At 42.5% G+C, this 69,816-nt stretch overlaps 6 protein-coding genes and 2 long non-coding RNA genes across 11 annotated transcripts; 4 read left to right on the forward strand and 4 right to left on the reverse strand.

The window, feature by feature from the left end:
• Positions 1-7,511: 7,511 nt before the first annotated feature.
• LOC139072235 (uncharacterized) lies at positions 7,512-10,378 on the forward strand. The gene is made up of 2 exons (XM_070555771.1): positions 7,512-8,940; positions 9,317-10,378. The coding sequence occupies exons 1-2, from the start codon at positions 8,098-8,100 to the stop codon at positions 9,641-9,643; spliced, it is 1,170 nt and encodes a 389-aa protein (XP_070411872.1). The 5' UTR covers positions 7,512-8,097; the 3' UTR covers positions 9,644-10,378.
• Positions 10,378-15,792, reverse strand: LOC129160060 (uncharacterized). Its single transcript, XM_070555768.1, has 5 exons — positions 15,538-15,792; positions 13,907-14,602; positions 12,692-12,943; positions 12,181-12,300; positions 10,378-11,926 (listed from the first exon to the last, which is right to left on the reverse strand). The coding sequence occupies exons 1-5, from the start codon at positions 15,790-15,792 to the stop codon at positions 10,850-10,852; spliced, it is 2,400 nt and encodes a 799-aa protein (XP_070411869.1). The 3' UTR covers positions 10,378-10,849.
• A 1,691-nt stretch (positions 15,793-17,483) lies between these two features.
• LOC129160061 (uncharacterized) lies at positions 17,484-24,014 on the forward strand. Of its 2 annotated transcripts, XM_070555769.1 has the most exons (6): positions 17,484-17,616; positions 18,862-19,079; positions 19,287-19,553; positions 20,140-20,354; positions 20,439-20,607; positions 23,044-24,014. In XM_070555769.1, exons 3-6 carry the CDS (start codon positions 19,540-19,542, stop codon positions 23,174-23,176), a joined length of 531 nt encoding a protein of 176 aa, XP_070411870.1. In that variant the 5' UTR covers positions 17,484-17,616; positions 18,862-19,079; positions 19,287-19,539; the 3' UTR covers positions 23,177-24,014. The 2 variants fall into 2 exon arrangements, with proteins under 2 accessions (XP_070411870.1, XP_054593170.2); XM_054737195.2 differs by having other exon boundaries at positions 19,287-20,354; positions 23,044-24,013.
• A 4,685-nt stretch (positions 24,015-28,699) lies between these two features.
• Positions 28,700-33,470, forward strand: LOC139061544 (dynein axonemal heavy chain 10-like). Its single transcript, XM_070555233.1, has 6 exons — positions 28,700-28,741; positions 28,846-29,020; positions 29,094-29,239; positions 29,315-29,460; positions 29,765-29,912; positions 32,605-33,470. The coding sequence occupies exons 1-6, from the start codon at positions 28,700-28,702 to the stop codon at positions 32,617-32,619; spliced, it is 672 nt and encodes a 223-aa protein (XP_070411334.1). The 3' UTR covers positions 32,620-33,470.
• LOC139072238 (uncharacterized) lies at positions 33,470-37,208 on the reverse strand. Of its 3 annotated transcripts, none has more exons than XM_070555777.1 (3): positions 36,534-37,208; positions 35,961-36,088; positions 33,470-35,535 (listed from the first exon to the last, which is right to left on the reverse strand). In XM_070555777.1, the coding sequence occupies exons 2-3, from the start codon at positions 36,027-36,029 to the stop codon at positions 34,951-34,953; spliced, it is 654 nt and encodes a 217-aa protein (XP_070411878.1). In that variant the 5' UTR covers positions 36,030-36,088; positions 36,534-37,208; the 3' UTR covers positions 33,470-34,950. The 3 variants fall into 3 exon arrangements, 2 of the variants coding, with proteins under 2 accessions (XP_070411878.1, XP_070411879.1); XR_011521820.1 differs by lacking the exon at positions 33,470-35,535 and adding an exon at positions 35,543-35,677; XM_070555778.1 differs by lacking the exon at positions 36,534-37,208 and having other exon boundaries at positions 35,961-36,504.
• A 3,299-nt stretch (positions 37,209-40,507) lies between these two features.
• Positions 40,508-58,662, forward strand: LOC129160058 (dynein axonemal heavy chain 10-like). The gene is made up of 25 exons (XM_070555767.1): positions 40,508-40,839; positions 49,490-49,581; positions 49,695-49,812; positions 49,901-50,016; positions 50,095-50,251; positions 51,368-51,525; positions 51,711-51,941; positions 52,071-52,261; positions 52,405-52,603; positions 52,716-52,898; positions 53,000-53,170; positions 53,272-53,451; positions 53,524-53,664; positions 55,313-55,479; positions 55,568-55,719; positions 55,815-55,979; positions 56,054-56,261; positions 56,344-56,497; positions 56,584-57,063; positions 57,146-57,304; positions 57,385-57,501; positions 57,595-57,697; positions 57,774-57,952; positions 58,026-58,237; positions 58,386-58,662. Exons 1-25 carry the CDS (start codon positions 40,614-40,616, stop codon positions 58,546-58,548), a joined length of 4,422 nt encoding a protein of 1,473 aa, XP_070411868.1. The 5' UTR covers positions 40,508-40,613; the 3' UTR covers positions 58,549-58,662.
• Positions 42,175-42,782, reverse strand: LOC129160068 (uncharacterized). The gene is made up of 3 exons (XR_011521823.1): positions 42,617-42,782; positions 42,338-42,516; positions 42,175-42,261 (listed from the first exon to the last, which is right to left on the reverse strand). It is a non-coding gene; the product is annotated as an uncharacterized lncRNA (long non-coding RNA).
• LOC139072240 (uncharacterized) lies at positions 50,326-51,374 on the reverse strand. The gene is made up of 2 exons (XR_011521822.1): positions 51,174-51,374; positions 50,326-50,719 (listed from the first exon to the last, which is right to left on the reverse strand). It is a non-coding gene; the product is annotated as an uncharacterized lncRNA (long non-coding RNA).
• Positions 58,663-69,816: the final 11,154 nt, after the last annotated feature.

Consider the following 69,816-nt stretch of genomic DNA (forward strand, 5'->3'; position numbering starts at 1 on the left):
GATATCTTGAATTGCTTCCATTTCCTCTATTTCATCATCGTCGCAAGCCTCCCTTAGAGCTGCTGAACTGTAGTCGTGTTCCATCATTGCTTCCAAATAGGTCTTAAACTGGCGAATATTCGATGACGAAACTCTTTAAAAGTGTAGGTTTCGGGTTCCTTGCAAAATTTAAGGTTGAAACTACTGGTTTAAGCACAAACTACTTTAAGTAATCAGGATAAAAAACGTATCTTTTTACACTGCCTGCATGAAGACGCTGCTCATTCCGCCATCTTGGGTCCTCCCCCTCCGACGGACCCCGAGCCGATCTTGCACCCGAGCAGATCCTGTACCCGATCCGTACCGGAAACCCGATCGGTACCACGCATGCGCGAATGTTACGTCACTTCCTCTCTTTGCCAACTTTGCGACAGTTACCGACTGCGGGACGTTTAAACAATGAATACCTCCGAAACCAACGAAATTCATGATTTTCTCCTCAACGGAGAGCTTCCGACGATTGAACAAAAGCGCCGTAAAATAAGAAGAGTGGCGCCTAATTACAGACTTAAAGGTAAGTACGAAAATTAAAGATGATCTTTTATCATGGTCTACAGCTGCCCTTGCTGCTTGAGGGTACAGACTCTCCGTTATTGTTCTAAAGTTGCATGACGCCTGCGTTGATTCAGGAGGGTGTAACGAGTAATATCAGTGTACAGTGTATACGTGTAGCATCGTCTGTAATATCGAAACTCTATATATAGGTCTACATCTTGGTGTGTGGTCTTATTTTAGATTTTTTTAAAAATCGTAAATACAATATATATATATATATAGCCTATATATTTTTTTAAAGATAATTGCAATTGGAGGTAAATGTACCATATTGGTGCTGATCTCAAACTTTAATATCTGTCAGACATTTCAATTTACTTTAGTCAGCAACTCTCATCTTTTTTTTTTTTTTTTTTCATTTTTATCTTGTTCCAGACAACAGACTCTTCTACACTGGCCCCAGTATGCAGAGCATGCGCCTGCTAGTCATGTCAGAGGAGGAGAAGAAGCCTGTTTTGATGGAGTGCCACAATAACCCTGGTACCGGGAACCACAATGGTGTCAGAGGTACCCGAAACATGGTTGTTGCTGGCTTTTACTGGCCAACATTGAACCAGGACATCAGTGAATGGGTAATGGCCTTATTTGAGTGAAGAAGCTAAATCAGGTCGTCATAATTTTTTCTAAAACATCTGTAGGCTGAATAATTGAATGTGTTTACTTGCACACTTACATTTCAACATTAGTTTCTGTCTTTTTATTTTATTATCAATTTACATCAACTGCTTTAGGGTTTCCTAGACATATTGTTTGGAATACGCCTTTCAGGTCAGATGTTGTCATCGCTGCCAGATGAATGACCCAATCAAGACCGTGGCACCAACATTACATCCCATCAAGGTACATCTTAAAGCTATTTACATTTAATTTTCAAGTTAATAAGCTTGTCTGCTGCAGGTTAGCTTTAAATTTTCACTTGATAAGTTCTGTGACCTGCAGGTAAGAGAACCTTGGGAGTTGCTGGGCATGGATTTAATTGGACCACTCCCAGAAACACGTCTAGGGAACCGATATGTCCTGACTATGACCGATCTGTATACGAAGTGGGTGATTGCAGAACCTCTTAAGTCCAAGACTGCTGCTGAGGTCTCTGCAGTCATGACGTCTAAGTTATACATGTTTGGCATGGTGAGGAAGATCATCACTGACCAAGGAAAGGAGTTTGTGAACCAGGTAAAATTTGTGAAAGTGTTAGTCGTACCTTGACATTTGAGATGATGTATTTAGACCAAGTCTGCTCATGCCACTGCAGCTCAACGACAGCATTTTCAGCATGCTGAATATTAAACATGCTGTCTCCAGTGCTTACCACCCCCAGACCAACAGGCAGGTTAGCATTTGGATATCTAACCTTGAGTAACTCATGGGAAATCAGTCATGCTTCTTTATCTATTCTGCAATACAACTCAAGGATGAGAGGACCAACCAGAACATTAAGCATGCTCTCAGAAAATACGTGAACCAGAACCATGACAACTGGGACGTTCACCTTGCTGCTGTGGTGTACGGCATCAACACTGCAAAGCAGGTATTCCTATTTTGACATTTTGTATGACTTTTACGCTGCTTCACAGTGTAGCATCGTCTTAAGAATGTTTTTAATTTTGTTTATAAAAAAAAGAAGTTATTGACAAGTGCAAGAGAAAATGAATTAATGGAGAGATTTTGTGTGATCAGCACTCCACCCGCCACAGTGCCTATTTCCTGCTCTTCTACCGACATCCACGTCTTCCTGCTGTGATGAACACCTGTCCCATGGACGATGACTTTGAGGTTGCAGACCCAGAAGTGGACATCGACACAAGAGTTGAGGAGATGACGGTTCTGAATGAAACAGTCTGTACATTTGAAGAGGGCTGACTGACAGGGAAAGGAGACTTGTTGAGGAAAAAAGGGGAAATGTGGTTAGTGTATTCAACATTTTTACTGCTTTAGTAGCTAAATTTTCTGTATTTCTATATTTCCAGAATGAGCATTGCCATGGCGACCTGGTGAATAATAAATATGTATATTTCTCTCTCTGCTTTTCATGTAATGTTTTTGTAGGTTCTTCGCAATATTGAGAGGGCACAGGACACCCAGAGGAAGACCTTTGGAACACGGAAAAGGAAGCTAGTAAGGCAGTGTGTTGTTCAAGCAGGCGATGACGTGCTTCTGTCAGGAGAAAACAGGAAGAGACCTTGAGGTATGTTTTCAGTGCAAAAGTTTGAAAGCTCATCAGGTGCATCATAATGCAATTAACAACTAGCAGGTGCATGTCAGCTCTCCTCATTTAATGAAACATGTTTCTTTTTACAGTTCTTTCCCCAGCAGTTCATGGGAAATTGCTGCGGCATCTTTATGCTGATGGTGAGAATTTTCTTGCCATTACTTGAATATAACATTTTAACATGTTAAAGATTGATTTTACTTTACAGTATGCTCTCTGCATCTGCACCTCATCTCCACCATCTTTCACAGAGGTAAGCTTTTTCAGACAGTACCACCAAAGTATCTGTGCCAGTCTCCAGTCTTCATAAACCTTACATTATATTTGTCTTCAGGAGGAAATGCCAGCAATTCGTCTGTGGTGGTGTATTCAGCTGCTGGAGAGATTCGGCATTGAGGGGTATGGCAGGCACTTTAGACAAACTGGCACCATCATATTTGCAGCTTTGGTTCAGGCAAGACATCAGGTCAAACAGATGTTTGTGAAAGTGGCTTACTGTAAACCCTGTGACCGAACATACTGAAGAAAGCAACAGTCCACAACTAGAGTCCATTCAGACTGGCGTTGTTTTCTAAAGGCATGGACAAAGATTTGCCTTCTGGACAGAAGAAGCATCCCTTCTCCTCCAGGGGACTCTCCAGCCTGTCTTCAGGGTACCAAAGGCAACTTCCTCCAAGCCTTCACCAAGTCTAATCAGACCGGTGAGAGAGGACAACAATCAGATAACTATTTGTAGGACAGAACCACACAATGTTGAGACTATTCATCACAATGCAGGTTTACATACATGGTGGTAGTCTTCATTTCAGTCTAATGTGATAATCATGTTTTCTGTTAAAGGCTGAGGCTGACAGGTGTCTTATACTGGAGGTAATCTATTGATTTTCCTGTTTCTTTCATTTGTTGATATAACTGAATTAGTAGTTATAGTCACAGGCAGCTCCTTCAGAGACATTATCCAGTAGTAGAATGAAGTAATAGTTATGAAAACACTACTCAATGTAATGTGTTTTCAGTCCTCATATTTCTGAAACTTTATGGACAAATTTTGTATTTTCACTATTGTCACGTGGCATAAATTTTGCAGTTACCAGAACGTGTCCTAATGGACATATTGGAGAGTTTTGTGGGAGATTTTGATCATTCTTCTTGGAGTACTATAGCAAAAACTTTAATGCTCTTGTGGCAAGGTGGATAAACGAGGGCCCGGGCGGGATTCGATCCCCAGACTCCCGGGTGAGAGTCATACGCTCTAACCAGTCAGCCAAAGGGACTGATCAAGGATGATCAATCGGGACATTGTGACAGGAAACTCACACTGTCACACTCTGTTTGAGAAAGTGAATCTGTTGGGCTTGTACCTGGTACTCAGAGTACCACACTGCCAGAAAGGGCACGCTGAAAATAAAAAGCTTTTTATTTCCATCAATATGTATCTCCTTATTCAAATAATCTGGGTTGTAACCATCCTCTCAATCCTTTTGCTGTTGTTCATGCTCTTGTAATCTGTTGTTTGTGTTCCGCATTATTACAGTAAACCTGTGGAAATTATAAAGTGGTCCTGTGTTATTTTATATGGATATAAACATGAGTGTAGTTAAATCTGTATTTAACATGTTTAACCTATGAATACCTTGAGAAACTATTTTCAAACATTAATTTTGCAACATTGTGAAAATGATCACTATGGTATTACAAAGAATTAAGTTATTTCAAGACAAAGTGGCAAACGAAGAAATCTAACACAAAAGTAGAAAGTAAACAAATTTTAGGTGATGAGCCAAATTGGCTTTTGTGCAAGAATATATTACATTTCATATTGGAAAACATTCATAGGACATGTAGTGCAAATTAAGAATATCTGCTGTATCACAGTGACACATTTTCATCTTTTAAATGAAAATATAACCTATTTTGTGGAGAAAAAACAAACATGTAATAGGTTACCTGAAGACTAATCAGCCAGTGTTTACTGACAATTTACAGTGGACATTATCAACATAACATCAAGATAATTCAAATCAATCGTCTCCACACATACAAGCATAAACACACTAAATCAAATTTAACACGCATATAAAAACATGATTTGTAACAACGCAAATTCAGTTTACAATCGGGCTAATTCGCTCGGTCAGCAAGTGGCAGTATCCTCGTACACTGCGGAGTAAACTGCCATTGAACGGATCACAAGAAGAGTAGAGCATCTGCACATGCGCGGTACGGATCAGGTAGACCCGATCTGTACGGTCCGACGTTTTTTTTTTTTTTTCATTTTTACATTAAATTGAAATGTTTCACTATTGCAAACATTTAAATAGATACTTATTATTTTTTAACATCTTAACAGATACTCTGACCCGTAACTATCGTAAAATGCTTCGAGCGGAAGTAGACGCCTTTCGCGCATGCGTGGTACCGATCGGGTTTCCGGTACGGATCGGGTAGCGACAGCAGTGGCTACCCGATCCGTACCGGAAACCCGATCGGTACCACGCATGCGCGAATTTTACGTCACTTCCTCTCTTTGCCAACTTTGCGACAGTTACCGACTGCGGGACGTTTAAACAATGGATACCTCCATTTACAACGAAATTCATGATTTTCTCCTCAACGGAGAGCTTCCGGCGATTGAACAAAAGCGCCGTAAAATAAGAAGAATGGCGCCTAATTACAGACTTAAAGGTAAGTACGAAAATTAAAGATGATCTTTTATCGTGGTCTACAGCTGCCCTTGCTGCTTGAGGGTAGAGACTCCGTTATTGTTCTAAAGTTGCATGACGCCTGCGTTGATTCAGGATGGTGTAACGAGTAATATCAGTGTACAGTGTAGCATCGTCTGTAATATCGAAACTATATATAGGTCTACATCTTGGTGTGTGGTCTTATTTTAGATTTAAAAAAATCGTAAATACAATATCATATATATATATATATATATATATATATATATATATATATATATATATATACAAGTGCTGGCCAGTAAATTAGAATATCATCAAAAGGTTGAAAATATTTCAGTAATTCCATTCAAAACGTGAAACTTGTACATTATATTCATGCAATGCACACAGACCAATGTATTTCCAATGTTCATTACATTTAAATTTGATATTCATAAGTGACAACTAATGAAAACTCCAAATTTGGTATCTCAAAAAATTAGAATATTCTGAAAAGGCTGAATATAGAAGACACCTGCTGCCACTCTAATCAGCTGATTTACTCAAAACACCTGCAAAGGCCTTTAAAAGGTCCCTCAGTCTTGTTTTGAAGGCACCACAATCATGGGGAAGACTTCTGACTTAACAGCTGTCCAAAAGACAATCATTGACACCTTGCACAAGGAGGGCAAGACACAAAAGGTGATTGCTAAAGAAGCTGGCTGTTCGCAGAGCTCTGTGTCCAAGCACATTAACAGACAGGCGAAGGGACGGAAAAAATGTGGTAGAAAAAAGTGTACAAGCTCTAGGGATAACCGCACCCTGCAGAGAATTGTGACGACAAACCCATTCAAAAATGTGGGGGAGATCCACAAAGAGTGGACTGCAGCTGGAGTCAGCGCTTCAAGAACCACCACGAGGAGACTCATGAAAGACATGGGATTCAGGTGTCGCATTCCGTGTGTCAAGCCACTCTTGAACAAGAAACAGCGCAAGAAGCGTCTCGCCTGGGCCAAGGACAAAAAGGACTGGACTGATGCTGAGTGGTCCAAAGTTATGTTTTCTGATGAAAGCAAGTTCTGCATTTCCTTTGGAAATCAAGGACCCAGAGTCTGGAGGAAGAGCGGAGAAGCACAGAATCCACGTTGCATGAGGTCCAGTGTAAAGTTTCCACCGTCAGTGATGGTGTGGGGTGCCATGTCATCTGCCGGTGTTGGCCCACTGTTTCCTGAGGTCCAGGGTCAATGCAGCCGTCTACCAGGAAGTTTTAGAGCACTTCATGCTTCCTGCTGCTGACCAACTTTATGGGGATGCAGACTTCACCTTTCAACAGGACTTGGCACCTGCACACAGTGCCAAAACCACCAGCACCTGGTTCAAGGGCCATGGTATCCCTGTCCTTGATTGGCCAGCAAACTCGCCTGACCTTAACCCCATAGAAAATCTATGGGGTATTGTGAAGCGGAGGATGCAATACGCTAGACCCAACAATGCAGAGGAGCTGAAGACGACTATCAGAGCAACCTGGGCTCTCATAACACCTGAGCAGTGCCACAGACTGATCGAGTCCATGCCACGCCGCATTACTGCAGTTATTGAGGCAAAAGGAGCCCCGACTAAGTATTGAGTGCTATACATGCACATTCTTTTCATGTTCATTCTTTTCAGTTGGCCAACATTAGAGAAACAAACATTTTTTCATTGGCCTTTAGAATATTCTAATTTTCTGAGATACCAGATTTGATGTTTTCATTGGTTGTCACCTATAAATATCAAAATTAAACGTAATAAACATCGGAAATACATTGGTCTGTGTGCATTGCATGAATATAATGTACAAGTTTCACGTTTTGAATGGAATTACTGAAATATTTTCAACCTTTTGATGATATTCTAATTTACTGGCCAGCAGTATATATATATATATATATATATATATATATATATGATATTGTATTTACGATTTTTTTTAATCTAAAATAAGACCACACACCAAGATGTAGACCTATATATAGTTTCGATATTACAGACGATGCTACACTGTACACTGATATTACTCGTTACACCATCCTGAATCAATGCAGGCGTCATGCAACTTTAGAACAATAACGGAGTCTCTACCCTCAAGCAGCAAGGGCAGCTGTAGACCACGATAAAAGATCATCTTTAATTTTCGTACTTACCTTTAAGTCTGTAATTAGGCGCCATTCTTCTTATTTTACGGCGCTTTTGTTCAATCGCCGGAAGCTCTCCGTTGAGGAGAAAATCATGAATTTCGTTGTAAATGGAGGTATCCATTGTTTAAACGTCCCGCAGTCGGTAACTGTCGCAAAGTTGGCAAAGAGAGGAAGTGACGTAAAATTCGCGCATGCGTGGTACCGATCGGGTTTCCGGTACGGATCGGGTAGCCACTGCGCGAGAGCAAGCAAGCTGGTGTGAGATAGTACGTACGGAGCCCCTAAAGGGACATGGGAGGGGAAAAAAAACTATTGCGAGATCTCGCAAAACCTTTTGCGAGATCTCGCAATAGGTTTTGCAAAAGGTTTTGCGAGATCTCGCATTACTTTTGCGAGATCTCGCAAAGTTTCCCATGACAGTGAACCGGAAGATAAACAGACACACAACAACATGGAGGAGCGTCCATATCATTCGTGGGGGAAGTTTATAGATTTTTATTTTGATATTGGCTTAACATACAAAGACATTAAATTCGTTCTTGGCTGCAGACATGGCGTTGATATAAGTGAGAGACATTTGAAAAGAATTCTCAGTGCGAGGGGACTTTCTCGTCGTGAAAGTTACTGTGATATTGCGGACTTGGTTGAATTCATTAGCAACGAGCTACAGTACTCTGGCCAGCTTCACGGGTACCGCTGGATGTACGCCAAGTGTCGAGAACATGGATTACGAGCAAAGAAGGAAGATGTGAGGCTGGTGTTGAAGGAGCTAGATCCGAGAGGAGTGTCAATGAGGCAAGCAAGACGCCTAAGACGACGGAACTATTTTTCAAAAGGCCCGAACTTCATATGGCACATTGACAGCTATGACAAACTGAAGCCATATGGCTTTTGCATCAACGGATGTATCGATGGGTTTTCCCGAAAAATAATCTGGCTTAATGCCTATATAACGAGTAGTGACCCAAAGTTGATCGGGGGTTATTACGTTGATGCGGTCCAACGTTTAGAGGGATGCCCTAGGATTGTGAGAGGCGATCTCGGGACAGAAAACGGCCATGTCAGAGGCTTTCAGCGGTTCCTTGTCCCCATTAATCTAGACGGCTCTGTCGACAGCTACCTGGAGGGAGCAAGCACCGCCAATCAACGGATTGAGTATTGGTGGGGCTTTCTGCGCAACCAGTGTGTGGAATTCTGGATGTCTCTGTTTGCAGACATGGGAGACAATGGATTTTTTGACGGCGGTTTTCTGGACAAGGCTATTCTTCAGTTTTGTTGCATGGGACTCATCCAGGTGAGAGAGAGAGAGAGTGTGTGTGTGTGTGTGTGTGTGTGTGTGAGAGAGAGAGAGAGAGAGAGAGAGAGAGAGAGAGAGAGAGAGAGAGAGAGAGAGAGAGAGAGAGAGAGAGAGAGAAGGAGCTAGAGAAAGGGATGAATAATAGAATGGAGCAGAGAAACAGAATGTGAGGAAGGAAAGGATGAAGGGAGGAGGGAAGGATGAAGGGAGGAGAGGGAAGGATGGAGGGAGGGAAGGAAGGATGAGGGAGAGGAGGGAGGAAGGATGGAGAGGAGATAAAATACAGAGGGAGGAGAGAGAACATTTTTGCATTTTTAAAGTGTATATGAATGTGCAGTTTTTCCTAATTCTATTTGTTTATTCTTTTTAACAGGATGAGTTAGATGACACTGTCCAGGTTTGGAATGCACACGTCATCAGACCATCAAGGAACATCCATGTCCCAAGTGGTCGGCCCAATGTGATGTATGCATTGCCTCAGCTCAATGGGACCAGAGACTTTCTTTCCCCTGTTGAAGATGAACCTCTTCAGCTGTGCAAAGATGAATGCGTCTTTCGCCGGCCGATACCATGCGATCAAGATGTTTATGAACTATGCAACATCTTCATTGCGGAGTCCCATCTGACCTTGCCATCAGATCCTTATCAGGCTATGACTTTGTATAGGCACCTAAGAGAGGCCATCACTGCATCTTTGTGATTCAGGGATATTTCTTTATGCCCTGTATGGGAACAATAAAGTACCCACTATTTGATAGATAGTTGATTTATCATTTTAATTTTTCTTCTAAAAAATTCAAAAAATATTTTGCATTTCCCACTATAGGTTCATCTATTTCCCAAAACATGTTCATATATTGCAGTAGTTGACAGTGAAGATACAGTATGTGCAGATGAACAAACTCTGTAGCCAAGCTTGTGATGTCAGAGTGTAGCAGAAAATTTATTATTCTGTATGAACTGTAAAAAAACATGTGAAATCTGCTACCTTGAACTTGGCCATATCTGACTGGTTTGTCAATAAAAAACAAGTGATATAAAAATTTACACTGCAGTACTTATAGGTCACGTAATGACAAAATGCACTCACATTCAATAAAAATGTATGTGGTGGCATTAAGTTCCACTAGTAAATTAATGTAATGGAAATATTACAATCTTTCTGAAGGCCATCTCACACAGGCAACCGCAGCTTATACAGAACATTTTGTAAACAGGAACACTCATCTCTACAGTGAGTATCAAACTTTTTCTGAATAAGGAACATTCTGGTGTGAATTTCAATTGATATTCCACCTTTATGTAGAATTTTATCTTTAGTTATATTTCAGAAAAAAAAAACCTTGCCCTGTCATTCCCCTCATCTGGCTGCAGCCAGTTTGCTTTAGTTACACATGAAAACAAAGTAAATGGGAACAACGAGCATTTTGCTGGTTATATTCCCTTACATTGTTTTATGCTAAATTAGCGCAAACTGGCTGCTGCCAGATGGGAAGAATGACAGGTCAGGTTACTAAATGTTTTTTCCTAACTTTTCAAACTCAGGGGAATATGACAAAAGATAAAATTCTAAATAAAGGTGGAATATCCATTTGACATTAGCATTACACTAATGTTCTTTAAGGAACAAGTTCAGCAATGAAGCTGGGTTATACTCAAACTGGTGGAAATAAAAGCTGCAGTCATTTTCAAAGTATATTTCAAAACAAAATTACTGTAAAAACTATGGAGGTGTCCTATTACACCAATGAAAAAATCAAATTGCAAGCTAATATAAATTTAAATGAACAACTGCTTACTCCAATTTTCAGTGCATCAAGTTGTTTAAATTATAACAAAAAATAAATAAAATCAACCATACAATAAGGCCTATTAATATGTGGCCTTTTCAACATCACGTGCAAGTTTAAATAATGTCCATATCTAAGTAGTTGCTGGACAGGATATTGTCAAATTCTGTGCGGAATTCTGGGTAAGAACTGTATGTACATGGTACATCAAGTGTAGCTCCACAGGTGTGAGCAACAGGCCTTCTGTTGAGGCCAGTTTCTGCATTAAAGCTAACCATAATTTTCTCAACACAAATAACTGAGGAACCTGTGCAGAAACACAGGATTTTCTCAGCTTTGGCTTGATCAGCATTTTTCACATAACGCTGGAGATGGTAAAAGGTTGCTTGTTCTCTCTGAGACAGCACCACCTTTGTTGTTTCAAACAGTTGCATCACTCTTTTGCCTGTGGGCTTCTTTAACTCATACAGATTTAACACACTGTCCTTATCTGGTAGTTTCAGCTTTACATGTGACATGGGAGTGGAGAAGCAATCAACTATATACTTCGGCTCTTGGAGAATGGCTTTGTGGGCCATCATTTCTATGGCAGACTTCATGCCATTCTGTGGAGGTAAGGAATGAGAACCCATCCGTGTGAAAAGGTCCATCAAGTCCTCTTGATCACTTTCTTCCATTGTGCCCTGGAGAGCCTTCTCAACAGCTGATCTTTCGATAGGAGGCAGGTAGTTGAGAAACGATGACATCAAGGTCTCTGTATCAACGTAGTCAATTCCGTTGATGCATGCTAAAATGAAAGCCAGGGAAAGCTTCACTGGCATTACACCATGATCGAGAAATCCTTTTACCCAAATGCATCCAACCGCTTGCCATTCAGCCTCAGAGAAATCTGGCCTCAGCCTTGGAACTCGCTCCATTTCCCCCTCACACTGTTCAAGAACTTGCTCCCAGAAGGCTGTGTACACCTCCCTAGACACACCAGCATCATCAACGGCTTTTTCGTTTACAAAATCCATCTTTAAAGTCACATTCATGATGCTGCTGTCGGTAAATACAGCCAAAAGATCATCGACAACCTTTATCCTGCAAATTGAAGCACGCCGCATGGTCTGTGGATTTCCTGCGATGCTGGACGATGTTGTTGAGGAAATCTGGCTGCTTGAATCCGATGGCAAATTCAGCTCACTGTCCAGCTGGAAGAACAAAATACATAAAAAACAGAGCGAGTGACTAATGAGTAAAGCAGAAGCCAAAGTAGCCCTTACCATGTTTGTGCCAAGGTTGAAGTAGCTTTGGGTCCTATGTTTCACATAAAAAGAAAACCCAAGCATATTTTATATGATGTCACAAACCCCCTCGTCAAACTGCTTTCTATTCAAAATGTGTGATCTCTTACCCCAGTACAAGATAACCTTGAGAACATCAAAGTTAAAATGGTGTGTCTTACCTGAGCAGTTTGCGCTGCCTCCTCACGTATGAATAGCTGCTCATCCAGTCCAGTTAGGCCATCGCCTGAAGGTGCTAGAAGCTGTATAACCTGTGTAGGGGCTCCACTCACCTCAGCAATCTGAAAGATATAATACATCCCAGAAGAAACATTAAAGCATAAATATATGATGTCATTGCTGACCTTTTTTATAGGTCTTTCTAAATTACTCTTCTTCAGTGTAACTTCTAGAAAAAAAAATCAGAAATTCTCCACATACCATGTAAAAACTCACTTAGGTTTTGAGAAATGAAAACACTCTTACATTTTAGAGACATAACATTATAATAAATTCATAAGTCAGAGTTACAATTTCTGCATAATCCCAGGAATAAGATCAAAAGGCCCTAACTGAATTCCACTTTCACTAAAGATAATTATTTGTTTTCAGTACAAGTTGATCATGACACACCAGTAAATATTTGAAATGAAAGTTCATGAAAAATATTTTCAAACAGAAAATCTTTCATACCTGTATGACATCATCTCCCTCAAAATGGTTAAAATTTACAACCACCACACCATCGTCATCGGAATCCCACACAAGTGTATCGGCCTCTTCAAACGGGGGCTTCGGTAAACTAAGCTCACTTCTGTTTTGTCTTTGTCCAATGTTACTACTTGTAATGTCTGTTGGGGTTGACTGAAAGGGATGTGGTGGACCTGGGCTTTGTGCTGTCTCCGTCTCAAGTATTTCCCTTCTCTTTTTTGATCTTGTTTGCATCTGAAAACACAGCAAAGACAGTAGGCTTTAATGTAGTATCCAGTAATATTAGAACATATTCCACATTTATTATAACATGCTGTGTAAGATTACACATTAAAACACAGTATATTAAACGTTATAATCCCTACTGACATATGAGTTTGACTTTTCTCTTTATTTTATCAGTGCCTGGTGCTTTAAGACCCATGACAAAAAGACATGCTGCACAGAGAAAACAATGAAGGTAAATTAATGTGCTGTTCCTCAAAACTTTAAATGTTTACAATATATCATCCAACAACTCCAAAAGACTGAATAGAGAAGTTGTGACCTGTGCATTCACCACAGAATGAAATAATGAACATTACCCGAGTGTTTTTCGTGCCAAAAATAAAGCTGGAACATCATTTCAGACATCGCGCTGTAATGAGTGATTTCAAACAGCGCATGTTTAGTTCACCTCCATTGTGTTCACTGTGCAACACACACATCACCTCGAGAAATTAACAGGCACTGATAATTAAATGGAATTTACCTACGGTGCTCATATGACTATGGGGATTACAGAAATAGGCTAATTTAACAAATGCTGAACTATCGCTTAAGAATAACGCACATCTCGGCAATCATTTTTAGATTGTCCTGCATCTTGTCTCAGTCTCTATAATGCAATGGCAGAAAAACGTATATTAATGATATAATTGTGAGAAAGGTGTGTACCACAGACAGTCATACAACAATAATGCAAAACATAAAGCCTTGTTAGTACACATGTAATCCCAAATAAACATGTTTAGAGATGCAACATAAACAAACAGACACATCACAGGTTTGCAGGTATATGTAGAAAGACAGTCATAATAAAGTTATTGACTGAAGAGAGTAATCTTTTTAGCAAATAATTTACATCAATCCTTGTTAGTATCATTATTCAACTTGTCAAAAATATATTCAACTTGTCAAAAATATATTTCAATATACCTGGGTGCCTCCATCACTATCAGATGAATTTGAAAGATCCTGCAGATCTGTGATGGAATCGCCTGAGTGACATCCATCTTCTTCATCTTCAAGAAGCCCCTTTTCCTTAGATGAGTGATCTGTTGAAGCTCCCTCTTTTGTACAAATGTAAAATCTGAGCAGCTTCAGTTTAGTTTGTTCATACATTTGGCCAATAGTGCTATCCAAGGGAATCTTGTTCTTTTTAAAATCACAGATGCCAAATGTGAAGTCTTCAGCTGGTCCTTTTGTTGAGCGCCCATCAGGGAAAAACAGCTCCTTTCCTAATTCCATGATCTGAGCAACAGTTGTTGTTTTTGCCAGTGTTGCATGTCTTGTGCCTCCACCACTGTTGGTCCGTACTTGACTGTATCCATTACTGCCAAAATGAAGCCATCCAATTTCAACCTTCCTTGAAGTCTTCTCTGCTGCCATATTTTTTTGTCTGGCCATGGTACTTTGGGGTTCATCTGGTGTACCACTCACTGATCCTCTTGTCTTGGACTTCATCTTGCGTGCCCCTATTTTACATTTTAATCTCTGTAATAGAGTCTCTTTATTGGTGCTATGACACTGCGTTTGTTCACAGAAAGATAGGACAGCTACTCGGTCACCATATGACGTGATGTATTTTGACATTTGCTCATCAGTCATGATGCGCAATACTGCCTTGTCAACCTGCAGAGAGACAGAGAGAGAGAGAGAGAGAGAGAGAGAGAAATAATAGTTTCAATGCAGTGTTTCAGTGGTAACCTGCATCTGTAAACAGATGGGATCTTAGAGTACAGTACAAGTTTCCACATATTACCAGACAGAATGCTAGCTTTCTGCACACAAATCCCATTTTGTCTATTTCTAGGAATAAGAGCTGGTTTAGCCCTGCAAGGGACACATTTATTTATTCAAATGCATTAACTTACCGGTACTGACTATAGTGACAGATTCCCTTTTAACAGTTTTAAAAGCCCCTTCCATGAAACAATTTTGACTGGCAACCTGACACGTGCACTTTTATTCATTAAATAATTCCAATTCTCGCTAATCAATTTCCCTCTGGGATTAATAAAGTATTTTTGAATTTTGAATTGAATTTGAATCTGCAGTTAATGTACAAATTATTTTGGCAGATGAGAATTCCAAGATTCAGCATCATTAAAAAAATAAAAATACATACAAACATACAAAAACGCATCCAGGTAATCTCAACCTGAACAAAGCCAAAGGCTTACCTCACCATAGCACCTTAAGCTACCTGTACGTGTAGGCGTTATTAATTTCTCTATTGTTATACTATAAACATACACTGGCTAATCTGATAATGTGATACTCTGTCGTTAATTTGGTAACGACGATACAGTTCTTATCAGTTTGCTGAGAATAGTCCGTGTGCGCATTACTTTTGTTCGTTGTTCAAATTTAATCGTATCATTGCCATCACTGGTATTAGGTACAGTAATTAGGCTATCAAGTGTGCCGTTCATAAACAAAAACGAAACGATTAAGATTTCAGCTAACCATACTAGTATTAGCTTATGATAGCATAGCATTACTGCTAACTTTGTTACCCACGAGTGTTCTTACATTTACACTGAATGAACGGCATGCTTACTCACCTTGTCTCTCTTCATCCGTGTAATATCATCCTTTGGGACCTCTCTACAAATTAAGAACTGCTCCAAATCATCCTCCATGCTTGCAACTGAGCGGCCCCACAGTAGATGGTGCTGCGTGACTGAGATGATGCTGCGTGACTGACTTTCTTCAGGTTCACGGTCACGAGAAACCTTTGAGAGATCTCGCAAAAAAGTATTGCGAGATCTCGCAAAAGGTTTTGCGAGATCTCGCAATAGTTTTTTTTCCCCTCCCATGTCCCTTTAGGGGCTCCGTAGGAGGACAAATATACGATTCAAGTGTGGGGTCTTCAGCTGTACAAAAGGCAAATTACAAGTTTGCATGGTAAGCTTCACTTTTATGTTTCTTTTTAGACCTAACAGTGCTGTGAGCACATGTTTTAAGCTAGTAACAGGTTAAGCTAGTCACGTTTTTTAACACCTGTAAGTCATTGTGTGAAAACTTAGTTCGGCTGAAAATCACACGTGCTTGGTGTTCTAAAAATGATTACCTGTGTCTTTTGTAAAAAGAAACTTGAGACATTAAGAGGCTATGTTCTACATTGCAGAGTACGAGCCTCGTGGTCTTTTCAAGTGTATTGGCGCCAACTGTAATCAAACGTTTACCACTTACTCAGCTTTCAGGGGTCATTTTTATCGTGTGCACAATGAACCCACACTGCATGCTACTTCCATTGTTGGAGATTTAAAATGCGCACTTGCATTATGCAACTGTAATTTCCACACTGTGAAAGAGCTAGTGTCTCACTTAAATGATCATATTGGAGAGGGTAGACCTGTGTCATGCCCAGTTCGTGGTTGTAAGCATATCTTTACAAAGAAGTCATCATTTACTTCTCACATGTGCAGGAAGCACAAAGCCAGCTCCCCTGATAGTATTGATGACATGTACAGAGAAACTTGTTCTCGGTCACAAAGTGTGATTGCCAATACAGATGACCAAACCATGGCAACATCAAGTGCAACAAGTGAGATTCTTGAAAATATGATTACCAGTACAGCTGATTTAGAAAACACACACAAAGCCATGGGAACACCAACTTCAACAAGTGAGATGTTAGAAAATGATAGTGAGTCTTATCTCCGAAACCTGTGTCTATTTTACCTTAAACTGCAAGGACAGCTGCATATTCCTGCCTCTACCATACAAACTATTGTTGAGGAAATGCTGAATATTCACGAATTAGGTCAAACCTACACAATAACTAAGCTAAGTTCTTTGTTAAAAAAAGATATGAGCCTATCAGATGAAATGATCAATCAAATCTGTGAATGTGTTAAAGACTCAGATTTATTCTCTGCCTTTCACCAGGGACAGTTAAGAACAACATACAGCAGAAACCAGACCTTTACAAAAATGTTTAAATACATAGAACCACGAAAGGTTCCATTAGGAATGGATGAAAACATGACACAAAAATATGCTTACTATATACCAGTATCAAAAACTCTGGAAAGCTTTTTACAGTCATGTTTATGGAGAAATACAGTCACAAGAGTTTAGAGATGCTGATGCAGACGTTTTTACTGATTTATATGATGGCAAAACATTCAAATGTCACCCGTTTTTTAATGAAAACCCTGAAAGCCTCAAGTTGATTTTGTACCAGGACTCATTTGAAATTGTGAACCCCCTGGGTTCTGCAAAGAAGAAGCACAAAGTTCTTGCTGTCTATCTTTATATATATATATGTCATCTCTAATATGTTTTTAGTATTGTTGTGCGTTGAAAAAGACCTTAAACTTTTTGGAATGGGCAAAGTATTCTCAGAGTTGCTGGCAGATCTGAAATCCTTGGAGACAGATGGAGTAAGTGTAGATGGTGAAAAAGTAAAAGGGGGTCTGTACTGCATTGCAGGGGATAACTTGGGTTCTCATTGGATTGGTGGGTTTACAGAGAACTTCAGCCGCTCTCAATATTTTTGCAGGTACTGCGAAATCACAAGACGGGAGTTTGAGACTGATCCAAATGCCTGTGGTCCTCCACGCACCCCAGAGACATATGACGCTGCTGTTGCTGAACTTCAGGTTGAAAACATCCAAGAGGTTCGAGGTATAAAGGTAAACTCTGTCTTTAATACCCTTCAGTCTTTTCACGTATGTGAGCCTGGTCTGCCACCTTGTCTAGGTCATGACCTCTTTGAGGGAGTTGTGTCACAGGATCTAGCACTGTACCTGAAGAACATTGTGAAAAAGAAAAAATGGTTCACATACACACTCTTAAACAGGCGCATCAAACGGTTCAAATATAAAGGATCTGAAGCACTCACAAAGCCATGTGCTGTCAGCACTGATGGAGCCCGGTTGTCAGGGCAGGCCATTCAGAACTGGAATCTTTTGAGATTGTTACCAGTTTTGATTGGTGACAAAATTCAAAATCCTGAGGATGAAGTATGGCAGTTAGCTCTTCAGTTAAAAGACATTGTGGATCTTATTTGTGCTCAGAACATTTCTGTGTCCCAGATAGCATACCTTGACATTTTGATCCAAGAATATTTAGAGTCGAGGAAGATGTTGTTCCCTGAAACTCTACTTAAACCTAAGCACCATTTTTTGCGCCATTATCCAGCACTGTTATTAAAATTTGGTCCATTGATAAGGTTGTGGACGCTTAGATTCGAAAGTAAACACAGTTATTTTAAAAGGTGTGCCAGACACTTGAAAAACTTCAAAAACATTTGTCAGACATTGTCAGAGTGTCATCAGATGTATCATGCGTATCTTTTAGCTGGGCAAGAATACAGTCACCTGCAAGTGAAGGACAGCTGTGAGTTTTATCCCAACCTCTACAGTGATGCTATTAAACATGCAGTCAGGGAGTTTGCATTTTCAGAAAGCAATACCAGTGGCCACACACATTCAGTACAAGGGCACAGCATATAAAAAAGGCCAGTTTCTTGTGTGCAGAAATGATGAGTACTTGGAGTTTGGTGAACTTCTACTCATCTTGATTCAACATGGTACAGCTGTGCATGTTATAATGGATATCCACAAAAGCACCTTCCTCTCAGAATATCATCTATATTCTGTGACAAAACACAGTCTTGGGTTAAAGTGTGTTAACATTAACAATCTGCCAGATTTTTATCCTTTGGTGTCATACATTCTTGATGGATACCAGGTCATTCCACTGAAACACAGTATTGGGGCAAAATAAAGTCAACTAGAAGTAGTAAACTGTAACTGTCTTAAAACTGTAAATAGTCTTAACATTAACTATTCAAGCTCTACTTGATGCATGCCCCTCCTATACTGTACTGTATATATTTTTTTCTGTTTTGTTCAAAGAAGACATTTATTTTTCAGTGCAAGTATGAGTGACTCGGAGCCCACCTTCCTACATGATGCCATTGTGGAAGTCCTCCCAGAACTTCCTGCTGTAACAAAGAACATCCTGGAAGAGCATTTACAGTGCATTGGGGTTGAGACATATGATGATCTATGCTTCATAGAGGAGGCTGATTTGATGACAACATTGAGACCTGTTCAAGCCAGAAAACGTCTTTCTGCTTGGAAAAGAAAATGTAAGTAAAAATGCCAAACAAGCTTTTTCTACATGCTTAAATAATCAGTTCAAAAGCACAACAGACCATTAAATTGTGTGTGTGTGTGTGTGTGTGTGTGTGTGTGTGTGTGTGTGTGTGTGTGTGTGTGTGTGTGTGTGTGTGTGTGTGTGTGTGTGTGTGTGTGTGTGTGTGTGTGTGTGTGTGTGTGTGTGTGTGTGTGTGTAGACAAGACTCCTGAGAGCAGCTCACCATCTGTGGAAGCCTGACCTGGCCGATCTCCGTCAATACTCTCTGTTTCACCCCGAAGTTCAACATCCTCAGGCAGCCAGGGATTTGGCACACAGTGGGAGGACAGTTTTGAAATTCCATGGAGTAAATTTCCAGAGGAAGTAATGGATTCTTTGGAAAGGGGAAAAAGGCCATCCCCAAAACTGAGGAGGCAGATGATTCGGATTGTAGCGACTGAAATGATGGGAAAATGCCCTCATGCAGGTAAAAAGAATTCAACCGAGGTTGCTAAAAAAATGGTGGCAAAATACCCCAAATCTTTGCAGGATGTAATAGAGGGAGATATTGTAGGCAAAGGCTACTACTCCCTTGTCAAACAGTTACAATACAGAATTGAAAACGCAAAGCGTACTTCAACACCTAAAATCAGAAAAAGGAAACATCAAACTGAGTCAGACGACACAGACGAGATCCCATTAGAAGAAAGAGCAGCAATGCAGGACACATATGGATGCATTAAATGGAATCCAAAATTTCTTCCCCGTGGAGAAACTCAACAGAGCCAGCAGCAAAAGTTGGAAAAACTCAAGGTGATGTTTCTACAAACTAATGTCAGTCCGGAGGAGATAAAATGTCTCATGAAGTCTACCTTTTACACGCAACGCCAACATGTCAACCAGGGTAAAAGTATTCAATACCTCAGAGAGGAGTGGCCATTTTGGTTTGATGAACTTGGCATGTCAGTGCACTTCAAGGAGCTTATTGGGAATAATATCAAAGAAATGTTCACACGTAATTTGGATTTAAAGGGACAAAGGCTTCTCAACTACATGACTACTGTTTGTGCCAGGAAGAGTAAGAAGTTTCTTCAGACGTATGCAAGGCTGCAGAGGATGCGGGGACAGCAGAGTGGCTGCTCAGATGATGTTAAAGAGCTGGTCCTGCTTCTGCTCAGCTACTTTGATGAGAAGGAGGAGTCCTTGTTCTTCTATGTAGATAATACAAGTCTGCCAGAAGAGGTCCAACTAGAGCAAATGCCTTTGACACCAACCATCGTTGTCTGTGGTAAATCTTTCATTTCTAATTATTTAAATAATTATGTTAATAGAATTTGTGGCGTGACTGTACTGCATGTCAATTTGTCCACAGGACAGTCCTGCTATTCCTCAAGAAGTTTCATGCTGAGTCTGGATCGGACCCTCGTCAACACAAACATCTCCTCCTTCATTTCTGCACTGTGCCTGATGTTTGGGAGCTACTACTGTTTCAACATCCATTACCCTTCTGAGCTGCCTTCAACTCTTGAGTTTCTTCAAAGGTGAGTAAAGCATGGTTGTCCTAAGTCTGAATAGGCTGGTGAAGGTCCTGTTATCTAGTAATCCAAAAGGGTTCAAATGAAGGCAACTGGACTTCTTTGGTTTCTTGAAGGCGTTTCTCTTCTCATCCAAGGAGCTTTGTCCATTCTATCTGGAATATGAGAGAGTCAAGCTTATAAGCTGTAGCTGTCTGTTGTTATTTAAGGAGTCGAAACTACTCTGGGTTAGGGATGCACCGATCAGGTTTTTTGCTGCCGATACCGATATCAAAGAATGCTGATCACTGATCACGTGGATTGGCCAGAAATTTTCTACAACATTAGAGTGCTACAAACTACATAATCTGGCAACAAAGGAAATGTAACCTAATCTAAAATGGTCTGTATTAGGGTTGTCACGGTGTGAAAATTTAACCTCACTGTTATTGTGACCAAAATTATCACGGTTTTCGGTATTATCGCGGTATTTTTTTTAAACGTGCTACTTTTTCACACAATTAAATAAACCCTGTATGTCAGGAAATATTGTCCTCAGTTTGTGTCTAAAATTTGCCTAAAATGTGTTATTTTGTAATCATGTTGTTTATTTGTTTACATTTTTCCCCTTTAGTCTTTAAAATACCAATATTTGCCCATAACTTCTTATTTTTTGTCTGTTTGATGTCATCATTTTAAAAATATTGGATCAGATGATACTCAGTACTCAAGTAGCCTTCTAATCAGATACTTTTTACCCTTACTTGAGTAATAATCCCTATATCAGGAAAATATTGTCCTCGGTTTGTGTCCTTCCAGTGAGCTTTGCAGATGTGGGTAAATGTCATCAGGCAGTAATCATTGTTAAATTCATAATTATTCTCGGAGAGAGACCAACTCTTATCTGCCTCTGGGAGCCCCGTAATGCATAGCGTCATTTCAACATGGCGGTGTCCGCGACACGGTTTATATGCAGGTAGCGGCGCTGCGGCTGCTTTATATAGCAACTCGTTGTGTTCTCCCTCAACCCAAATCCTCGGATCACGCGTTTTAGCTAAAGCACTAACGTTAGCTTGCCTTGCGTTGACTGTAGAGTTGTGGGTAATGGTCACGCAGATGTGTCATGAGATTTGAAGCGTTGCTGCCTTTCACAGACACTTTTTCTGCACATGCTACAAACAGGATAGCCGTCTTCTATAAACTCCCTCGGCATTCTTCAAATATCCAAAAGATGCCCGTATTTCCGACTTTGTCTTCTTTGAGGGATAATAAATGTCCTGAGCGCTGCCGTCTCTTCCTTTGGCCATTATTTCAGCTTTAGCTTCAAGAAAGTTTTGGTTGTAAACAACAAAGTGCGCATGTGCCACCGGCAACTTCAGCAGATGATACGGTGGCTGGTAAGGGTCACCGCGCCGACAACGCAGCCACGGTAAACCCACCAAGCTAATAGAGTTTTTTTAAAAACAAGACGGTTATTATTATTGTCAACTTTTTTTTTTTACCGGGGTTTACTGCTACACTGGTTACTGTGACAACCCTACCTGATCTGTCTGCTTTGATCTATTTTGAAAACTCTGATCAAAACCGATAGGGGCGCTATCGGCCGATTACGATCAAATGCCGATCCATCGGTGCATCCCTACTCTGGGTATCCCACCTCTTTACCCTCTGATGAGTCACAATGACTCCCTCTCAATAGAGGCTAATGACTCATCGGGGTAGGGAGGAGGGTTACCCAGAGTAGTTTTGGCTCGTTAATAACAGACAGCTACAGCTTATAAGCTTGACTCATATTCCAGATAGAATGGACAAAGCTCCTTGGATGAGAAGAGAAATGTCCTCAAGAAACCAAAGAAGTCCAGTTGCCTTCATTTGAACCCTTTTGGTCTAAATCTGAATGTCCCTGTCAAGACTTGTTCTTGGACCTGGGCTCTGGGATTTTTGGGTACATCCACACTGACTCCACTCCATTCAGTCTGTAAGAAGAAGGGAAAGACCAGGAAATAGAAAAAAATTCTAATATGTAAGCAGCAGGCTGTTTGCGGACTTGTTGCTACAGTCTTTCTGCAGTTCACATTTGACTTTTCTAATCACATTGTCCTTGTTGAATCCATAATGTTGCCAATTGGTTGAAATGTTTCTTCTAGAAACAAGCTTCTCCTCAACCAAATGTACTGCCACCAGTTTGTAGGTCACGCTTGCCCCCTGAGTGCTTCGGGCTGGACAGAGAGTGGTGGCAGGTAACAGTTGACAGCCGTGAGTGACACAGAGCATCCAAGTCAGAAATTCAGACCCAAGAACTGGCCCTAATCCGGGATTGAACCTGTGGCCCTTGGGTCTAGTCTTAGTCACTGTCTTAGACTCAGACTAGAACCAATTGGGCCCCCAAGTCTTGGACTTGGAGTTTTTCTTTATGTGAACTAATAAATTTAAATATTCACTATGCTCAATTTTGTTTTACAGGTGTTTTTTCTCCATTAACCCAGAAAAAGGAACCAAAGTAGAGAATAAGAACTCCAAGCGTCGTCTCAACGTGAACCCTCGAGTCCTCTCCCTGATACAGGAACTCTCCGATCACGAGTGGTGTGAAGCCTAAATACAGAGTGTCTCTGTGGATTCTTTGACAGTTGAAGAGGTCCAGCAAGTATTTTCCATTGTGTGCAGTTTTTTTAAGACACCAGGTACTGCAATTTTTTTCTCTGGGCTGATCATTTCAAATAAGGCAAGTTTTCTTTGTGGACATTTGAGAAGTGGCCCAGCAAGTTTTTCCTTTGCGGACACTTTTTAGACACCAGATAACGCATTATTTTTCTTTGGGTTGATCATTTCAAAAACAAGTTTTCTCTATGGGCTGTTCATATGAAAAGAGGTACTGCTAGTTTTTCCCCTTGTGGACATTTTATACACCAGGTACTGAAAAGTTTTTGTCTGGGCTGATCCTTTTAGAAAAGGCATGTTTTTCCTTTGTGGAATGTTCATTTGAGAATGGATACTGCAAATGTTTTCTTTTGTGGAGCTTTTTTGAGGACAAATACTGAAAGTTTTTGTTTTAAATCCACAATGTATATTATATTAATGGGGCATAAAATGTATTTTGGATATATTTTTGTTTAAAGTCCTGATAACACTTTAAGAATGCACACATACTTTAATTTTAATGAGTTATTGTTGTTGACTTGACACTTAAACTTATCTAAAGAGACTGAAAAACCTCTATTTCAAAACGCTAGTGTTCTGAAGTATTTCAAACTGGAACTCATAGGTGGAAAGCACAAAATGTAGCTTCTTTACATGTAATAACAAAAGACTTCATTGTTCAGACATGGTTGCAGTGATGACTGTTAAATAAATTTTCCAAAAGTGAAATGTTTCTCATCTTTTTCAGTATTTTGAATGTTTTATGAAAATGACAATAGTGGTAATTAGCAGGTTTTTAAAGTAACTTTCACAGTATAAATTGATTATTAACACAAAAATACAACATTAAATTTGTGTATAAATTAAAAAATAGCTTAATTTAATATACAAACATTTACAATGGTTTTACCAGTTAAAAATTGTTTTTTGTTCAATATTAGCCAGTGATTTTTGCAAGTATTTTATGCACAAAAGACGTCCATTACAGGTATTAAATACAGGAAAGAGTCTAATTGTGAACATTTCTATGCAAAATTTACATGTAATTTATGTACACTTTACAGATTTTAATGTGATTTCAGCTGTGATTTCAATCACTGTAAATTAATTTACACATTTTTTTGTAATTGTTTTTACTGTGTAGCTGTAACATTTACAGGAAAACTCTGGTAACTCCAGCTGCCAGCGATTTCCTGTAAAATTTACATTTTTTTTTACAGTGTACCTGTTGGCGCAGCCATGCTGAATAAGAGTTGGAAACTGGCATCGGAGGACAAACAGGCACACAGTCGTATTTGCGTTTGGCCAGCAATAATTTATTTTTGTGAATGAGCAGCCCTTTTATTTCTCACAGGTGTGTAGCTCCACCCACAACCCGATTCCAGGTCATTCAATTAAGAACACAAATGGAACAAACAAATCAAAACAGTCAACACCCCCACTTGTTCTTAAATTGGCAAAATACATTCCTATACATCAAACAAACAAAACTCTTCAAATGCCAAATATAAACATCACAAACTTATCCATCCTTGTTTTGGACATAGGTTTGGTGAAAACATCTGCTACCATTTCCTCTGTAGGACAGTAATGAATGGTTATTTTCCCATCGCTGAGTACAGATCGAACAAAATGATATCGTATATCTATATGCTTACAGCGTTGGCGGCGGACTGGGTTTCTTGAAAGGGCAATAGCACCTTGATTATCCTCAAATATAGTTACAGGTGAGTAATCCACTCCATCGTTCATTCCAGCAAGCAACTGTACAAGATAAAGACTTTCCTGAACAGTAGCCGACAAAGCCATGTATTCTGCTTCGCATGTGGATAAAGCCACAGTGGATTGTTTCTTTGACTTCCAGGAAATAACAGGCCCACTCTGAGACAAAGTAAAACAGTAGCCAGTGACACTGCGCCTGTCATTCTGGTCTGCTCCCCAGTCCGCATCACTATAGGCCTCAAGTTTCAGATTGAACTTAGGTTCCTGTTTTCTGAAACACAGTTCCTGGTCCACAGTGCCTTTTAAATACCTCAACACATGTTTAGCTGCAACCCAATGTTGTTGTTTCGGTTCAGACAGATATTGTGATAATTTACCGACAACGTAACTTAGATCTGGTCGAGTACATGTCATTAGGTAAATTAAACTGCCAACCACTTCTCGATATATTTTTGAGTCAGCAGGTTCACCCTCACTGTCAAACTTTATTTTCATTTCACATGGTGTTGACCTTGGCTTACAATCAGTCATGTGAAATCTTTCCAAAATCTTGGTAATGCATCTCTTTTGGTTCATTTTTATTTCTCCTTGTTCCTGGGTAAAGTCAATGCCGAGGAAATGTCTCAGTTTTCCTAGATCTTTCATTTTGAATTCTGCTCCCAGCATTTCCTTCACACTTTTGAGGATTTGACAATCACTAGCTGCAATAATAAGATCATCAACCCAAACTATCAATATGACCTCTTCATAACCATTCCGTCTACTGTAAACACAGAAATCTGCTGTATTTTGGACAAAACCATTTTTAACAAGAAAATCATGAAGCATTTTATTCCAATTTCGTCCTGACTGCTTCAGACCATACAATGATTTGTTGAGCTTGCACACCAATTCCTCTCCTGTCCTAGACTTGACCTCAAATCCTTCAGGTTGTTCCACATAAACCTCACAGTCTATGGGGGCATGCAGATATGCAGTTTTGACATCCATCTGATGAAGATCTAAATCATACTGAGCTGCGAGCTGCATCAAAATACGTAATGACGTCATATCAGCAGTGGGTGAGAAGGTCTCATTATAATCAGTACCATACACTTGATTATAACCTTTTGCCACAATTCTGGCCTTGTATGTTGTCTCAATAGGATTTTCTTTAACAGTATAAACCCATCTACCCCCCACTGCTTGTTTACCTTCAGGTAGGGGCGTTAACGTGTACGTGTCGTTCTGTAGAAGAGAATCAATTTCATCTTTCATAGCCCTAGCCCACTGTTCTGATTTTGAAGAGCTCAATGCCTCCTGTAGTGTCTTAGGGACATCACATGCCACACGATAACAATAATCCACATTCATCACCTGATCAGACTTTGCTTGATAATCACAGTCAGTATAAAACTGAGGTGGTCTTCTCTCTCTCTTTGGATAACGAGCAATGTCACAACCCTCACTTTCACCTTTAATGCTGACATTGGAATCACACATCTCTGTTTTCATCTCTTGGGGGACTACATCGGTCACATCAGGTGTTGGAACGGTCTCCGCTCTATTCCTATGTTGCAAATGTTCATACATGTCTTCGTCTGTCTGAGTGTTACATTCCTTTGTTTGTTTTGACACAAACTTCACCAACCGGTTCCTCAAAACTTTACCAGTGTCTGGGAAGAAAACCAAAAATGCAGGGCTGTTTTTGTCGTAGCCTACAAATATGCCCTTTTCACATCGTGGGTCCAACTTTCTTTTATCTTGTTTGTAAACAAAACACTCTGAGCCAAATGCTCTCATTTTAGACAGGTCTGGTGTTTTCCCAGTTAGCAGGTAGTATGGAGTTTGTCCAAGACGTCTGTTATAGCATCTATTTCTGATTATAGCAGCAGTCTGTACTGCATATGTCCACAACTCTTTAGGCAGCTTACTCTCAATCAGCATGCATCTTGCCATCTCAAACAAGGTCCTCCATGCTCTTTCTGCAGTCCCATTCTGATGGGGTGAGTAAGGAGCTGAGGTTTCATGTCTGATGGCATTCTTGCTGAGCAGTGATTGAAACACCGAAGATGTAAATTCTGTTCCATTATCGGATCTTATGCATTTGATTTTTCCATAAGGGGCAACATCAGCAATGAATCTCTCAGCAGCTATAACAGTATCACTCTTAGCCTTAAGAAAATAAGTGAACATGGCTCCTGAATAGTCATCTGTGAATACAACAGCAAATCTGAATCCATCTTTACCTGCTGGCTCTATCGGCCCAGCCAGGTCAGTGTGAACAAGTTCAAGCACTTCTTTAGCCTTCTCGTCTAGATTTGTATTTCTACTTTGTGCAAACTTTCCGTTTATACATACTTCACATTTCTGATCAGCTTTCTTGCTTTCCCCTTTTATTTTCATACCTTTTGTGACATTTTCTAATTTCAGTATGTCATCATAATTACAGTGACCCAATATTGTATGCCACGTCTGAACATCATAACACACATTGCATTTATCAACTTTACTTTGAAGAGTACTTAGATAGAATAGTCTGCCATGTGTGTTAATTTCAAAAGTCATACCGTTTTTATGGATGAGCCGGTTCTGTCCTTCTTTGAAGATGACTGTTGCTCCCTGCGCTGTAGCTGCTTTCACTGAAAATATGTCCTGTGAAAATGATGGGACGTAGAGCGCCTCCTTCAGTCTCATCTCCACGTATTGTCCTGTACGGTCCTTCATGCACACTTTGGCGGTGCCTTTCTTTAACGCAATGCCGCTGGCCCGATCTCCATCAGCCAACTCCAGAATATGACTCTGGGGTGTGAAGTTTGGATCAAACTCTTCGAACATGCCAACATCAGTAATGATGTGCCTCGTTGCTCCTGAGTCGACCATGAGACCCTTCATCTTTACCATGCTGCCCGGAACGTCATCCAGTCGCACCTTGAAAGCAAAGGTGTGGTCCTCCTCGTCTACTGCTTGCTTCACCTTGTCCCGCTTTCTCCGTCGACAGTGCGCGTCTTTGTGCGTGGCGCTCTTACATAAGCTGCACCACTGTCTCTGCTCTCGGCGCTCCCCTGCTGATGTACACTCCGCAGCTTTGTGGCCTTTTTGTCCACAGGTGTAACAGGTGAATCTAGTACTCCAGGTGTCTCTTCCCCTTAACTTCATCACGCTGTCCTCTTCTGACCCGGAAGCACCAAACTTTTCTGTGCTTTCGTAACTCCTCAGCTTTGTTTTAAAGTCTGCAAACGTTATGCTTTCATCACTCTGCGTGATGTGAACAGAAAATGGTCTGAATGCATCAGGCAGGCCTTTTAAAATCATCGCTGTCAACAAACCTCCCGCATTACGCAGTGCCGTGATAGCTGTCTCTGCCCGGATAATATAGTCTGTGACGCTCTCATTCACACCCTTTTGGAGAGAAGTCAGCTCTGTGTACAAACTGATGATGCGCGGCTTTCCTTTTCCTGCGTAATGGTCGCGCAGGATCCGCAGCGCCTTCCTGCCATCATCTGCAGCGTCTCTCATTACCAGAGATAAACTCTTATCATCCAAGAGCTGAATTAGAACAGCATATGCTTCCTCATTTTTGCTGGAATCCTCCGTGTCCTCTTCATCATCATCTGCAGCTGGACCGTCACTCAGGATGATGGATTTTAAGCCAAGCAGGCGCAAATGCGCTAGGAACTTTGTTTCCCACAGTTCATAATTCTTTTCATCTCCGTCAAAACATAAGCGGTTCCATCGGCCTCCAAACTCTTTACTGGGCCCATAACCTGTTGGCGCAGCCATGCTGAATAAGAGTTGGAAACTGGCATCGGAGGACAAACAGGCACACAGTCGTATTTGCGTTTGGCCAGCAATAATTTATTTTTGTGAATGAGCAGCCCTTTTATTTCTCACAGGTGTGTAGCTCCACCCACAACCCGATTCCAGGTCATTCAATTAAGAACACAAATGGAACAAACAAATCAAAACAGTCAACAGTACCTGACTGCTCTGGTTCAAGCTGCATGCAGGAAAAATGGCTGGCCTCTGGATCGTTCCACTCTGTACACAAAAGTGACCCCCTTCCGCAGCGAGGTTGAGGTCACTGACAGACCAAAAGAAGGTAACAAAAGACATTTATCCTTTCCCGCATGGTTAGTAGGTAGTTGTAGAACTAACAGTGGTATTGGCCTTAGGCTGCTTCGCATCTGGCCTGTATCTGGAGGGAGCAGACTGGGACATGGAGAAGGGCTGCTTGATGACAAGTAAAACAAAAGTTCAGGTTGTTGAACTTCCCATTCTCAAAATCATCCCCATAAAGACACACTGTCTTGGACTGGAGGTATGGACACCCACACTGCTCTACACATTTATTTTATTTGGGATATTCCTCTGTGACTGTCTTCATTCCTACCAGGATACATTGAGGACACCAGTTTACACCACATCAACCCGCAGGAATGAAATGGGTGTGGGGCTGGTGTTTGAGGCTGATCTGTGTACCAACATGGACATCTCAGACTGGGTCCTTCAGGGAGTGTGTTTGTGCCTCAACACAGACATGTAATCTTGTGTGTGTTCCTATTAAACTTTTAAATGTGTGTTTGTGCCTCAGCACAGAAATGTAATGTTGGGTGTGTGTTCTTGTTAAACTTTTAAATGTGTGTTTGTGCCTCAGCACAGAAATGTAATGTTGGGTGTGTGTTCTTATTAAACTTTTAAATGTGTGTTTGTGCCTCAGCACAGAAATGTAATGTTGGGTGTGTGTTCTTATTAAACTTTTAAATGTGTGTTTGTGCCTCAACACAGAAATGTAATGTTGGGTGTGTGTTCTTGTTAAACTTTTAAATGTGTGTTTGTGCCTCAGCACAGAAATGCAAGGGGACCAAGAGGGAGAAGAGGCAGCAGAACATGAACAAGAGGAGCCACAAGCATCTACTGTTTGGAGGTTCTTTGAAGAACGGGCAACTGGAGACACAACAAGAAGGAATCCCTCAGCAGATGCAATACTCGAAGTGAGGTCATATCTGGAGCAGCCCCTTTTCCAGAGAGGTGCAGACCCACTGAGCTGGTGGGAGACCAAGGGTCTAGGCTACCCACGTCTTACACATGTTATGGCACGGAGACTGTATTGTAGCAACATCTGTACCCTCAGAGAGAATCTTCTCCAAAGCAGGGCAGATAATAACAGAAAGAAGAAACAAGTTTAGCCCCTCAAAGCTGAGGCATTTGGTGTTTCTGAATGCTAATCTTCACTAAAGATTTTGTTGTCATTCTGTGAGTTTGTTCAGGTTGCTTTAATTTAAATAGTTGTTGCACATGTGCAACCAGTGAATATTCTGTTTTGTTTGGGTTTGTTAAAACGCAGAGTCCTGGATGGGCTGGCTTTTTTATAGCCTTCTTTTGCACTTATTTTTGTAACTAATTAAGTTGAGATTTCTTAAAGTGTTCAGTTAATAAATCCATATAAATGATAAATATTTGATATATTGCATTTTTTTAAATTAATAAATCATTTTACATATAGTTTTGCATTATTTTTGGTGATAAATATACTTTATGCAACAGAAAATCTAAGGAGCCACTTGGGAGCCGAAAGAGCCGGCTCTTTTTGGTGAGCTGAGCCAAAAGAACCGGCTCTCTAAAAAGAGCCGGAATTCCCATCACTACCCCCAAGTCTGTTCCTCTTTCCTTGTGACAGCTCCACTGTCTGTGAGCTTCTGATTGTCCTCTGTGTTGGCCCCTCCTTTTATAGGCTCCATTCACCGTATACCGGTGAATCCCTAATTAGGCCTCATTATAGCTCCAATTGGCTTCTAAATTTTATTTTGGGCTCAGGAGAGTTTAAATTTAGTTGTAGGGTGTCCAAATTATTAGGATCAGGTAGGGTTCAAAGGGGTGGGTATTTTTAGGGTTAGGATGGGTTAGTGGGTAGGGATGTATTAATTTAGATAGGGCTGTAGAAGTTAAGATTATTTCATCAAGTAGGACCTGTGGTTAGCTGGCTCATGTAAAACATGTCATGTCTTGAAAGAATCGGAATCAGGAATCGATAGGAACCGGAATCGAAAAATCAAACGATGCCCAACCCTAGTAGCAGGCGTGTTGCAAGCTTTTCAGAAGTGTGGGGGATGTGTGCCTAAAATAATTATGTTAATCATCTTGTTAGTTTAATTTCCATAATAATTGAGCACGTGGGAACTTTAGACGTGTCACGCATGTCTCCGTTTAAAACATGTTTAAACTGTTCAGAATACAAATCCAGGCTCTGTCTCGTTAGATTGGTGCAACTAAAGTTTGTACTGAATGAAACTTTACATTAAACCATGTTGAAAAGGTAACAAAAGGATCCGATTTTACAGTCACGAAGTACAGCGCAGTGCACACGGCTCTGGGGTTAATCAAGTTTAATTGTTTCTCTTTGCAACAATCTTCACAAGAAGGCAAAACAGTTAAATGGCAGGTTACAGATATTTCCATGTGACTGTTTATTTTGACGGATAAACTCAAGGATGCTGTTATGAAAGAATTGCCCCAACGCACACTGATACAGATGAGCTGACATTAAAATCGTTACGCACATCGTGGAGGTAACTCAAGAAAAGATTCCCATCAGAACATCAGAGCTTTATACTGGACACTGTGCTCAGCGCAGCTCGCAGCGCACACGGTGGACAGTGAGCTGAAGATCTGTAGAGGGGTTTGCAGCGCAGCACAGAACCACGGTGCATGTGGTAAGATTTCCTCCCACTGAAGCGGTCTGGAAACCCGGTCTCTCTGAGGGATGTGTCACTTGGAAAAATGTTCTCCGATTATGAAACATTGGCTGCATAGCGCTTGTTCCCATGACGCATCCAGTCTGTCTGAGGCAGAATAGCCTCTTCAGCTCAGAAAGCACCTCTAGAGACATTTGATCACGCACAAAGTTTATGTGGAGCAGAAGCGGTTGGGCCACGGCAGGTGAAATGTTCCTAGCCTACATGAGGTGAAATTGTTGAATTAATAATAATAATAATAATGCATTGAACTTATATAGCGCTTTTCTAGACACCCAAAGACGCTTTCCACACACTCTCACATTCACACACTGCTAGTGACGGTAAGAATACACAAACACAGAGACTCAAAATCCCGGAGCAGTTTCCAAGCCATGCCAAGGCTTTACTGAGGCCTTTCCATGCAGCTAGCTCTGCGGTCACGTGGGTCTGATGCTCGTTAATTATACAGAATTTTAGGCTTTTAATACACTTAAACAGAAGAGTGAGAAAAAAATTCACCCCCCTCAGAGTTGTCATGAGTGTAAACTAGATCATTTAAACAAAAAACATGTTTTGGTACCAGGCTGTAAACATGTTTATTTCTGCTGTGAAATTGGTATTTTTAACATGGGAGTCAATGAGGATTTGCTAGCTTCTGACACCAGCCCCCAGCGGATGAGGGTGGAACTGCAATTTTTGGTACTTCCGGGTTGAGACCAATTTTAGAGCCGCATTGTGGGGGCTTGGATTGAACATAATACCAAACATTGTCAGTGAATAATATAGTTTGGGAAGACAGCAGGAATAGAGGATTGAGAGAATGAGAATGAGAGAATACTGCCCTTAACCTGATCAAAACCCGAATATTGGCTGCATGTAAATGTAGTGACTGTTACATGTATTCTATCACTGTGTTGTAAAAATGGTTTCTTATGCTCTGATATTTCAGATCAGCACTTTATAAAGGCTAGCGGTGAGCTGCCAGACCCAGCAACCCTCAACCCGACTGCTGTCTACACTGACTGTCTTTGACCCTGACTCTCTTCCACTGATCTGTTCAATGAATATCTCACCTGACAAACCCCTTGTGGACTCCATCTTTGGTAAAGTACAGGCTGGCAGCATTCTATCCTACCAACATCCACCTCCTACATCTGATTGCGTTATCGCCCACATGGATGCCCCACTGTTTCCAAAGTGCCACTTGAAGACTATCACCTAAAGCCAACGGACTGTAAATATGTGCCAACAGAACAAGAACAGCTGCCTTTGCAATCACTGTCCGTAACAAAGTCACAGTCACACAACATTGAAGAATTCACACGAAACCAGAGTGCAGCACCTGAGTGGCATTCATTGAGGAAGGAGAGGGTGACAGCTTCCACTTTTAGGGAGGTAAGCCACGTTAGAGGTGCATCCACAGCTGAAAACCTGGCAGAGAGGATCATCCGAGGAACACGTCAAACAGCACTCATGAAGAGAGGACTGGACCTGGAGATGGATGCCTTGAGGGACTATGCAAAACTTAAAAACCTAAACTGTGGACTGGTAATTCATCCAGATGCACCATGGCTGGGTGCATCCCCTGATGGGCTAGTGTTTGACCCATATGAGAGGCCACCATTTGGGTTAGTTGAAATGAAATGCCCAAATGCAGTTACATCAGTTATTCATGACATGCACAAACTAAAGGAGTCATTCTTATCATTCGCAAGTGCAGGGACAGTTGCTGATCACTGGTATGGAGTGGTGTGATTTTGTTGTTTGTGCCAATGATGACATGTTTGTGCAGCGCATCTACAGAGACACACCTGTGTTAAATACCCTGCGTGTGGCGTCGAGGGCACTTGTCAGGATGACCCTCATGCGCTCCGGAGGAAAAGTAATACTGAGGAGTCCGTTGTCCAGTGCAAACCCAAGTTTATTTTATTTACATTGTACAAAATTAAAATCTAGGCAGCACAAATCCATGCCTGCCACCTCATCCAACACTCAACTCTCAACTCCCTCCAACAAACACAGAGCTGTATTTATAACAGGTGTGACTAATTGGATTAATCCTAAAACCCAGACACAGGCAAGTACAAAAAATACAATCTTTCAATACTCTTAAATGATCCTTAAATCATCATCTCTAAGATCTCCTTAATTACAATACAAAAATAGAAACATCCTTAATCAATCCTAAAAACATTCAATGAAACTAATCTGCCTTCCTAGAGCAATTTCTCAGGTTACCTCTCCCATTCCTACTGAATGGAATGTTCCGGAACCTTATTTAGGTGCTCCAGTTCCCCGGGGACTCTTTTAGATGGAACACTTCCAGAAGCACAAGGGAAACAGGTAAGTACAAACATTCAATCATTAATTTATCACTTTAAATCCTCAATATTCATACCAACTCTTCTTACAGGTCCAAACGCTTCACCCCTTCCAAATAAACATTAAAACAATCATTGAGCCTGGTTTCATTTATCCTTCAGTCATAGCAAAAGCCTGTGTAATGGACTTGCTACATTACACTGCGGCACAGATGTGATTTATTTTTCTTTTATACATATTTGCCAAAATTTCTCTCTGTGTCGCTAATCAAAAAGCTTAAACTGGAGCTGGATGAATGAATTCATGATGCATTGTTTAATTTTGATAGTTCATGTGATTCCATTCAAATATTTGTTTCAAAACAAATAACCCATTAAATATGCACATTTGTTTTTTACAATTCAATGCATCACACATACTTTGTTACATTTAAAATCACATTTGACTACTGAGGGTCTGTTTTTCTAACATTAAAGTTAATCCATGCACACACATCTGTTTCTGGTGTTTTAACTATTTCCATTCCATGCATTTAGGACGGGGGTGGGCAATTCTGGTCCTGGAGGGCCGCTATCCAGCAACTTTTAGTTGTTTCTCGGCCTAAACACACCTGGTTTCAATCTGCTGGTGATTAACAGGCTGCTGCAGAGCCTGATGAGCTGCCGAACAGGTGGTTCATCCAGGAATCAGGTGTGTTGGGAGAAGGTAAACGACTAAAACCTGCTGGATAGCGGCCCTCAAGGACTAGGATTGCCCATCTCTGATTCAGCAGGTATGTGAAGTTGTAGTGCAATACATCCATACTTTTAGCTGCTCCTTGCCCATGCTTTGACTAAGGGTCCATTTTGGTAGTTAACCAAGAGACAGGACACTGTGTACAGCTGATTGATGCTGCCTGTGAGGGAAACGGGGATTACCGTGCTAAATATTTTGTGCTCCTTAACCCTTCCAATGATTCGCTCTACGTGCACTCTCAGCCTTGCAATAGACTGTGTCTGTCTGACCTCTGCCCCAGACAGTTGTTCTCGCTTTGACAAAAAGGCAGGAATGTAGATCTTGCAGGGGACACAATCTCCACAAGGAAACCCTTATCAACCATGATGGCTGCTGTTGGTTTTAGGAGGGAAACAATGCCAGACTGCTTCAGGATCTCTTTGTCACTGATGGAACCTTCATGCAGAGATGACACAAAGGTTATTGCACCATGAGGAGCCATACCAATCAGCCCTTTGAAGGTGCAGTGTGATTTGTATGCAGAGAACACCTCACTCTGCAGCAGAAGAGAGTTTGGTGTTTGGCACCGCAGCTCTGTGCAATCCAGCACCACTTGAGTGTTTGAGTAGTTCTTAAACACATCTGGTAGGTGGGCCTTCACTTCATCCTCAGACATCCAAATGCCTACATCTCCAAGCACAGTGTATAGAAAGTTAGCCCAAGTATTGATGATGCGGCTCACCGTTGAGTGATGAATTTTGAATCTGTGGGCCAAATCCTTTTGCAGCAGACCCAAAGACAAATATGTCAGGAACAGGAACATTTCATCAATAGGTTTAAGGGCCTATGAAAGAACAGAAATACAGAACAATAATATAAATGTTCATTCAGAGATAACATAACTCACAGTTGTGCTGGTGGTGGGCAGAGGGACTGGTGGCGCCAGTGTTCAGCAGCCTCGCCTCTGACAGTGTGACCCAGGGCAGCTGTGGCAAATATGTGTGTGAATGGGTGAATGACTGACTGCGTTGTGAAGTGCTTTGGATTGTTGTAGAACCCTAAGAACGTGCTATACAAATGCAGGCCATTTACTATCTAATAAGATTAATTTTGAATAAATAGTATAACATTTCTATAACATTGTACACAGATTTCTAATAAAGAACAAATGTAAAACATCATTCAGATACTAAATGAAAATCAAATCAAAATGCAAAAAACCTGAGGATTACATTTCGCTCTTCATATGGATGGGTGGAATAAACTTACCGTTAAACCTGTGGAGTGAGGGACATCAAGTTTCCCAAGTGCCGTCCGGCCTCTTGTCACACGCACCATGTCATGTGTTGCTGACTATCTGCCTCCAAAAGGCCATCGGGTGGGAATAACTTGCAAATCTGGAAACATGTAAATGTCAAATTTTTCATACCATCATTTTGTACTATATCTATTATATAAATATTGATTATTTTAGGAGCCATTAATAACTGATATTAAACCACAGATGCATGTAAATAATTGTGATATGAACAATTTACTGTAAATTCGACCTAAGTAATGCGTCCTCCATTTAAATTTTATTTAATATTGCTGACGACAATATATCTTTATTTCTGTTGTTGGTTCATAGCAACTCGCACTCCCCCACGATCAGCTTCTGACAGCCGCTGTCACTCTCAGCTGTTGTCAGTCCTGCTGCACCCCACCCCAACACCCGGCCGCTACAGCGAACCCGAAACAGACTTTGAAGCTCCCAAACCACAACATCAGATACAAACGTGACAGCCATGGAATACATATTTTATTAGAAATCTGACAAACAAGGCTGGCGTTTAAAATTACCTTGTGTAAAATCTGATGTCGTCATCTGAAGCAGCAAACCGCTCCATTCCAAACTTGTTGCTGAGAGCCATCTCCTCCATTTGTTTACGTTGTCTTGCGATTTCTGCTTTGAGATCTTGAATATGGTCCAGAGCGAGATCAATTGCAGCTGGTTCAGATGAAGAACAGTAGTCGTGGTCTGGGAGATGTTCATCCATGGGAGGGTCCTCATTTTGGATTATGTCCATACCTGTCTCTGGTCTCTCTTCTCTGTGCCAAACTGAGGGCCTTTGGGCTGGCAGAGTAAAATTATTCCACTGGAAAAGTAACGGGATGGCTCCATTCTTCAGACGTCTGCGTCCGCTCGGAGTTGAAGGCTCTATCAGTTCGGTACTTTGAAAGTGTCGACTGCAAACTCTGGTGTGATTTGTGATGGTGAAGTTGGTGCGTCTTATTTTAATCAACCACCTCTTCTGTAGCTCCATGTCTTTGGGAAATGTGTGGAAACTGAGAACCGAATTAAATTTAGCTGAAGCTGAACACTGCGGTACACAGCAGTGATGCCCTGATGAGCTGTCCTTCCTTCTTTGAAAAAAAATTTAGTCTTTTTTTCTTCCATGACGGAGCAAATAATCAAAACAAATACGAGCGATCAGGCTGTTTTAAGCTAGTAGTAGGGGGTCTCTTCGATACCGGTGTCGGTACAGGATCTGCTCGGGTGCAAGATCGGCTCGGGGTCCGTCGACTGCCAATGACGTCTAAGTAGTTGATTGGCTGAACATGAACCTCACTGAATTACGTAATCATGTTACGTTGTTATCACGTTACGTTGGTCCAGGCAAATCTGTCTATTGGAAAGATGGACAACTTTTACAAAGAAATCCATCATTACCTCTTTGAAAATACACTTTTAGCATAGAGCTGCATGTATATTAGGGCTGAACGATTAACTGCATGTGCAATTAAATTGCGATGTGACAAAAGGAGATTTTCTAATCTCAAAGGCTGCAATTTGGCAGCGAGTGGTTAGCGCAATGCTAATATACATGGGAAAACCCATAGGAATGCTAATGCTAATATCGCCGATTACATTCTTACAAATTATGAAATAGAAACGTGCCAAATGATTACATTTGGAGTCTAATAGAAAGTAAAAATACCATCAATCAAATAAGTACAGACAGATATTTTAGTAAAGCCAGGAGATTTTCTAATCTCAAAGGCTGCAATTTGGCAGCGAGTGGTTAGCGCAATACTAATATACATGGAAAAACCCATAGGAATGCTAATGCTAATATCGCCGATTACATTCTTACAAATTATGAAATAGAAACGTGCCAAATGATTACATTTGGAGTCTAATAGAAAGTAAAAATATCATCAATCAAATAAGTACAGACAGGTTTTTTAGTAAAGCCAGAAAACTTTTAACTCCAGAGTTTTGGCTAGCAGCTACAGTCTATGACAAGACGTCAAAAACTCTAAACACAAAATACTTAAATAAACGGGACACACTTCTTTCCTGCAAATACAATTTCACAGGTGTTGCTAATACCTATGATTCTTCAAGGGATGTGCTCAAAGAGGAGTTCAACATTATGAATAAGATATAGTGTTTTATTTTACAAATACCATTATAAACACAAACTTACGTCTTAAGAAACGTTATTTTAACAACGAAAGTGCTAAATTCTTTCCAACAGTATAGACGTGTAGTGTATTTTGTCCGAGTCGGTTTGCCGTAATTTGACGTCATCGGCAGTCGAAGGACCCCGAGCCGATCTTGCACCCGAGCAGATCTTGTACCGACACCTGTCCACCGGTCTTACTGTGAGACCGGGTTGACGCGTCACGCTTGTGCGTATGCGCTTCCTGAGCTGAAGGATGTCAGATTCTGGGCTTCTCCTCAGACAGGTTCCTGGATGCGTCGCCACATTGGAGACAGGAACAAGCGCTATTCAGCCAAAGTTTCATAATCAAGGAACATTTTCTAAGTGACAAGTCTCTCTGAGAGACCGGGTTTGGAAAACACTCGCTTCAGTGGGAGGAACCTTCCCGCATGCGCTCTGGTTCTGAGAGCCTGGATTTGTATTCTGAACAGTCTAAACATGTTTTTAAAAGAATCGCGTGACAAAAGTGGCACCTGCTCAGTAAAACCACCAACAGGGTGAAAAATATCAAAATATTGTAGGCAGAGAGGGGCTACAACTTCTGGATCATCTTTATATAAATCGTTTTATTGGTTATCTTCTTACGAAAGATAACTTTGACGTACACGAGCGACCAGGCGCGTTGCAAACTTTTCAAAAGTGTGGGGGATATTGTCTGTGCCTAAAATAAGTTCATGCTATTCATCTTGTTAGTTTAATTTCCATAATAGCGGAGCAGGTGCGAATTTTAGATGCGTCACGCATGTCTCCGTTTTAAACATGTTTAAACTGTTCAGAATCCAAATCCAGGCTCTGTCTCGTTATATTGGTATAACTAAAGTTTGTACTGAATGAAACTTTACATTAAACCATGTTGAAAAGAAAAGGATCCGATTAAATCATTTCCCCTCATTTACAGTCACGACGTACAGCGCAGTGCGCGTGGCTCTGGGGTTAATCAAGTTTAATTGTTTCTCTTTGCAACAATCTTCACAGGAAGGCAAAACAGTTAAATGGCAGGTTACAGATATTTATATTAGACTTTTATTTTGACGGATAAACTCAAGGATGTTCGTTGATTTCCTCCCACTGAAGCGGTCTGGAAACCCGGTCTCTCTGAGGGATGTGTCACTTGGAAAAATGTTATTTTTATGAAATTATGAAAGTTTGGCTGAACAGCGCTTGTTCCCGTCTCCAATATGGAGACGCATGACGCATCCAGTCGCCTCTTCAGCTCAGAAAGCACCTGTAGAGACATTTGATCACGCACAAAGTTTATGTGGAGCAGAAGCGGTCGGGCCACGGCAGGTGAAACGTTCCTAGCCTACATGAAGTGAAACTGTTTAATTGTAACATTAATATGTTACTGGACACGCAGGTCTGGTTGGTTAGACCAGTGTTTGAAGTGGAACACACACACACACACACCAGATAAAATAATGCTGATAGCATGGACTAGAAGACAGGTGATGGTTTACGTATTTAAATGATGATCAGGCTGCTGTAAAATGTAATCTCCATCCACATCCAGACACAATTATCCTCTATTCTTTCTCTAGTTGCTCTGCTCTCGTCTGGGCCGATAGCTGACGGTGCGCGCGGCACGCCTAACTAGCGGCTGATGCACATTTTACGCATTTGGAGAGGTGGGCTGGATGCTTTGCGTTTACTGGAAGATGGTCCACTTAACGCACGGGTGTAGACTACATATTAATGACAAATGAATGAAAATTAAATTGGGAGTTTTTACTTCATATTTTATAAATAAAAATGAGAGGGAAACACATTTATGACGTCTTATTAAACTAAATTTCCTAGCGCGACCTGCCTGCTTCACTAAGTCACTGCTTATTAAGGTCCGTCCAAAATTACCTTGGCCCACCCAAAAATGAAAACCTGGCGCCGCGCCTATTATAAACCTCTGCAAATGGTTGTTCTTCACTTTATCAAACTCAGACTTTGTACAGCTAATGTCAAGATGTAAAATTATGAATTCAGTCGAGCTCTTCCGTCCCTCCCTCTCCTGCTCTCCTGGAAACCCGACATCGGCTGTCAGAAGCTAGGCCCCGCCCACAACGATGCGACTGCTGCGGTGTTTTCTTTACTGTGGGAAATGGGTAATAATGGCTCTTTGATGGGAACAGGTTGCCGACCCCTGGTAAAAGATCTGAGCTGGTAAAACAAAAATCCTCATCAGCAGGCTTTTTTGAAAGTGGGGGGGACACAGCTGCCAATTACAAATTTTGCCGGGGACATGTCCCCGGTTAAAATGACGCCTATGGAGACATTCCAGTCACTGCCCCCCCCCCCCCCCCCCCCCCCCCCCGGCCCTTTTAATCTACAAGACCGTTGTCAGGGTAACGGGACATCGCTACCAGCAACAGCGGCTGTAAGTGATTTGAACGGTTTCAACCACTTTACACGATTCGAGCTAGATAAAAATCTTAAAGAAATGGGGATCCACGATATTCGCGTGGAGTGGATCCGAAAGACGGTAACAGTTTCTTTTGGTTTAACAAAGTATCAAGAATCTTTCGACGAACTCCTGAGTCGGGACAGTGGCGCAGAAGAGACGATCATCCGGTTTTTAAACGGCGTCTCCGACGTGGACTGTTTTTCATGGCTTTATTTCCTTAAACATATTAGAGAGGAGGAAATAGAAGAGCAAGTTCCCGTCGGTAAGTGTTTATCTGGACAAACTCGCCTAAAACACCAAAATTATCTAGACCAACGGTTGTAAAAGCTGAATCAGACATTTACATAGTGTATTTGTGGAGGTTGTAGACTGAATAAGTTAAAAATATTATATATATTGCTTCTAAAAGTGCTTCTGATGTATTTGCCTAAGTATTATCTTTTATGTTTACAGTTTTATCTATTTTTTGGAGAGACCAATTGCTATTCTAGAGTTTGTTATTAAACGTTTTTAGCTGGTTTGGCATTGACTAGTCAGGTCTGAGTTGGCGCGAGGGGAAACGTTGAGCTTCTACTCAGTCATTAATAGAGTGGAAACGGCTGAACTCACACCGTGTTTGCGTGGTTCTCTCTATTCCCCTTTTATCTGTTTAAATTTATATGGGGAATAGAGAAAGAACCACGCAAACACGGTGTGAGTTCAGCCGTTTCCACTCTATTAATGAATTAGTGGAAGCTCAACGTTTCCCCTCGCGCCAACTCAGACAACACCGGATTAACCAGTGGCGGCTGGTGAAAAATATTTTTGGTGGGGCTGTGCTATTTTTTTTTAAACAAACTTGTGCGTTCTGAGCTTTGTGCACAACTTCACTATTTCCTGAATTAAGCACAGCTCTTTTATTTCCTGTCTTACATCATTGGACAAACTGATTAATCCAAGTGTGTCTGACTATTGGCACGCTGCCTTGCAGACCAAGGTTGAAAAATACTGCATTAAATTGCACATAAAATAACATGACCATAAATGGTAAATAGGCAATGCAAGAGGCAACAAAAACATTTTGTTTAATTTCAACATTTGAGTGAACACGAAAAATTATGAGCAGGTCACTGTTACAGTAATGGTAGTAAACACTACTTAGACAAAATGCCAGAAATTTACACTGTTAAATATTTCTGGAGTGTTGTGCCAAGGTCAACTTTATACAAAGATCAAGTGGATGCATTTGTGTGTGTGTGATACCTCATTTGTACAGAAATTTTGCCCTTCTGTCCTTCTGAGTGGCAAAGCTCTCGATTAGCTTTTTATTGAAGTCAGGAATGTTTGTGACAAGCTTTTTTTTTCCATGGAGAGCATGGCAAAAGCATTCAGCCCATCCTGTGTCATGGTGTTCCTCAAGGAAAGTCTTAATCCTCTTTAAAGTAGATAAATAAAACAGATAAGTACATAGGAAACACTTTCATAGGAAATAATATCAGTATCCACTTACAAATGTCATATTTCCCAGTTTTTGGGACAATTAAACATTTCTGATTCTGTCATGACCGAGGGAAGTTTCCTGACCCAAGACATGCAGAATTCACACTAGGAGACGTGGTAGGAAAAATAAATGGTTTATTTTAAGTAGAACTAAAGGTGCACCGCCAGACGTGGTGGTGAGGCTGAGCAGAGCTCCGGGCTGGGTCTATTGGAACAAACACTGTCAGTGTTGGGCAGCGAGGAATAGAATCTTGCAGGATTTAGTTTGTAGTGGATCTTACTGTGGGGCTGAGATCCAGAGCTTGGGAGGGTAGCCAGGACTGGGGTGAGCAACTTCAGCATGAATCCAAAATCCAAGGAAGGTGAGCGGTGGGAGAGCGGGTCGGTTCTGGTGAGGAGGGAGATCAGGCTTGGAGATGAAAAACCAGGTTATTGCAGGAAAGGTTCGTGGTGAGAATTCCTGATGAAGGGAAGGCAGAGGTCATCAAAAAAAAAAACATCAACAACAGACTAATATCAGGCAAGACTAAACTGTAGTTTACTATAATGGCAAGAGCTACCCAAGGTGCGTAATCTTCCGGCGAGGTGAAGTGATCTCCAGCTCCTTATAAACCCATGTAGCCGATGAGGGAAACTCACTGCAGCTGGCCACTCTCCAGAGCCGCCCACCTGCAATGACTTAAGGTGATTAGAGGAATGTGCAGACTCACCCCAGATCCTGACAGATTCTCAGGTCCTGTCCACACGTAGCCGGGGATCTGCCAAAACGTAGATAGTTTTCTACGTTTTGGCCTGTCATCCACACGAAAACGGAGTTTTTTTCACACGAAAACGGATCTTTTTAAAAACTCCGGCCAAAGTGAAGATCTGGGTTTTCTCCGTTTTGGGTGTCGGCGTGTGGACGGACAAAACCGGAGTTTTAAGGTCCGCAACGTCCCTTTCCGCGACAAAAAAATGCTGACATCACGTGTGCGACCTGTGTTTACACTAGCCGACAGCATGGACGCCCTCAGAGCTGCGCTCGCTTTATCAATCGTCCAAGCGCTTTCTGCTTGTTTGTTTTTGCAAGTGGAATTACTGCTCCTTGCGGAAGACCACAGACGACGGACGAGGTTAAGAACGGGGGAAGTACTGCCGCCTACAGGTCTGGCATGTCCTTAACAACGTATTTATCCGGGTACGTGTGGACAGAGTTTCTTTTTAAAACGAGGTGTTGTGGATGCAAGTTTTTGGAGGGGCGGATATTCGTTTTTAAAAAAACCCGGCTACGTGTGGACTAGGCCTAAATCAGATGTTTTTACATTTGAGGTAAAAACATCTAATTGAGAATCAGAAATGTTTTATTGTCCCAAAAGCTGGGAAATTTGTTTGCTGCAGCAGAAGTGTAACAAGTAAAATGGAATCAGATTGATGTATGTACAAATTTACATGAAATACACATTTACATGATTAAATATGTATAATAAGTATGTGTGTTGAAATTAGTTTTTACAGTTATTGCACATTAAACAATGTACATGTTTTTAAACAAATGTCCCAGTTTGTGGGACAACCAAGGATTTCTGATTCTGATTGTCTTGTTCACAGAAATGTAATGTACAGCTTACCTCTGCACCCAGCTGCTGTTGTTCCCTCGTCGAGCTGCATGGCAACATTAGCTCTGCTGCCTAGCATGGCTAGCTTCACCGTGTTGTTGTCCATGTGTGCCCGGGATGACTCGTGTTTCTTCACCTTCTCAGAAAAATGTTTCATGTCTGTAACTCCTGACTCATCCATGCCTTATCTGTCCCAGCAGTTTTGAATAACAAACACGGAAAGCAAAATAACGCATTAGCGTGATTGCATCCAGCTAGCCAAGCCTTCCTGGTGTACCAATTTCGGGAGAAGCCTAGTGTGTACAGTTTACCTCTCTCCTTCTCCTGCTGGCTTATCTTTACGTCGGGCTGATCTGGTCCAAGCTCTTTGACATTAAGTTTTTCCACCATAGTTCTCCTCTCGAACGGATACTGGAGAAGAGACCGAACTGAATTCAGTGGCTGCTGAGATCCGGTACCCATGCTGGTTGTTTTCACTGGCGGCGTCCATGTTACATCTGCGTCACGACCAAAAACGACTCTGCCGAGTTCTACCGAACACCAACGAAACCTTTGGCGGTAGCTCTATCGCCCATCATGCTTCTGAAACAACGTCGGCGCTGATTGGATACATTCCCATTCCTACCCTTTGATTTTCTTGTCAGCAATTGGACAGCTGGTCTCGTCTTGTTTGGGCGATTGAAACACAGCACACAGCCTCCACCGCTCGGCAGAGACCGGCAGAGATCGGCAGAGACCGGCAGAGACCAATATATATATATATATATATATATATATATATATATATATATATATATATATATATATATATATATATATATATATATATATGATTTATTTTTGTTACAAAACACACAATTAACTTAGAATATGTGATTATTGTTCATTTTATTTATTTATTTTTTAAATAAAAATTAAAAACACGGGAAAACTGGGAGGGCGGCGCCCTATCGCCCTCTACTGGCCAGCCGCCACTGGGATTAACCATATGGGCAATTGGGCAATTGCCCAGGGCCCACGAACTCTGAAGGGCCCAGGGCACGAGCAAAATACTGTATCTGTAATTTCCCGCTTTATGGAGGACTATGGTGACCGTACGTTCCGTTTTCCCCGGACATGTCCACTTTTCACTCTCTGTCCGGCGCGTCCGGACTGCGGGTTCTTGTATTGATGAAAATGTCCAGCTTTTCATCCAGGAGCAGGGATCGAATTGTGGGGGAGCTGTATATCCTACACATCCAGGGGAGCCGGAAAAAAGTTTTCTACCTATATTATATCATTTTTGGACTCTTTTGAGCAGAGAGCGGCACAGCGCTGTTGTTGCGCAGCGATCCAGGCAGCTGCTTCCAGCGCACGGTCCATTCTCAAAGTGGCGCAACCAAAAAAACTATAATTAGCACACGATCGTTCATGTCTGCACATGTTCTCTATTTTCTGTCTTATTTGTGCCTGAAGCGCTCAGCCACTGCGGAGCTCATCACCTGTGCTGCGGTCGGTGATTTCACCTCACGCAGCATCGAAAACGCGCTCTGCGCTTTGCGGCAGGAGATCCCTTTGATCTGCTCAAAAGTAACTGATGAGGTGAAAAATTAAGAATCCAGGCAACAGATTTTCTGGAGAATTAAGAGGAGGTGCAGATGAGAGACAGACAGGACAGGAAAATAGTTGCATAAAAACAAGAAAACAAAACTAAGTGTTGAAAGTAAAATGTAGATAGATTTATCTCCACTACACGTTTTACCAGTATAAAACAATAAGTTATACACATGTCATATTTATACATCTGATACAATTCAGATCACCTTCAAAACTCAGTCACACACCCAGGGCCATTTCAAGACATTTTGGGGGCCAAGGCAAAATGCCCACCCACCCCCACCCACACCCCACCCCACCCCCCATAACTGGGCTCCCCAGAAGCCTGTGTGTAATTCATACCCTCTCCAGGAGTGTTAGCTATACAGTGTTTATAAAAGCCCCTCAGACATCACTGACATGTTCTAATATTTTCAGATGAAAAACTAAATTATCAGACACGCTGTCTCATCTGCTTCTTTTCTAAACTTGCAAAAAGTAACAAAACTATTTGAAAGCCACTATTTGTGGATTCTCTGAAAGTTTCCATGGAGTGTGGGACAACTTATTTTTTCATTGATCCTATCGTCTAATCTCACAGCTGAAACAAGCATCCTTAATAATCTGTGCACAGGAAGCTTACCGATGCTGTAGTAAAACAAAAGGTATAACAATTTATTATTAATAAAACCTTGTTGCAGCACTAAAGCAGAAAAAGGAGATTTTGCATTAAATATGCAAAATATTTACATATGAACTGTTTTGGAGCCCTTTTATTGGCAGAATCTGATATTAATTTAGTTCTTACAAAAAATGGGTCCCAACATGGTTTGTGTGGCTTTGCCATAGTGTGATGTCATAGGCACAGATCGCCTGTCCTCTTGTTTGGAAATGGAAATATGGTCACCCTATATTAAACAAACTGTCCACCCGGGATTTTGCACTGCAGAGAGACGCTTCGCTGCCTATGACTTTGAACGTCAGTTGAGAGTCAGTCTCATGCAGACTGACCAATGAAGAGAGGGCCTCAAGTTAAGACCCTCTCCTCATTGGTCAGTCCACACGAGGTGGGTCAAAGGTTACTCTGGGCGGGTTACATGTTGTCAGGCATTCAAGTATTGAGTATATTTACTGCATATTACAGTAAAATATTCTGTATGTGACCACATTATGGTGATCCTCGGGTCGTGATGATGGGGCCCTTGAATATTGTTGCCCAGGGTACAACAAAGTCTTAATCTGGCCCTGAACTCAGACCTGACTAGTCAATGCCAAACCAGCTAAAAACGTTTAATAACAAACTCTAGAATAGCAATTGGTCTCCAAAAAATAGATAAAACTGTAAACATAAAAGATAATACTTAGGCAAATACATCAGAAGCACTTTTAGAAGCAAATTTTGTGTCGTCTTGACAAGGCAGGAATAATCGATCACAGATCACTCGATCTTAAACTGCAGTGCATTCTAACTCTCACTCATGAGCAAAATAGCATTTTAGATAAACTTGTCTTCTACATTACGAAATATTTCAACAAATCACTCATTTCAATAAAGTATGTTTCTAACCAGCTTAACCATGAAATAAATCAAATATTTTTTACTTATTCAGTCTACAACCTCCACATAATGACCTGGGGCAGTGTAATGACCTGGCTGGGGTTGTAAGCCAGGTGCATTCTGGGTATTGTGTTATATGTGTTTCCTATCATTCTGCTAGTTTCTATGTGTTGATTTGAGTGTTATGTTAATGTAAGCCACAGGGAAGGTGATGTGTGTTCTGTGGAGCGGGTTGAATTAGCATGGTTAACTGACACCATGACTCTGTGTGGTAGGAGCGTGATAGAGGTCGGTGTCTGTAGCGTTGCAAAGCGTTGAAGAAGAAACCTAATATAGGTCTGGTGTGCACCGCTACTGCGTCCTACTGATAGATTTGGGGACCACAAACCTGCCGCTGAGACGCTCGGGGTCGCTACAATATGATGTTGTAGGCCAGAGATTCCTAAAGTGTGGTGGGGACTACAAACCTGCTGCTGAGACGCTCGGGGTCGCTACAATATTATGTCGTAGGCCAGAGATTCCTAAAGTGTGGTGCGCGCACCCCGGGGGGTGCGCGAGCTGCCGCGGCCCGCCAGGGGGTGCGCGAGGTGAAAAGTGTAATGGCTGCGGAGCTCAAAGAAGTCTGTCATATCATATGTCACCATTAGCGTAGCCAGAAACTCATTTGTGGGTGGGCCAAAGAAAAAGTAAGTGGGCCCAATAAATGTAATTGAAAACAAGTATATTTTTGCGCGCGCGCGCGCGTGTCCTCCACATGTGCCCTATAGCTTCATAATAACAATGCGCCGAGCTTCAGTACCCTGGCCTGCCCACGCCGATATGTTCCGTCGCGCACGCGCGTCCCCCACGTGTGCCCTAGCTTCACAATAACAATGCGCCGAGCTTCAGCACTCTGGCCTGCGCACGCCGATATGTTTCGCCGCGCGCGCGTGTCCTCCACGTGTGCCCTAGCTTCACAGTAACAATGCGCCGAGCTTCAGCACTCTGGCCTGCCCACGCCGATATGTTCCGTCGCGCACGCGCGTCCCCCACGTGTGCCCTAGCTTCACAGTAACAATGCGCCGAGCTTCAGCACTCTGGCCTGCGCACGCCGATATGTTCCGTCGCGCGCGCGCGTGTCCTCCACGTGTGCCCTAGCGTCACAATAACAATGCGCCGAGCTTCAGCACTCTGGCCTGCGCACGCCGAAATGTTCTGTCGCGCGCGCGCGCGTGTCCTCCACATGTGCCCTAGCGTCACAATAACAATGCGCCGAGCTTCAGCACTCTGGCCTGCGCACGCCGATATGTTCTGTCGCGCGCGCGTGTCCTCCATGTGTGCCCTAGCTTCACAATAACAATGCACCGAGCTTCAGCACTCTGGCCTGCGCACGCCGATATGTTCCGTCGCGCACGCGTGTCCTCCACATGTGCCCTAGCTTCATAATAACAATGTGCGAGCTTCAGCATTCTGGCCTGCGGACGCCGATATGTTCAGTATTTGATCATTTTTAACGATGTTGGAGGAATCTGAAGGTGGCGAGCCATTCTGGCAGATTGTAATTAACACCGTGTCTCATGCAGGTGTTCTGACATTGTAAACCTCACACACAGAACATTGTGGATGTAACAAAATAAATCAAGAAATGATTCCCATTCAGGCTATTAACAGCGTGCTGAAGATCTGAAGTTCAGAGCGCGTCTGTCAGAGGTCACAGGCGTTACAAAATTGGTTTAAATAGCACCAATAACGAGACGCGGTGACTTGAGCGGCTCATGGAGCTGTGCCGCGTGCGCACACACACACACACACACACACAGATTCAATAAGCGCGCACGCTGCGCAAACTCCGGCGCGCTGTCAGACTGAAGACAGAAATGAACGCTGCCTCCTCCGTGATAAAAACTTTTAAGAGGTTTTTTTTAACAACATTTTTCATTCAAGGTCAAATTAAGATATTAGCTTCTATTTTGGGATGACGTATTAAAGTCGGGTCCGCTCCAGCAGTGACTCCTCATGAACCTGACTACAACTCATGTTACTGCAGCATTTGTTGTTCCAGTCCGCGTGGCAGCGGATCGCAGATTCAGCCACAACATAAAACAGCAATAAGTCTGTCTGAGGCAAAAGTGAACGTCATGGCTTTTCCACCTTTTCCCGTATAGACATTTGATTACGCACAAGTAGGTGATCAGCTCAGGTTTACGCAGAACAGATGGAAGGAGAGTGCTCTGGCCGCTCAGGTTAAACGTTCCTACTTTAAGAAAACCGTTAAATTGCATTGTTTATGTGCTACCTGGGCACTCTAAATATTTATTTAAAATTAAATCAAAGGAAATTGTAATGGTATCGAATGTTTATTAATTACTATTTAAAAAAAGAAAGTGATGGGGAAAAAGGTCGATCATATTTTTTTAACCCTGTCTGTTTAGCTTGACGTCTATATATGGCCATGCCCTGATGTGGGGGCTGGGGGGGGGTGGGGGGTGCGTCGACATGGTCGGGACATAGCAGGGGGTGCGCGGCTAAATAAGTTTGGGAACCACTGTCGTAGGCTACTGAAATTTGCTCCCTAATTGCATTAGAGTGAATCCACCACATTATTCTGGCTGGGGCAGTTTTATACGGTGCCTACTGGTGATTTCTGTGAACAGCTATGGAACTGACTGCCTCAAAAATGATGATATAAAAATGATTATTGTTGTTGTTACACTGAATAACCCAAGTATCTAGGACCTCAGAGCAGAATAACGGCGTATCTTCAGATCCTGACCACGAGTCCTTCAGTGAAGTGGAGTCAGAGACAAATGACAACTATGTAAGAAATTTCCCACAAACTTGTTTAAATTTATTTTAAAACACCTTTCCAGGTGATTGTAGGGATGCAGAAAATACAACCACCTCTGTTTTTTTCTTTGTGTTTGTTTTCAGAAGACTGAAGTTAAAGTTGTCCGTCACGTGGAATTATACGTATCATTGGACGAGATTCCAGAGAGATTTCATAAGAATCCTAAAGATCCTATCTTCTATTTTAAACGAAACCTTAAAGGTGACATAACTATTTCACAGTAAAACAAAGTTAAGTTGACATTAAAATTACAGACAATTAAATTAAATCAAATTTTACTTTGTAACAGAGACTATTGTTCACCCAGTGGACATGAAAGAAGCCAATACTCTAATGACTAGGTTAATAGACATTGGTATGCAGAGTGGAGATCCGCTTGAGGCGTTTCGAAGGCAACTGCTCCATGTAAGTCCATAACAATGAAACATTTGTTACATCTGGCTCTTGGTAAATAATGGTGTATATTTCTCTGTCACCTTTCAGATTTATGTACCCTGGTTTACTGCTGAAGCAAGACCAACAGCTGCCCCAAAGAAAGCTCCTACTGATCTGCCACTTAAGGGTCGTCATTCGGTGCTCACCAGTGTGCACAAATACCTCGGAAAGCTCAGTCAAACAATCCGACAGATTCATGCTCAAGGTTTGTTTGGTTCACAACAAGAAAATAAAGGGAATGAAAACAGAATGTATTATTGAGGGCCAGAAATCAGGAAATAATTTGAACTGAGTAAAAAAAAAACATTTTCATCATGATGAATTTATTCTGAGTACAGTTGTCATGACTCGAGGTAAGTGCCTAACCCAAGACATGCAGAATCAGACTCGACGAGTAGGTTGAGTAAAAGAAAAGTTCTTCATTCAAAAAGCGGGAAAAAAAATAGCACAGGGAAGTCCTATGGGAGATGAGCGGTGCAGCTCGAGTCCATGTAGCGCTTGGGGTGAACAAGGGAGGCGTGAAAGCCGAGGTGAGTGCTGGGCAGAGGGTGAGCAATCCGGGATGGGTGAGGTAGCAGAGAGGGACCAGACAGGAACAACGGAGGAGGATGGGACGTGGTGTATGTAATCCAGAGTTCGAAACAGCGAGGGTGAGGCAGGTTGTGTGAGGATCCTGAGGGAAGGCAAACAAACACCAGATGTAAGGGGTAGTCCCAAAACGTAATCCACAAATCAGTCCGAGGTCAAAATCCAAGTAATCCAAGAGCGAGTCAAAGCAAACAAACAAGTACAAATGGCTGTATTTGATGTAGCGCCTTCTAGAGTCCTGGAAACCCCCAAGGCGCTTTACAACACAATCAGTCATTCACCCATTCACACGCTGGTGGGGATGAGCTACGATGTAGCCACAGCTGCCCTGGGGTGCACTGACAGAGGCGAGGCTGCCAAGCACTGGCACCACCGGTCCCTCTGACCACCACCAGCAGGCAAGGTGGCTTGCCCAAGGACACAACGACAGCGACAAACTGAGCGGAGCTCGAACCTGCAACCTTCCGATTATGAGGCGAGCACTTAACTCCTGTGCCACCGTCGCCCACAAAAGTACAAGTACAAGTGGCTGGGGCTACCTAAACTGGTGCAATCATCCGGCGTTGTGAGGTGCCTCCATCCTCCTTTTAAACCCGAGTTCCTGATTGGGAATCTCCTGCTGCTGCAGCCCCCTCCGCTCCTCACCTGTGGGAAATCAGCTCAATAACAGTTAGAGTGGAGATGGTGTCACTCACCTCGGCTCGGGAACATGACAACAGTGTCTTTGCCCTAGGTGAAATTGTACTCCAAATTCCTGACCTGGACCTGGAGCTGGAGGTGAATGTCCTGCTGAACAGTCCTGAGATAGTAGAGAGGTTGGAGCAATGTGTGATGAACTGGCAGACTCAGATTACCACCATTATGGAGGAACAGCAAAGCAATCAGCCAGAGGTTTGCAATGATCCATCATTCATAAAATTACAACATAACTGATCGTTTCAGGGACTGGAGCACATTTCATCACTCACATGTCAAGAAAAGAACATTTTTCATTCCTCTAATGATTTGGTAGAGGAGGGGAAGGGTTAATTCAGTGATACATCTGGGAGAAGTGATCACCTGTGATTCTCTTTCAGGCTCCTGGACCTATTGCAGAGATAGAACTTTGGCGGGACCGTGCTTCTGTTCTCAGTGCTCTGTGTCAACAGCTCAAACAGCCGATGGTACAGAAGATCCTGGATGTGACGACTAAAGCAAATCCAGCCATTATTCACACCCTCAATGGAACCATTGCTGATCTATCTAAATACCACTCAGAGTCAGATAATAATGTATTTTTCCTTAAGACGCTGGAAAGACACTTTTTGGTGAGTAGCCTTGTTTCTTTACACCCAAGTTTTTCTGAACAATTGAACAAGTAGGCGTTGGTCCATTTGTTGTGGCATCTCCTCCTTTAGAGGCATCTTCTCCTTTAGACGTGTTGTTGTCCTTTGTAGAATTTGGCTGCTGGGTCAGATTTTACCATGATGAAGGAGACTATCCCTGAGATGATGGAGAGCTTACAGATCATCTGGCAAATCTCTCGCCACTACAACTCAAACGAACGTATGGTCCCTCTAATGGAGCGGATTGCGTGGCAGCTTTGTGAGCAAGTGTCTAGAGGACTTCATGTTCTGAAACTGTTCAAGTATGCATTAATGCTTTTCATTTTATGGTTGAAAACAGCTCAAAAGTAAAGTTTTGGTGCTAATTTGTGAAAACAATATAATCGTCTATTCAAATGGATTTGCTGTTTAAGTCTAACTTCACAAAACGCTGTGTGTTGAACAGAGTGAATAGGGAAGAGGCCTATTCCATGGTGCTTTGCGCTAAGAGTGTCCTGGAGCAGTGGAAGTCATCCTACTATGACGTGCGCGCTGCAATTGAAAAATCAGGCAGAGCACCTCGATGGGAATTTGATCATAAAAGACTGTTTGAGATCAGCGATTACATGGCGTCTGTCTGCCAGGATCTGTGTTATGTGTTTCAGGTCAGGCTATTTATATTTAGTGAAACTCCAAAAGTTACTGGCCACTTACACAAAAGCCATATTGTAAATTTAGAACTTTTGACAAAGCTCTTCTGGATTTGGGGTTTTACAGGTGCAGAAGGAATTCCACAACTTCTTTGACCCAGACATGAAAAGTAGGGAACAGATCAAGGAAATGTTGATCAGACTCGATGGTCTAGTTTCACTTTTTGAGGAGGTCGAGTTTGATCCTTTCAACATCTCAGAAAACGGCAACTGGAAAAAGGTCATGCAAGACTTTGACTCTGCACTTGGGGTAGGTCCAGGAAATGTATAACTAGACCAGTTAATATTCAGCATAATTGAATGAAGAAAGGTGGATTTTTTTTTATCAAGCTTGTTTGTTTTCTCACTCAGGTTATCGATGAAGAAACGATTGAATTTGTCGATTTGGCTTTTAAAACTGTGCATTCGTCTGCTGCTGCTTTTGAAATGCTGCTGAAATTCCAACAAATCCCCTTCAGAAAGGCCATCAATGACCATTTGAAACGAAAGTTTGATGGATTCCTAATCCAGTATTGCAATGAGGTACTGTACAATCAAAATCTACAAAAGCTAGAAAAACTAAAATGTGGGGATGAAAGTATTTTGCAGTATGCAGAGAGTAAGTATTTTTGTTGCTGCTACAGGTTGACAGAATTAATAAAATCTTTGATGCAGAGAAGAGCAAACCATATTTAGTAAAGTGTGAGACTCCTGTGGCAGGATCCATTACATGGGCCAGAACTCTTTTCTGCCAAATTAAAGAACCCATGCTTTCCTTCCTGAAAGCAGCACAGATGCTTGGAAGTGAACAACAAAGCTACATGGTGAGTTGTCTTCACTCTGTTAAAGTTCCAATATGGGAAAACATTTATGGTTTTCACAGTTTTTCTGCTCAGGTCAAAATCAAGTATAAGGACACTGCACTGCGGATTAGGCAATATGAGACAAAGAAATATGAGGACTGGCTGAAAGAAATTGAAAACAGCTGGCCACTATTGAAACAGCCTCTGCTGACTATCAGAGAAAACCAAGACCTGGTATGGACCACTCACTGTTACTCATATCAACTTGTTTCCCTCGTGTTTTTTTTTATCGGCCGCCAATTGTGCACATTCTCCCACTTAAAAAGATGAGAGAGGCCTGTAATTTTCATCATAGGTGTACCTCAACTATTAGACAAAATGAGAAAGAAAGTTCCAGAAAATCACATTGTCTGATTTTTAAAGAATTTATTTGCAAATTATGGTGGAAAATAAGTATTTGGTCTCCTACAAACAAGCAAGGCTCTCACAGACCTGTAACCTCTTAATGGCACCTGTTGGAACTCGGTATCAGTATAAAAGACACCTGTCCACAACCTCAAAGAGTCACATTCTAAACTTTACCATGGCCAATACCAAAAAGCTGTCAAAGAACACCAAAACCTGCACCAGGCTGGAAAGTCTGAATGTGCAATAGGTAAGCAGCTTGGTGTGAAGAAACCAACTGTGAGAGCAATTTTTAGAAAGTTGAAGACAAGACCACTGATAATCTCCCACGATCAGGGCTCCACACAAGATCATACCCCATGTGGTCATTATGATCACAAGAACAGTGAGCAAAACTCCCAGAACTACACGGGGGACCCAGTGAATGACCAGCAGAGAGCTGGGACCAAAGTTACGAAGGCTACCAACAGTTAAACACTACGCCATCAGGGACTCAAATCCTGCAGTGCCAGACGTGTCCCTCTGCTTAAACCAGTACATGTGCAGGCCTGTTCTAAGTTTTCTAGAGAACATTTGAATGAACCAGGAGAGTATTGGGAGAATGTCAAATGGTCAGATGGAACCAAAATAGAACTTTATAGTAAAAACTCTACTCGTCTTGTTTGGTGGAAAAAGAATGCTCAGTTGTATCCAAAGAGCATCATACCTGCTGTAAAGCATGTGGGTGGAAACATCATGCTTTGGGTGTGCTTTTCTGCTAAGGGACCAGGATGAGTGATCTGTGTAAAGGAAAGAATGAATGGGGCAATGCATCGTCAGATTTTGAGTGAAAACCTCCATCCATCAGCAAGGGCATTGAAGATGAAACGTGGCTGAGTCTTTCAGCATGACGATGATCCTAAACACACTGCCTAGCTAATGAAGGACTGCCTTCATAATGGGGATGTAAGAAATTATCGATATGGCATTGTATTGTGATATTTTTTCTGCAATATTATAGCAATATTCAAAAGCCGTGTATCAAAAATATTGATATCAGAGTATATCATGATATTTTTTACTGCAATATTACATTGATATTCAAAAGCCTTGTATCTAATTTTTGGAACAATTTCCTTGCAAACTTTTGTGTATTTTCTTTTCTTTTGGTGCAGTTCAAATGCCAACCGCTGGTTGGCAGCAGTGTGCAGTGGGTTTTGTTTCCACCATTGAAATGTAAATCCCTTAATGGAATTTTGTTATGGACCAAACACTTATCTTCCACTGTCATTTGCAAATAAAGTCTTTAAGATTAAGACAGTGGGATTTTCTGGATTATTTGTTCTTCTTTTTGTCTCTCATAATCGAGGTACACCTATGAGGAAAGTTACAGGGCTCATCTTGTTAAGTGGGAGAACGTGCATAATCAGTGGCTGACTAAATATTTTTTTGTCCCACTGTATATAAATATCCTAAAACCTCTTTTTGTTATTTAAAGAAAGTTCCAAGACCAGAACAAAGCAAGAAAAGGAACGTGCACTACATAGTAAACTTTCCTCCACAATTAAGGAAAATGATTTCTGAGATAAAGCCCCTCATGTTACTGGGCTACTCTGTTCCGAAAAAGGCAGAAGACTTGGCTATGTTGGAACACAGTCTCCTGAGGTGAGTACACTTCCTAAAGCACAGTGTATACTAAATGTTAAACCGTTTATGGTGTCTCTGCTTTCTGCTGCTTTAACCTCATCTTTAGGTCTGCTGATGATCTGAACAACCTTATCGAAGACTTTCACTCATTGGTGGACAGCCTGCGTGAGGAGCATCTCGACATGCTGCTGCCACATATAGAAGTGGTCAAAAAAGAGATGGAATTTGGATTGAAGAAGCTCAACTGGTGTTTCTTAGGTTTGTTAGCTTCACAGGATAAGCTATTTGAAGACCATGCAGTGGTTACATTATTCTTTCTGTTAGATTAAAGCACAAACGGTGTTTGGTTTTAGGGATACCTGAGTTCATCAGTCGAGGTGTCCAGGCTGTTTCTAAATTCAAGTCCATCGTCAACCAGATTCACAACAACGAGCGTGCAATTGATTCCAAGCTACAGTCGATAACTCTGTCCAACTTGCTGAAACTGCCAGTATCTGATAAATCTAGAGACTTGCCAGGTAACACGAAATTAAGGAGATATTTACTGGTTCAAAAAATGAAAATCTACCAGTGTAAAATCTTTTTTTTTAAGATATCAAGGACTTCTGTGACTGCATTGAGGGAGAGCAAACCAAGACTCTGAATATTCTCACTAAGAATTATTCTGACATCAGTTTCCTCATCAATGAGACAGAATATGTGATTATGAAAACCAAAAGTGGCAAAGCCAAATGCATGGCTAGATACTATAAATACTGGGAGTGCAAAGTGTTTGATTCCCTGATAGAGATGCTCCAGAGGTAATCAAATTATGATTTACCCTTGTATGTTTTAGTGTTAAAAACACATTCACACATTTGTTTGTCCTTTTGTGACCTTAAGGAGCATTCAGACGTTCACCAAGGTGCTGATGGGAAACACAGCTGTTTTCAAAGCAAACGTCGTCCTATCTACTGGTATTGTGTTAGAGCCACGAAGTGACGTCATCAACAGGATGATCACGGGGTGCATTGACATGTGTGTAGAGAGCACCAAGGTGAGCTCCTCTGGTGATATTTCTGGAAAGTATGTGCATTTAGCATCAAACTAGTGACTTGATCAGGCACATCATTTTGATTTCAGCGTTTTCCACGTTGGATGCATGGGACCTGCATCAACTGCCCCATACAACTTGTGAATGATGAAGAGGGGTCTAAGAAATTCACATTCTTCTGTGATGTGTCTAAGCATCCTCAGATAAAGCAAAGTCCTTTAATGGTGTCCCAAAAGATTGAGGAGCTGCTCCTCTCAGTGAGTCGCAACTTTGAGTACTGGAAACGCTACCAGTTTCTTTGGGAAAAGGACAGATGTCTTGTGACTGGAGAGTTTGCAGCCAAAAATCCATCCTATGCCAAGTATGATGATGAGATGAACGTCTTTGCTATGGCTAAGCAAGATGTGAATCTGGAGCCTCGCTGCAAGACGGAGAGCATGATCCATCTGAACCTATCGCCACTGCTTAACACACTACAGGTGATCGCAGAGTCCTGGATCGATTCACTTGGTTATTTGCTCAACAAATCTGCCAAAAAGAATCTCTTCAACTTTAGAGATGAACTCACGGTACTGAATCATGCTCCTCAGTCAGATGTTCCCAAGCTGAATGTTTCTGGATTTTTAACTTAATATTTGTCTTACACAACAGCAACTCTCTAAAAAGCTGAAGCAAAGCCCAGACACTGTGAACGACCTGAAGTCTGTTCTCAGCACCATCTCAGACATCAGGTACATGTCTGTAGACATGGAAATAAGAATCACTGATATCCAGGAGAGCTACAGAACCCTGGCCATCTATAAAGCTGAGGTACTGTGTTCAATTTGAAGTTGTTACTCAGAGATTGTATTTCTCACCCAGGTAATACCACAGTTCTGTGTGTGCCCTAGGTTGGAGAAGATGAAAAAGAGCTGGTGGCCATTATTGACCAGACATGGAGTGACCTTTACACAGAATCTAGACAAGTGGATCATAGTCTGAAAGATGTCAAGAAGTCATTTGCTGTGGTACAGTTTCAACAAGTCATTCATTAATATCTGAACTGAAAAGAATGTTTCAGAAATACACAGAGCCAACACATCTTTTTGGTTTCTGTTAAGATTACCAAAGAGAAGGTTGAAGAGTTCAGACAGAACGTGTCCATCTTTGCTGAAAGCTTCAACCTGCATGGTCCTGGAGCTGTGGGAGAAGATTTGGATAAAGGTGCCTAAATCAAAACCAGTAAAGGAATGTTTAAATGTGAAATGCTGACATTTTCGTTGTTGTTGTTTTTTTCCAGGACTGAGCATCATGGACAAATATGAAGAAGACCTTGCCAAGATTGTGGCTGAATGGGAAGAGCTGACTAATGCTGAAAAGCTGTTGGACCTGCCTGTCACTGTGTGCCCAGAGGTCACCAGGATTCAGAAAGACATGAGCGGCTTAAGACAGGCTTATAATGTGTATGAAGCACAGAAGGTGGGAGAATGTTTGAATTTTCCCATCCTCAATTGATTCCACACTTTCTTGCTTGAGTTGGTTCTTTTTACAGGAAGCAAAAGCAAGATGGTCTGAAACACTGTGGGTAGATTTGGACATCCAGATGTTACAGGACAACATAGAAGGCTTCATCAAAAGCCTGAGACAGCTGCCCAAAGATGTGAGGGCTTTACCTGTTGCTTTTTTTCTGGACGCGAGTATGAACGAGTTCAGAGAATCACTGGCTCTTCTGCAAGACTTGAAGCACGAGGCACTCAGAGACAGGTTTGTCTGGAAAATGAAGAGTTTGAGTTCATTTCTTTTTTAAGGCAAATTTTTATGCCAATTAATTTATTTCACATCATGAGAACATTTGTTGGTTTTTCTTTTATCATGTGGTTACTTTATTATTGTTGTTTTAATTTTATTTTAGGCACTGGGAGGAGCTGATGGAAAGGACTGGCACCAGCTTTGAGATAAACCCTGACAGCTTTACTCTGGAGAACATGCTTGCTATGGAACTGCATAAATATGCAAACGTCATCAGTGACATTGTCACATCTGCTATAAAAGAGCTGAACATCGAGACACAGTAAAAAAATGACTGTGGAATTTACATAAAAACTTTGTAAATGCACAACAGAAATGTTATGTAAACTGCAACATGTATTTTCTGTTGTAATCACATTAAATGTTTGGAAATGATTAAACAATATGTTTATGTTATATTTACATTACCATTAAGTGAAAATAACTATATCTATTTGTTAAAACAACAAATAAAGGTAAAAAATAAAGCAAAACAATGTAATTGTTGTGAGCTGGGAGGTGAGCACTCCACACACACCATGACATCACCTGGCTTGTGAGTTCTGTTTTCAGGAGAGAGAGCAGCAGCTGCAATCAATCAGCTGATCAGTGGGTGGCCTTCATAAGGAGGACGGAGGACACTGCTAAGCCGCCGGATGATTACGCCTACTGGTAGAGTCCCAGCCACAGTGTTAACTCGATTTTGAAACCTTGACTTTGAACTGTCGGATCTTAGACTTTGAACTTTGAAACCTTAGCCTTGAACTTTAGAAACGTGTTTTTTGCTAGCGATCTTTTGCTCAGATTTTGTTCTCGTTTTGTCTCAGGCTCAGTCATCTTTCCATACACCACCTCCTCGCTGAGACCTTTTGGATTTACTACTCGACCATACTACGTCTGGACTTCACTCCCGGTTCCCGTCCTCCTCACGGCACTAACTGCTCCCAGCACTACAGGCTCTCTCTCTCCTTCCCTCCGGTTGTAAAACCTTGCCGATCTTCATCACCCCGGAATACTCATTCACTCTCCCAGCTCACCCCTCCCTGGAGATCCTCCACCACGCTACATCTGTAAGTCCTCCTACCAAACTCATCCTCTACCACACTACAGTTTCAATCAAGGACTCACCTCTGTTTCCCTTCCCTCAGACGCTGCTCCCGTTTACCCATTCACTGGATTTCCAGTGCACCCTAAGTTCTAGTTACCAAATAAATCTTTATTTTTTCACATCCTGCTCCAGTGTGTTGATTCTGCATGTCTTGGGTTAAATCATTACCTCAGATCATGACAGAATCATCCGGCCAAGACGTTAACCCAGCAGAATCGATACTCACCTCTCTTTCTCACAGATTAGCCCAGCAGGAACAAATCCTCCCGAAACTCATGGAGCAGTTAACCCAATCCAACCAACGCTGCCAGCAGTTGGAGACAATAGTTCGGCAACTGCATGAATCCATTTCTACGACTCGTCCCTCCACATCCTCCTCGGATTCACAGTTAAATCCAACCACTGCTACAAGCATTCATGGAGGTGAAGCTACAAGCTCCTCAGAGGAGACTCATTTCCGCGTTGCCCCGTCACCGGCGACAACCACCTTCGGAGGTGAGTTTGAGGAGTGTCACAGTTTCCTGCTTCAATGCAGATTGGCATTTGAACGTAGCCCTGCTGCTTTTAGATCTGATTCAGCCAAGATCTCCTATGTTGTTGGACTTTTACGGGGCAGAGCCTTAAGATGGGCTGAGGCCAAGAGCCACAATGATTCGTTTTTACATGGACTCTTTAATGACTTTGTGACAGAATTCACCCAGACGTTTGGCAGTGTGGAATCTGTTTCTGACATCAGGAGGAAACTATTAAATCTCTCCCAAGGCAGACGTTCTGTGGCAGACCCGGCTGTGGATTTTCGAATCTTAGCAGCACGCACGACTTGGGATGAGGATGCCCTTATGGGGGTGTTCACTGAGGCCCTGAATGACAGGATCAGGAACCAGCTGGCTCTTTGCCCCGAACCCAAATCGTTGGCTGAATTAATCAGGCTGGCCATGTCAATAGACAAGCGTCACCGCGAGATGAGAAGAGTGGAGTTGGTGACCCCTCTTCCTGTTCCAGAACATTACTCCGGGGCCAGGGGGCGTTCCACACCCGAACTCCTACCCAAGGACGAACCCATGCAAATGGGCAGAGCCAAACTCACTCAGGAAGAAAAAGAGCACCGACGCAAGATGGGACTCTGTTTATATTGTGGAATAGCGGGACATGTCGTGAACAACTGTCCCTCTCTGGTAAAAGGGCACGCCCACCGGTAAGACCGGGTCTATTGGTGGGCGGTAACCTGATTTCTTCTGTGACCCGGTGTTCTTTGCCATGCACTTTGTTTTATCAATCTAAGCAGATTCCTCTTGAAGCCCTAGTGGATTCTGGGTGTGAGCAATCGTTATTGGACCCTCGACTGGTGACGGAATGGGGAATTCCCACAACGAAGCTCTCTACGCCTCGCTCTGTCTCTTCCCTGGATAACCGCAATCTCTCATCCATAACTCTCCAGACGGTTCCTCTCCGCCTTCAGGTTTCAGGTAACCATGTGGAGACTCTCACTTTTTATGTGTTCCCTTCCCCTCAGTCTCCACTGGTGCTAGGACATTCATGGCTTGTCCGCCACAACCCCATTCTCGACTGGAGGGAGAACAAGATCATTGGATGGGGCCCAGAGTGCTCGCAGTTGTGTCTGCGCTCCGCAGCTCTGCCTAGCCGTGGACCTGTCAATCCCCCTGCAGAGAACATCGATCTGGCTACGGTACCACAAGTTTACCATGATCTGAAACTTGTTTTTAGTAAAGACCGTGCTTCTTCATTACCCCCACACAGACCGTTTGACTGTGCCATAGATCTATTACCCGGAGCCCCTCTGCCTTCCAGCCGTTTGTACCAACTGTCCAAACCGGAGAGAGAGAGCATGGAGGATTACATCCAGGACTGTCTTGCAGCCGGCACTATTCGACCGTCATCCTCCCCTCTGGGTGCCGGCTTCTTTTTCGTGCCTAAGAAGGACGGTTCCCTCAGGCCCTGCATTGACTATAGAGGTTTGAACCAAATCACGGTTAAAAACAAGTATCCTCTGCCTCTACTTTCATCCACGTTCGAACCAGTACAGGACTCCACCATCTTCACCCGACTAGACCTCCGGAACGCTTGCCACCTGGTTCGGGTGAAGGAGGGGGATGAATGGAAGACGGCGTTTAAAACGCCAGTGGGTCACTTCGAGTATCTGGTGATGCCCTTCGGACTTACTAACGCCCCTGCAGTCTTCCAATCCCTGGTTAACTCCGTGCTGGGTGACTTCCTTAACCGCTTTGTCACAGTTTACTTGGATGACATTCTGATCTTTTCTAAGACCCTGGAGCAACACATCCGGCATGTGAGAGCAGTTCTCCAGCGCCTTCTCGAAAACAGACTATACGTAAAAGCAGAGAAGTGCGAATTTCACGTCCCAACCGTCAAGTTTTTGGGGTTTGTCATTGAGGGTGGTAGGTTGAGGGCGGATCCTGAAAAGGTGCAGGCGGTGACCGAGTGGCCGACTCCGACGACTAGAAAGCAGCTTCAGAGGTTTCTGGGGTTCGCTAATTTTTATCGGAGGTTCATTCGTAACTTCAGTCAAATCGCCGCACCCCTGACCCAGCTGACCTCGATTAACAGAGCTTTTGTTTGGTCCCCAGAAGCTGAATCCGCTTTTCAGGTTCTGAAGAAGAGATTTGCCGACGCACCCATCCTACACCGGCCTGACCCTCAACGTCAGTTTACACTGGAGGTGGATGCCTCGGACACTGGTGTGGGGGCTGTGCTCTCCCAGGTGGCTGAAGAGGACAAACGCCTGCATCCCTGTGCATTCTTCTCACGACGCCTCACACCTACCGAGAGCCGTTACGACGTAGGGGACAGAGAGCTGTTGGCTGTGAAACTGGCCATTGAGGAATGGAGACATTGGTTGGAGGGGGCTGAACAACCATTCATCATCTGGACTGACCATAAGAACCTCATCTACCTCAAGGAAGCCAAACGTTTAAACCCACGCCAGTACAGATGGTCTCTTTTCTTTTCTCGGTTTAATTTCCTGATCTCTTACAGACCCGGTACAAAGAATACCAAACCCGACGCACTCTCTAGACAATATGCTCCAGACCGGGATAACCCACCATCGACCATCCTTCCCTCCAACTGTGTGGTAGGGAGCGTCACCTGGGAGATCCGGGAGCAGGTACTGGAGGCCCTTAAGACTGACCCTGGTCCAGACAACGGCCCCCCGGGTAAACTGTTTGTTCCCCAATCTGTTAGAGGCAAGGTCATTCACTGGGCTCATGCTGGTCGGTTCTCCTTACATCCGGGGGTGGCACGCACTGTGGCCCTTATTAAACGTACATTTTGGTGGCCGTCCATTTTTAAAGATACCAAGGACTATTGGTGGCCGTCCATTTTTAAAGATACCAAGGACTATGTTTCTGGTTGTCACACCTGTTCCCAACACAAGGGGGACCATCGCCTCCCAGCCGGTCTACTCCAGCCTCTGCCTACTCCCTCACGGCCTTGGTCGCACATCGCCCTGGACTTCGTCTGTGGTCTCCCCATCTCCCACGGTTTCACCTCCATTCTTACCATAGTCGACCGGTTTTCAAAGGCTTGCCACCTGGTGCCCCTTAAATCTCTCCCTTCATCCACAGGCACAGCGCAGCTCCTGGTTAAGAATGTGTTCCGTCTCCATGGCATCCCGGAGGAGATCCTGTCGGATCGGGATCCGCAGTTCGTGTCCCAAGTATGGAGGGAGTTCGCAGAGGCCTTGGGGGCGAAAGTGGCACTTACCTCCGGACACCACCCCCAAACCAACGGCCAATGCGAACGGATGAACCAGGAGCTGGGGGCCATGCTGCGCTGTGTCTGCTCCATTCACCCGTCGTCCTGGAGCACCCATCTTCCCTGGGTGGAGTATGCCCATAACAGCCACATCTCTACAGCTACAGGTCAGTCCCCGTTTGAGGCTTCCCTTGGGTTTCAACCCTCGCTTTTCCCCGCACAATCTACGCCTGGCTCCTCCGTTCCCCAATTCCTCCGTTGTGCCCGTCGTGCCTGGACCACCACCAGGGCGGCGCTGGATCGCACTGCAGAGAGGAACAAGCAGATAGCTGATCGCCGACGGCGTCCGGCCCCAGTCTACGTCCCAGGGCAGTCTGTGTGGTTATCGTCCAGGGACATTCCACTGAAGGCCTCTTCCCGTAAGTTATCTCCCCGGTTCATTGGTCCCTTTAAAGTTTTGGCTGTTCCGTCCCCCACTACGGTCCGCCTGGACCTCCCTCGGACTCACGTGTGCACCCGGTGTTCCACGTCTCCCTGGTCAAGCCTGTGGTCACTAGTCCTCTCTGTCCCGTGCCTGCACCTCCTCCTCCGGCTCGCCTGCACCAGGGGGACTTGATCTACACTGTTCGCAGGATCCTGGACTCCCGTCCCCGCGGTCGGGGTATGCAGTACCTTGTGGACTGGGAGGGCTACGGTCCCGAGGAACGCTCCTGGGTGCCACGCTCTGCCATCCTGGATCCTTCCCTCATTCGGGATTATGAGGCTGCTGCGGCTAGGACGCCTGGAGGCGTCCGTTGAGGGGGGGGGTACTGTTGTGAGCTGGGAGGTGAGCACTCCACACACACCATGACATCACCTGGCTTGTGAGTTCTGTCTTCAGGAGAGAGAGCAGCAGCTGCAATCGATCAGCTGATCAGTGGGTGGCCTTCATAAGGAGGACGGAGGACACTGCTAAGCCGCCGGATGATTACGCCTACTGGTAGAGTCCCAGCCACAGTGTTAACTCTATTTTGAAACCTTGACTTTGAACTGTCGGATCTTAGACTTTGAACTTTGAAACCTTAGCCTTGAACTTTAGAAACGTGTTTTTTGCTAGCGATCTTTTGCTCAGATTTTGTTCTCGTTTTGTCTCAGGCTCAGTCATCTTTCCATACACCACCTCCTCGCTGAGACCTTTTGGATTTACTACTCGACCATACTACGTCTGGACTTCACTCCCGGTTCCCGTCCTCCTCACGGCACTAACTGCTCCCAGCACTACAGGCTCTCTCTCCTTCCCTCCGGTTGTAAAACCTTGCCGATCTTCATCACCCCGGAATACTCATTCACTCTCCCAGCTCACCCCTCCCTGGAGATCCTCCACCACGCTACATCTGTAAGTCCTCCTACCAAACTCATCCTCTACCACACTACAGTTTCAATCAAGGACTCACCTCTGTTTCCCTTCCCTCAGACGCTGCTCCCGTTTACCCATTCACTGGATTTCCAGTGCACCCTAAGTTCTAGTTACCAAATAAATCTTTATTTTTTCACATCCTGCTCCAGTGTGTTGATTCTGCATGTCTTGGGTTAAATCATTACCTCAGATCATGACAGAAATCCTTTTAACACAACAATTCTGGCAAGATTACATTAAAATATTGTAAAAAAAACTTTATTTTTGGCCTATTTTTAAAATACAATAACAGAAATATGTAAGTCACTTTACAAATTTAAGCTGTACCTATAATTGATTAAATTGTGCCTATTTCCGGTAATATAATTGTTTTCAGTAAAAAATTAATCAGCATCATGAGAAGTTATGAGCTGCTGGGGTCTTAAGGTAGTGAGATCCGACTCCCACTGGTCAACATTATGATAATGTCACAGAAAATAATAATAATAATAATAATGCATAGGTGGATTTATAAAGCACTTTTAACAACTACTAAAAAATGCTGTTCAAATAAGGAGACAACCAGACAAAAACAAAATATAAATGAAATGTTATATATATAATTTTTTTGCTAACCATAACATTTGCATGCATAATGTTAAATTTAGTTTTAAATGGTGATCTACAACTTTTCCTTCTGGTTTTCTGTTTATTGATGAAAAATAAATACTAAAATGAGCACAGTGTGACTATCACAGGCTAAACAACATGAAAGTGCCTCCTCTGAAAGTGGACTTGTACATTTTCTTTTGTTTTTAATACGATTTAGCTGAAGAGCGTCTAATTTTGAATTTGAAAATTTAAAGCTGAGGCTCGTCTCTGATTGGATAAGACGTGAGGGCGGGAGGAGTACGTGCTTCACGTTCACGGTGCGACTGACGTCAATAACGAGCGAACGAGATAGACGCGGGCAAATGAGCTGCGTGTCGCTACCCGATCCGTACCGGAACCTCAAATTTCCTATAACTCCAAAAGCCAAAGAAATCCATTATATAGAGTTTTAAATGACGTATACCCATCTGGGGAATTCTTACGACAGATGTGGTTTTGAAACAAATAAGTGTGTATTTTGGAGGTGGGGAGAGAAAGGAAGATGGCGGGAGTGCAGGCTGGTGGCTCTTCAGCTCCAGCAGGCTTGAGAGCCTTTGGTGGACCCAGAGCTAAACCAGTGATTTATAACACTTCTGATGGCAAGACTCTTGTTGAAGATGAGTTTTTAAATTTTCTTGTTAAGATGAAAACGTTATGCCATGATATCATTTTGCTTGCTGTGAAACACTTTGGTTCGGAGTGGATTGAGGCCTCAAAGAAGGTCCTCCATGATTTATGCCCGAGCCCAACGCTGCGTCTAGTAACGCACAAAGGCCCTCAAAAGGACGTTAACAACGTGAAGAGCTGCTTGAAGCTTCTTAATGAGGCCGGCGAAAACATCCCCCGCTTTGTGTCGCATCATCTGGACGAGCTTCCCACAATTACTTTTAGCAGTATGGATGTCTCCTGCCTGCTTGGTAAAATTGAAGCTAAGCACTGATGTTTCTCTGTTGACGCAAGCGATGTCTACCCAGACGAGTGTCTGCAAAAATCTCCGTGTGGTGACAGCTAACATGAGTGATCGCCTGGGCGCGGTAGAGCAACTTGGTGTGAACGGCGGAGGCAACCCGCCTTGTTCCGATCAGCTGGTGACGTGTCAAAGGATGGAGAAGACGGCGCGGCAGATCGGAGCTACTGCTGAGGTGCAAACGGCTTCATCACCTGCTTCGGGCGGTGGGGCTGGTGCCCGAACGGTGAGGAGGGATCCGGTGGTTTCAAATAATGTGGGGGCTTTGGATCCGAGTAACGCTTCTCCTGCCTGGAGTCAAGTTGTTAAAGAAGGACGCCGTCCAAAGCGGGCTCCAGATGACGGCCCCGCGCAACTAAGGCCTAAACGGAATTTCGCTAAGAGGCATGTTGTCGTGGGATCCTGTGCCGGAGGAAGGATCAAAGTTTTAAAAACGAAACTGGTGAGTGTCTTCGCAACGAAGTTCTGCCCTGATCTTATGCCGAGTGTGCTGGCTGACTATCTTAAAGAAAAACTACATCGTGAGGTGCGGTGTGAAAAGATTAACAACAACCAGAGCCGATGTAGTTCCTTTAAAGTTTCGGCAGAATGTGAGGAGGTATCTGAACTGTATGATCCTCAACTGTGGCCTGAAGGAACCTTCGTGAGGCGTTTCTATGAGAAGCGCAGAGCTGTGGCTGTAGATGGAGCTGCGGGTGGGCCCAGTGGGGAGCCACTTACTCAGGGAGCTTCCAGTAAAGCATGAGAATTGTGTCATATAACTCCCGTGGCCTGCGCCTTGGTAACGGGGCTGGGGATAGGGCACGTCGTATTGTTGTCGATAAACTTTTGGAAGATGTTGACATTTTATGTCTGCAAGAGACAATGCTGCCCAAACAGAACCTGGATCGGTTAAACTCCTTTCACTGCAATTTTTTTGGTGCTGGGGAGTCCACTACTGATCTGTCATCTGGAATTATTCAAGGAAGGATACCTGGAGGCGTGGCCATCCTATGGCACAAGGATTATGACCCTTTTATTTCTGTTGTCAGGCTAAATGTGGACTGGTGCATAGCAGTAAAAATTGTTATGGATGACAAGGTATTCATGATCTTAAATATTTATATGCCATATGAGAGTCAGCAGAATGAAGATGAATATCTGGCAAAACTTGGTTTTTTAAGCTCGTTTATCAGTCAGTGTGAGTTTAATTGTGTTTTTATCGTTGGTGATATGAATGCTGATATTTCAGACACTCGCTCCACCTTTGGGCAACATCTGATTCAGTTTTGTGTAAATAATAACTTGGTTTTAACTAGCAAAGAGAGACTGCCAGCAGACAGCCACACGTATGTCAGTGAGGCATGGCACTCAACTTCCTGGCTTGATCACTGTATATGCACTGAGGATGCACATGAATGCATATCCAGGGTGGAAATCTTATACTCCCTGGCAACATCTGATCACATCCCTGTTTCCTTAGTGGTAAACTGTGAATGTTTGCCTGTGCTGCTCCAACACCAGAGGCCCTCACACACAGAGAAGCTTACTTGGGCTAAAGTGTCAGTCGAGGATATTAGGAAATATTCCTTACTGTCAGACTGTAGTCTGAGATCTGTTAGTGTCCACAAAGAAACGTTACAGTGTAAAGATGTTAACTGTGAACATATAGAGCACAGGCTGCACTTATGCACTTTGTATCAAAATATTGTGGACAGCTTGATTATTGCCAGCGAGTTCCTCTGCCAAAAAGGAGCAACAAAATTTAAACCGCTTCCAGGATGGAGTGAGCATGCTTATGCGTTACATGCGGAGTCCAGAGCAGCCTATAAAGTCTGGGCAGCTGCTGGTAAACCAAAATCCGGTTCAATATTGGAGTCTAAGGAAGCCGCGAACGTTAAGTTCAAGAATGCTGTTCGCTATATCAAAAGAAATGAGCAAACAATGCGGGCAAACTCCTTGGCGAACAAACTAAAGAATAATGATGTTTCGGAGTTCTGGAAGGAGTTAAAACGCTCCTGTATCAGTAAGCAGCTGCTACCCGCATCTATAAATGGGGTATCAGGAGACAAGAACATTGTTGAAGCCTGGAGGAATCACTTTAGCAGAATTTTTAACTGTGTAAATAGTGAAAGGTTCAATCTTGGCAACATTGACTATAATGATGGTATGATTGTCAGAGCTGATGAAGTCCGTCTCGCTATAGAGAAAATGTCTTTAAACAAAGCTTGCGGCCCGGATCAACTATCAGCAGAGCACATGAAGTACGCTAGCTGTAGAGCTCAGGTGTTACTTTCATTGTGCTTTACCGGCTTTTTGAAGCATGGAATCTTGCCTGACCATATGTTATCTGTTCTCTTAGTCCCTATAGTCAAAGAGAAAACTGGAAAAATCTCCTGTATTGATAACTACAGGCCTATTGCGATGGCAAGTGTGTTGTCCAAGGTGTTTGAGCATATTTTGCTGGAAAGACTGCAGAATTTTATAACTACGACAGAGAATCAGTTTGGTTTTAAAGGTAAACTTAGTACTGACTTGTGTATTTATGCTTTAAAAGAAACTGTAAGCAAATACATGAGGCATAATACTTCTGTTTTTATGTGTTTTTTAGATGCCTCTAAGGCCTTTGACAGAGTCAATCATCAGAAATTATTCATTAAGCTACAAAACAGAGGGGTCCCTTCTTACCTAGTTAGGATTTTGCACTTCTGGTACTCTCATCAACTGATGCAGGTAAAGTGGGGGACAGAAGTGTCTGAACCTTTCTCCGTATCAAATGGAGTCAGACTAGGCGGGATTCTGTCTCCTGTCCTTTTTAACCTGTACCTTGACGAGCTGTCTGTTACTCTGACTGCTATTAAGACTGGATGCTTGGTGGGTGACCGACTGGTAAATCATTTAATATATGCAGATGACCTAGTCCTCATGTCTCCCTATAGCGCAGGCCTGCAGCAGCTGCTCAGGGCATGTGCTAAGTATGGTGAGCAATTTGACATCCTGTTTAACCCTAAAAAGAGTGTGGTTATGATTGCTGCTACTAAAGGGGACCTGAAGCTTAATTTTCCATCTTTTAATTTAGCAAATCAGGTCCTCGAAGTGGTAAGCAAAGTAAAATATTTGGGGCACATTTTAAGAAGTGACCTCTGTGATGACGAGGACATTAAGAGGCAATGCAGTAAGCTGTACATGCAGGCTAACACTCTGGCACGTAACTTTGGCATGTGCTCAGATCCTGTTAAAGTGTCCCTCTTTCGTTCCTTTTGTACTCCTCTCTATACAGCCCACTTGTGGTGCAACTATAGTAAGGTAGTAATGAAGAAGCTTCAAGTGGCTTATCAGGATGCTTTTAGGATCCTCATGAAGCTCCCTAGATGGACTTCGGCAAGTCACATGTTTGTTACGAGTAACATCCCTACTTTTCATGCGCTTCTGAGGCTCTTCATGTACAAATTCATCTGCCGACTGAGTTTGTCAGCTAACGCGGTTGTTAGAGCTCTGTCATCTTTATCTTACAGTGACACGAGGTACTCCTCAGTCCTTTTTAAACATTGGAGCAACTGCCTATACGGTTTTTAATTAGAATGTGTTTGTATTTTTTTTTTTTTTTTATTCTTGTTATGGACATATCCCTTGTCTGAAATAAAGTTTGATTGATTGATTGATTGATTGTGATGATATAGAAACCTCGGTTCATTTATTTTTTCAATGCATCTACTCTGAAGCTCTCTGGACTGATATAC

The sequence above is a fragment of the Nothobranchius furzeri genome, chromosome 10, assembly GCF_043380555.1.
Source record: "Nothobranchius furzeri strain GRZ-AD chromosome 10, NfurGRZ-RIMD1, whole genome shotgun sequence".
In the NCBI taxonomy this organism is placed as follows: domain Eukaryota; kingdom Metazoa; phylum Chordata; class Actinopteri; order Cyprinodontiformes; family Nothobranchiidae; genus Nothobranchius; species Nothobranchius furzeri.

Coding starts and splice junctions, on each gene's coding strand:
- LOC139072235 (XM_070555771.1), top strand. CDS start 8,098: ATGGAGGAGCGTCCATATCATTCGTGGGGGAAGTTTATAGATTTTTAT. Junction 8,941..9,316: donor GTTGCATGGGACTCATCCAG/GTGAGAGAGAGA, acceptor TCTTTTTAACAG/GATGAGTTAGATGACACTGT.
- LOC129160060 (XM_070555768.1), bottom strand. CDS start 15,792: ATGGGAGGGGAAAAAAAACTATTGCGAGATCTCGCAAAACCTTTTGCG. Junction 14,603..15,537: donor CACGGATGAAGAGAGACAAG/GTGAGTAAGCAT, acceptor GTCTCTCTGCAG/GTTGACAAGGCAGTATTGCG. Junction 11,927..12,180: donor AGGCAGCGCAAACTGCTCAG/GTAAGACACACC, acceptor TTGTTCTTCCAG/CTGGACAGTGAGCTGAATTT.
- LOC129160061 (XM_054737195.2), top strand. CDS start 19,454: ATGGATTCTTTGGAAAGGGGAAAAAGGCCATCCCCAAAACTGAGGAGG. Junction 20,355..20,438: donor ACCAACCATCGTTGTCTGTG/GTAAATCTTTCA, acceptor ATTTGTCCACAG/GACAGTCCTGCTATTCCTCA. Junction 20,608..23,043: donor ACTCTTGAGTTTCTTCAAAG/GTGAGTAAAGCA, acceptor TTTGTTTTACAG/GTGTTTTTTCTCCATTAACC.
- LOC139061544 (XM_070555233.1), top strand. CDS start 28,700: ATGCTGAATAAGAGTTGGAAACTGGCATCGGAGGACAAACAG. Junction 28,742..28,845: donor TGGCATCGGAGGACAAACAG/GCACACAGTCGT, acceptor ACCCGATTCCAG/GTCATTCAATTAAGAACACA. Junction 29,021..29,093: donor CACTGACAGACCAAAAGAAG/GTAACAAAAGAC, acceptor TATTGGCCTTAG/GCTGCTTCGCATCTGGCCTG.
- LOC139072238 (XM_070555777.1), bottom strand. CDS start 36,029: ATGGTGCGTGTGACAAGAGGCCGGACGGCACTTGGGAAACTTGATGTC. Junction 35,536..35,960: donor CTCACTCCACAGGTTTAACG/GTAAGTTTATTC, acceptor GTTCTTTCATAG/GCCCTTAAACCTATTGATGA.
- LOC129160058 (XM_070555767.1), top strand. CDS start 40,614: ATGGGGATCCACGATATTCGCGTGGAGTGGATCCGAAAGACGGTAACA. Junction 56,498..56,583: donor TGTGTGTAGAGAGCACCAAG/GTGAGCTCCTCT, acceptor TTTTGATTTCAG/CGTTTTCCACGTTGGATGCA. Junction 58,238..58,385: donor CACGAGGCACTCAGAGACAG/GTTTGTCTGGAA, acceptor ATTTTATTTTAG/GCACTGGGAGGAGCTGATGG.